Source organism: Triplophysa dalaica, chromosome 4 (assembly GCF_015846415.1).
Source record: "Triplophysa dalaica isolate WHDGS20190420 chromosome 4, ASM1584641v1, whole genome shotgun sequence".
Taxonomy (NCBI): domain Eukaryota; kingdom Metazoa; phylum Chordata; class Actinopteri; order Cypriniformes; family Nemacheilidae; genus Triplophysa; species Triplophysa dalaica.
Genome location: NC_079545.1, coordinates 13,361,497 through 13,433,585, shown reverse-complemented (window position 1 = coordinate 13,433,585; position 72,089 = coordinate 13,361,497). Strand labels below are relative to the sequence as shown.

At 37.8% G+C, this 72,089-nt stretch overlaps 2 protein-coding genes and 1 long non-coding RNA gene across 5 annotated transcripts; 1 reads left to right on the top strand and 2 right to left on the bottom strand.

Annotated features, from left to right (window-relative positions):
* Window positions 1–18,867: 18,867 nt before the first annotated feature.
* LOC130420122 (uncharacterized) lies at window positions 18,868–29,182 on the bottom strand. Its single transcript, XR_008906580.1, has 3 exons — window positions 29,133–29,182; window positions 19,267–19,360; window positions 18,868–19,076 (listed from the first exon to the last, which is right to left on the bottom strand). It is a non-coding gene; the product is annotated as an uncharacterized LOC130420122 (long non-coding RNA).
* Window positions 29,183–30,287: 1,105 nt separating this feature from the next.
* On the top strand, window positions 30,288–39,325 carry tbx1 (T-box transcription factor 1). Of its 2 annotated transcripts, none has more exons than XM_056747217.1 (8): window positions 30,288–31,086; window positions 32,365–32,704; window positions 34,916–35,017; window positions 35,221–35,392; window positions 36,099–36,254; window positions 37,198–37,265; window positions 37,524–37,624; window positions 38,343–39,325. In XM_056747217.1, the coding sequence occupies exons 1-8, from the start codon at window positions 30,900–30,902 to the stop codon at window positions 38,723–38,725; spliced, it is 1,509 nt and encodes a 502-aa protein (XP_056603195.1). In that variant the 5' UTR covers window positions 30,288–30,899; the 3' UTR covers window positions 38,726–39,325. The 2 variants fall into 2 exon arrangements, with proteins under 2 accessions (XP_056603195.1, XP_056603194.1); XM_056747216.1 differs by having other exon boundaries at window positions 32,314–32,704.
* A 2,112-nt stretch (window positions 39,326–41,437) lies between these two features.
* On the bottom strand, window positions 41,438–69,034 carry gnb1l (guanine nucleotide binding protein (G protein), beta polypeptide 1-like). 2 transcript variants are annotated; one of them, XM_056746455.1, is made up of 7 exons: window positions 68,978–69,034; window positions 62,834–62,986; window positions 62,413–62,538; window positions 62,024–62,186; window positions 55,861–55,953; window positions 49,984–50,193; window positions 41,438–43,945 (listed from the first exon to the last, which is right to left on the bottom strand). In XM_056746455.1, exons 2-7 carry the CDS (start codon window positions 62,941–62,943, stop codon window positions 43,679–43,681), a joined length of 969 nt encoding a protein of 322 aa, XP_056602433.1. In that variant the 5' UTR covers window positions 62,944–62,986; window positions 68,978–69,034; the 3' UTR covers window positions 41,438–43,678. The 2 variants fall into 2 exon arrangements, with proteins under 2 accessions (XP_056602433.1, XP_056602434.1); XM_056746456.1 differs by lacking the exon at window positions 68,978–69,034 and adding an exon at window positions 64,094–64,177.
* Window positions 69,035–72,089: the final 3,055 nt, after the last annotated feature.

Here is a 72,089-nt window from a genome sequence, read left to right as displayed (position 1 = left end):
TAACTAATTCCTGTAGGAGCAGGCTGGTTTCTCCCGAAATTCCTTAGGAGCAATAAAAACAAACATTTGCACGTTTGTGCCTGTATTTAAACGATCCAGCATTTGCTTTGTGTAATAGCTAGCTTTATAGAATAAACTCTCCATTTACAAATGTGTTGTGAGTCTGGAGTGGATAGCTTCATTTATAAGAATGCGAAATGTTTTGAGAGAGATTGGAGAGACAGGCACATATAATCTTGTGTTGTGTGTACAAGTGTGCTCAGCTGGAGCACCTTTGAAAGTAAATTCCTGCCGGATTTCCAGCGTCCGCTTCGCCAAAGGTGACAAATCTTGGTACAGTGTAGTCAAAGTAATCTTTAGATCTAAACACATCAATCTTTTTCACACATGACACATTCGCAAATACGAGCGCATTCCAGTCTAAGCAGGATCTTATCTTAGTACAAATTATTCAGACGTCTTATAAGCTTGATCAAACACATGGCACAGTTGTGTTTGTATCTATTGTGCCGGCACAACATTGAAGTCGTCTCACTACAAAGGAGAACACACACCATTACATTATCAAAAGATAACGAACAGTGTAACTTTCACTATGGTAACTGTTTGATCCATCACAAACTCAAGAGAATTCGTAACTATTAGGTGGCTCTTTCGTATGAATTTGTACGATCGTATTCATACATTTTAGTATGATTTGCTTTCGTGACAGGTTTGGGGGTGGGGTTAGGGGACGGGCTTTAGAATTGCTTTTTCTAATAATTACACATTTTTGTATTATTCTATTCTGTATTATATTATTTAAAATGAGGCATCTCGTAAAATACATACAAATTCCCACAAGTTTAGATCATTTTATCAAGCACAACTAAGCATTCACACTGTGAAGCATTCAGACTCTCTGTTTGTAAAAGTGAACTCAGACCTATTTATGGTATAAGTTTGCTTTAAATGTGTTATGAACTGTGCTTGTTTATTGTTTTATACTGTAATATGAGGTCTACTTGTGACGTTAGCGTGGTTTTTACATTAAAAAATAACTAAGCAATAGGCTATTTTCTACACAGGTTTTGAGGCCTAGGTTTATATGGGCGTACCTCATTGATGACTTTATAAGTAAACGCCCACTGCTTTGATTGGATAGCAGTTTGCGAAGTTGGAGCCCTTTGTGAATAGGATTAGAGACGTAATGTTAGGTTACAGATTTCATGTGACGCAATCGCACTGGATGATTTTACTCCAATTTACTGACTTATTTCCCGGATGTGATGGCAAGGCTTTGCATATTGTTTGTATAGCCAATCCCTGTATTGTGTTTAATGACATATGACCGTACCTGTCAGCGTTTGAGACCAGTGTTCGCGAAACAGAAAAAGGATCACCGTGATCGCGCGTCTCAAATGTTCCAAGAGTTTGCATGATAAATAATCAAACGGGAGACTCCCGGTAACTTATGGATATCACCCAGCACCCGAAATAATACCAAAACACCAAAAACAGCCTCCAGTATTTGCAAATGGTGGATAAAACCTTGGAAAAATGATATATGAGCCCACCAGATCACAGAGATGCCGATTCGCACGGGCTTAGATCACAGACAACCTCTGGAAGTATTACAAATGACAAGAGGTCTCCAGGTAATACTCATCTCCTGCTGTAGTGCTCAGGGCACATCAAGGGATCTCTAACAAAGCAATAGTGACGCATAGTACAAATATGATTTAGTCAAATAAGATTGCTGCACCATTCCTATCGGATCCAATATTCACGACATGGCACTGCTTCTAAATTTTAGTCATTCCACAAATCCAGTGTCGATCTCTGCCTTGTTCACGAAGGAATCCGCGGAGAAATGAAACAAACAAACGCTTCATGTTTTTCCGACATGCACAGGAACGTCTTTAGTAATGCGGGGTTAAAGTTTATTTTTAATGTTGGACGCCGAAGGAAGGTTACGCAGCAACTGATTTTTTCCAAAAAAGAGGGGTGTCACAATATTTAGCTATCTTTAACAGCATGTTTGTTATCTGGTTCCGCCCAACCTGTGTTACTTTAGAATTGTCATGCGCGAACCAGTGGCTGGGGCTAGAGAAGTAGTCGTTGATATTTTTCTATGGAGGTGGTGTTCAGCCTATCAATGTCGTCATAGGTAGGTGCATTCCAGAACCTGGCGTTCGCAGGGCATGGTGTCAAGAACAGATGTTATCTCAGTAACAAGGGAGTTTTCAGTTATATGATGTACGAGTGAATACGATTCCCTCTATTATAACAAATAATGTGATTTTAATTCATGCCTCCTTTAAGTTAAGGTGATCTTAACCTTTAAACATTTCCACTTAATACTGAATAACAATAACTACATTTAACTAAACTGATAATAATTTTTACAATTACAAAGCTTGATTTATGGAGTTATAATGTGACAATAAATTGACAGGTGTGAGCTGGCACACATTACGTTCATAATAGTCGCTGGACTCAAACCATACCACAGACTTCAACCGTACTACACTCACACCTGTCCTTTGTCCAAAAAAGTTTTCAGTTTAGTTTAGTTTACTTTAAACTTTTGCAGATCAATGAGATCACTTGTCTCGGTGCAAGCTAACACCCATTTTGTTGTGAGATTAACCGATCACAACTCCCACACAGCCACTATTCCACCCACACTGTCAAATCTGGCATTTACGTTGAAGCTAAAAATTACAATGAGCTGCCATGCGTGAAGGCCACATAGTGAGGAATCCAAGCAGAAAACTACTCAAATGAGCAAATGTGAGACGGGCGGCTATGAAGGAAAAAACAGGACAATACAGTTTACACAGAGCAGACAGGATGTGTTTTCAGAAGTAACAGATTATGACATTTGCTTGTGTTATTAACAATAGTACAGTGGTTTGTGATTGGCAGGGCCCTCTGCGTGTCATGAGGAACGCAGCTGTAGACAGTCAAAGAGGGGCCGGAGTGTCAGCTTCAGGGGGCAGCGGGGGCAGACGGCGCTGAGTCGAGGTCCAGCGATTCGTTTTGCTGGGCCTCTGTGGACCTTAATAAACACATCTACTGCCTGCAGAGAAGTGTAACAACAGAGGGTGAGAAAAAAAAGAATGACAACTACTGACTTGAGATATGATACCAAGGGTTTAAAGGAACAGTCCAAATAGAAATTATTTTATCGTTAACTCACTTTTGTTCAACTTCTAATCTACTTGGAATATCTATTTTTATATATAATTGGAATATTTTATTCTGATCTTTTTCTTAATCATGGAAGGTTTTACCCTTCTGTGGTGTTCACATTTTTGTTCCTCAGCCAGTGTTGGTGGGTCTAGTGGACCCGCCGCAGTTTTGAGTTTTTAATTCAACACAATCAAACGTTTTATGTTAAATTACCAAAAAAAGTTTACTTCATCCCAATAACAAGCAATCTAAACAGCATATGTGGTTGATATTTACGCCGGGCCTTGTTAGATCACATTGATGAATTCAATTGCTCCACGTGTTTTGCGGGTACGGCAGGTGCAGAAACAGAAAACTCACACTTACACACACTCTCAAAATACTCTCTCTCACACACACGCACACAGAAACACACACAAACATACTAAAAGGAAGCCCAGACATGAAAAGGACACAATGAAGGTACACAGAACGTACAGTTTTCACAATTTGATAAGCCCTGGGTCCAGGTGACCCAAACATCCTGAATGTAATATAAAAGTGTAGAGGGGTTTACAAGGAAAATGTGTCATGATGTATGTTCTTCACATATAATAAGCCAAGACAAAGAATTTGAATACAATTTTTTTTTAATGAAAAATTAATTTTGATAAAAAATAAAAACGGGTCCCACAGTCCCGAACACCATACAAGGGTTAAATTAGTTACAAATGAGCTAATAAAATATAATATTGATATTTTGTGTCCAATAATTAAATTAATGTAATAAATTATAGCAATGTAAACCCTTGTCCTGATCACCCTGTCGGTGTTTATTTTGCAATACAACCAGCTAGATGTTCATTATCCTTTATGTCATTTACTATAAACTTTGTATTTTTGTTTTCATTTGTGTGCTACAAAAGAAATAAAGAGTTAAATAAGTTTGGAACAACTTGGAACGCCATGTTGATTCTAGCCCTCAACGGACAATCTAATCTACAGAGAACATTTCTTAAATACGCAATCTCCTTCAGCAAAGAAGCGAAAACATGAACGGCCATCCAAACGGCTGCCGCACGTACATCACCAATCCAGAACAACAAAGTTCAAAATTCAATTTGTAACCTTTTAATTACAGGCATTTTCTCTTCTCTTAATCCACCCACTGATCCCCTTCCTAAGCACTATATCCTTTCTCATCTATCACTGCATCCATCAGCCCATCCTGACACGCACACCGCAAGGGCCATGGGTTAACACTATCATCAGATGAGCAGAAAACTCAATAAAGCAGGCTTAGATGAGCAGCACTGACCGATATAAGATCTGACTCAGACGCTACTAGACACATGTGCTCCCGCCACCCTCCAACACCCATAATCCTCCTCGCTTCTCAGGTGCTGTGTGTTTATACAGCTTTGAGAGCACAAAGACGTGTAAAACCCCCACAAAGTAAAAAGATTCAGCCAAGCATCACATCTGAAATGAGCAATCTTGATCGTGAAAACCACTTAAGAGAGAGAGAGGGAAAAAAAGAGGGAGAGAGAAAAGAAATTTGGGATTCTATAGAAGTGCCCACCTGTACACGTCCGTGCCAGGGCGTGTGGTTTTGCGGTAAAGTTTGTGTGCAGTGAGATTTAGCAGCACAGTTTCTTCAGGGCGAATGGGGCAAACAGCCAACAGATTTTAGGAGGATAAACTGTTTCTTTTGTCCACGGACGACCTTTAACATGTCCTAACATTGTGGGAAGGAGTTTAAAGCCGGGATTTTTTTATCACAAAAGATGTATAACTATGTTTTTGTTTCATTCCTCTAGCTCCAGGAGACGAGTTAGTGTGTAGACCTGAAAAGGTCTGAATCATTCAATTTTGGATTACAGAAATCTGAGATAATGTATTTTAAAGATGAGACTCTGTCTCATTACATTACTCTCTCTCTCTATTTCTCTCTCTCTGATTGAATGATTCATATTTTGATTGTTTTTCTTTATCAGCTTTAATGATGTGCTGTATTGCAATAACAAATAATAACCATTTATATCTTAATTTATACACTCTTAAAAATAAATACTTAAAAGGTTCATCACAACGATGCAATAGAAAAAACATTTTTGGTCAAAGGTTCTTTAAAGAACCATCTCTTTCATACTTTTTATAATCTAAAGAACCTTTTTTGCCTCAAAGAAACTTTAGTGAAACAGAAATGTTCTTCAGATGTCAAAGGTTATTTTATGGCATCGAAAACTGTTTGAAGAATTTTGTAGATAAACAGTAAAACAAACAATGTACATAACTTTAGATAAAAAAACTGAACAAAACATATAGAGTTATAACCCCATAACATTTGTTTATGTTGTTGCCGCTGAAATGGTCTTTAAGCACACCTCAACAATCCTCACAATTTAAAGTATCATTCATATATCTAAAGCACAAACGGTGCAGGATGTCTAGCACGCCAACGTTTAATACTTTTCAAAAAGAGGTTTTGAAAAAACCCTAATCCTAATAGCATGAGCATTAGTAATAGTGAAATTCGGCGCTCATGGAAGTGGGTGAGGCAGATCACTCTCCCATACTACGATAATCTCTGTCTCTCTCTTTCAGTCTGTGAGAAATCTTGGCTTTGTAAACCAGCATAGGTTGTAATGGGCTTTGGAAGAATGTTCTAGTAACGTGATACGGCAATTAGGGATTATTGTCTTTGCATAAATTTCAGAATGGAAGGAGGGACGGCTCCCTCAGGATAAGTGAGAAAAAAGCCGTCTTTGAGAGACAGCCAGACTAAGAGGCAGTACCATCCCTGAGGAAAACTTCGGAGAAACACACTGTAACCCACACGCACACATTCGCCTGCTTCAGAATCTAACAGCCCGGAACTGATATACAGACAGAAACACACATATGCGCACATTTGCTGGTCTGCAAAAATGAGACCACCTACCAGAGAGGAGCTGCCAATATAGTGTCACTTTACAAGAAACACACATTTATATATAACACACACAAACTTACTCGTACCATAAACACCTGAGGTACTGTATGCTGCATATCTGTGGGATTTTAATTGTCTTACACTTTTATTGGCTCTTGCAAGTCAGAACATGATCAATCTTACCTCATTCAAAAGAAAGCGACGATGTCTTGCTTGTTTTTCTTTTATTGTCTAATAAGGGGAAAGACTACTCTGTATGTGTTTCAATACAAACTTCTTGTGTAATAGTGAAGAAACTTATTGAAATCTGCAAAGCACATTTCAAACACTATTTGAGATACTCTGTGATTTCTGAAAGGTTCTGGATATAGTTAGCACCCTATGCTTGGCGGTTGACTTCAATATAATTGACACAATAATTGACAGTACAGAAATAAAACTAAACAAACATTATGAAAAACAAGTGAATGTGAGCGAAACAGTGTTTAGCAAAGACTCAACAAAGACTTTAAAACAGAAGCGCACCTTTTAGCAGTTTTGCTAATATTGCTGACTGATGGCCTGTAAACAAGGCAACCATTAAATAGATAGTTCACCCAAAAATTAACATTCGGTCATGAATTACTCACTCTCTAGTTGTTCCAAATCTGTTTAAATGCCTTTGTTTTTGGTTGAACACAAAGAAATATATCTTGAAGAATGCTTGTAACCAAACAGTTCTTGGACTCCATTGACTACCATAGCAGGTAAAATGACAATGGTAGTGAAAAGTTCCCCAGTACTGTTTGCTGTCCTACATTCTTCAAAATATGTTGTTTTGTGTTTAACAGATCAAAAGATAATTGTAAGGTAATTTTTCCTTCTATGGTAGTCAAAAGGGATCATTAACTTTTTGGTTACAAGCATTCTTCCAAATATCTTTCTCTGAATTTATCAAAACAAAGAAATTGAAACAGACTTGGAACAACTCAAAGGTTAATAAATAATGACTTTTTTTTTTCGGGCTAAACTTTTCCTTTAATGCAACATATTGCAAGTTCAAATTAAAGAAAAGTTATTCCGATAATAATGATAAGGTTGTTCAATAAGTGAAGACACTAGAAGAAACTTCTGTTAAATGGGGATGCTTTCAAAAATAATGTCATAAATCAATTTAATGTCAATTAACTTATATTAAATAAAACAAATACATTTTTGGTGTGACTACCTTTGCATTTCAGGTATCTTCTATCCTAGATACATATTTTCCAGGTTGCTTTGCAGGTAAGTTTACCTCCGTTTCTCTTCTTTCTTCATGTAATAATAAAGAGACTTGATGATGTTGAGACCAGATCTCTGACCAGAAACTAATACGTATTAACAAAACATGAAAACTAGCTTAAAACTTGAAAATACTAACGTGACAGATATACCTGCACAGTACTGTCAACAAAAATTAACAGTAATACATAAACGATTACAAGAAATCTGTATGCAACTGAATTACCGTAGTTTTTAATCGATTAACTTTTTAATCAATTATTTGTTGATGGTGTAAGGTGAAATTTATTCCGTAAGCCTTTAACCTGGAAACTATATACTGTAGACATCAAATAAAAATGATATGCAAAAAATTCTCTCAACTCCTCTGGTATTTTTGAATCTATATTTCACTCTTTGTAATTGATGGAACCAATATTTACATCTTAATGTATGCATGTTTGTGTATGTATTTATGTATGTATTCTAATGTTTGTTATGATTGTGTATGAGCACACTTAGCTAATTCCAAACAACTCGATGTTTGGCAATAAATGAATATATAAATAAAATGAAATAAACTGAAAAGAAAGTAGGAACAGTCTCTTCACTTCATGAGACTGATTGGATTTTTTACTTTGAAAGGGAAGTGAAGCTGTGCAGTCAATCACTTTACTGCACAAACACAGAAGATTCATAGGGTATTAGCAAACCATTTGCTTAACGTTACAATTAAGTCCTACAGTCGTATCATAAATCAGTTGATCCATTTTCTCTCCACACACGCAAACAGATATACATCTTAACAAAGTCAAATGTATACAAACGCTCTCCAATGCACCCACACACACGGTCTTGCTTTGTTGTTTTAAATTATCAATAATTTATGATGTTGTGTAGTGTGAGCTGACAGGGGCAAGCCGAACACTAAACACAGCAGTGGTGAAGAGTCCAGACTCATAAATCACAGTTGGGCTGGACCTCGCTGCATTACACACACAACATTTAAACGTTACTTTGCTAGTAATGTAACTTTACACATCTGTTCTTGTACATAAGGAAGAGAATAGTCTAAAACTAAACAAAATTACCTCAGAAAAACACAGTGCATATGAAATTAAACGCTTTTAAAAATCGATCAGTGAAATGTAGTGTCAAGGTTGCGAATCGCACCACTCACCCTCATCCCCCAGAACCCCCCCCTTTGAATGGCCGACAGAACATGGCAAATTATATGCAAGGGGACCCGAAGTGTATGGAGATAGAAATAGCTCATTCTAAGGTAATAGAAACATAATACTTCATTGTGTAAGCTCTTTATACACCTCTGAAGACATAAATATGTGTATAATATTGCATTTCTGTCAACAGATCCCCCAAAATATTACACACTGGACCTTTAAGGGGCAGTTTCCCAGACAAGGATTAGCTTAAAACAGGACTATAGGCCTAAGTTAAATTAGGATATTTAAGTAGTTTAAATAACAAAAACAACATTACTGATGTGCATCTTAAGACAAAACAATCACACTGATTTATTTTTAAATATGTAAGACCGTGTCTACACAGACCCGACTGACACGACAAAATACAGTACATTAGAAACGCATTAGAACCCATTATAATTTTGCCTTTTGTCCACACGGTCACGTCCTTTGTGGACACGGTATAAGTTGTTTTCAATCAAGACACTTCTTGGCATAACAGTGTGTGTGTAGTGTTTCTGCATTTTAAATAAACAGAAATAAGCCAAACATTTTGTAATTAATACCTATAGGAGCCCATGCCAAGTGTTACAAGTGTTTACAGAACACTTACAGAACAATACAATGTCCTGATTATGTCATCGGAGCAGGGGATTTTGGGATAGAACTGGCACACCAAAGACGGGTTAGATGCCAAACTCTCCAGTAGTGATTAGTGAAACAGCTGCAGTCGACCTAATGATCTCTCGGGAAAGTAAATAAATGGATCCACAACTCTCACACTGTGGTGGTGCTCAGTGGAAAAAAGATTCATCAATCCACTAGCTTCATCCGTACTCGAAGAAAAATGTCCTCAGCTTACAGGCCATTTCATAATATTAATTACAGTTCATTATTTAAAGGGATAGTTCATCCACACATGAAACATTTGTTATCATTTACTCACTCACATGTTATTCCTAATCCAATGAAAGTGAATGGTGACCACAACTCTACTCAGTCCCCTTATCCACTTTCATTATCTGAAAAAAAGTAAAGTCAACTATAAATAAAAATAAATTTTAATATACATATTAATCTTAAATAAAAAAATAATTATAATTTACTCACCCTTGTGTTGTTCCTAATCCATTGAAAGTGAAAGTTGAGACAGCAGTACTCTCCACTTTCATGTGTATCCGTATAAATATATAACTACCTATAATAAATACATATGTGGTTGAAACCATAAATTTAAGTCCACAATTACGGGTGAAGTATGACTTTAAGATTTGTAATGGTTGTAATGGGTGAAACCAAAAAAAGGCAAACCTTTGATTTAATGTGTTTGTACTTTCATGTGTGCATGTGAGAAATGTGATGAGAGAGCAAAAGTGATCTTTAATGATGCTTCGCATGTGAAGGCCAAACAACATGTTTATCAATGTATGGAATCGACTGTAGGTGGCTGAGCACAGACACGCAGAAACTGCTCTCATAAAAGCCCCATAATCCCGCTGCTATTGGCGGCTGAGAAGCAGCTGCTGACGATAAGTAAACGTGTAAAAATGCATCTGTGAATGAGCAAGCACATGCGCATGTGTGGACAGCTGGCTGGAGAGATACTGCACACCTGCAGTTTTTCTCAGTTTTCTCATTTCCAGTATGTTCCTCAACCTGAATTACAGAATCCTTCATTATACCTGCACGCATCTGCGTGTTTTGTTAGCTTGTCTCAGACATTTTGATGCACTTCGGACAGCTGGATGAACGAGTCAGCGCCGCTGAACACTCACCCAACCTGGATCTGCAATGTTTGTAGTGTGTGAGTAATCGGTCCACACCCAGTAACCCAATAAGACCCTCTTCAGCTGTCTATTGCTTTTTAAGAGTCTCTTGAAGTATGTTTTAGGCTACGTGTACAAAGAAAAGTCTAACACAAAATGTACTGTGTAATGGATGCTTGTCTCAGGTTATGCAAGCACCTGAATGAGGAATTGCTACCCAGTCGAGACAAAACACACACTGCACAAATACATTCACACAAACACTTCAAGGTACGTAAACTACATTGATCAATATTGAAATTGACTGAGGGTCTAGTACTTGCATGTCTTATGATGAAAAATCACATGACAACTAGTTACGAGAACCTATGAGATTTAAAATTGACAATGCGCCACCATATTTGAACGTATTGCTTGGTTTTGCTTGTTTTAGTTTTAATATCACTAAATAAGGTCAAAATATTAATTTTCTTCTCTCACAATCTAATCAGATTTAGTCTAATTTATGTATTAAGGTCCAGTGTGTAATTTTTCTGGATGATCTGTTGAGGTGTATAGGTGTATATAGAGATGTACAAAGACCTTACAAAATGAAGCGTTATGCTTTTATTACCTTAGAATGAGCTATTTCTATCTAAATACACATACATTCACCATGTTGTTTGTAGCCCGGACAAACTCTATCGGGCATTACGTAAAAGCAGAAACGCAATGACATCTTTGTCCTGATTTGAGAGATGCTGTAGTGCTTCGAAAGGAAGGGGTGGAGTGAGCCGTTGGTTGTAATTCCCAACCTCACCATTAGATGCTACAAAAAATCTCCACATTGCTCCTTTAATGAGAAATAAATGCTAAAAATGACACTGTCTATCTCACTTTTATATATTCAGCGTACTTGTACTCAGTCTTTTGTTTAAGATGTCCTTCAAAATTAACAGCTAAAGGTATACAACAAGAATTAAAATAGATCAAGAATACTTATACTATATACTATAGCAGTACATTTAAAGTATTATTTTATAAATATTATATTCAACTAAACTATGATGTTAAAGAAAAAGTTCAAGTATAATGGCAGTATAAAAACTAGTATAGTACTTTACTGAGAGTAGGCTACACTTCCAAGTGTACTTTCATAAATATTTGTTTGAGTTCAGTTCACCTGAAGAAAGTAATTCATATTTATCTGGAACAGTACGAAGATCACTAAATTACTAATGTAGAGACAAAAGACTACTATCTGTCTGTCCGTTGTTCTCTCTCAGCTGAGATCTGACCAACTTAATTCTCATATTTAGCTACCTGAAAAACACATGCAGTTTAAAGGCACAGATATGTGAATGTAACTATCGCCCCTAAAGCGTTGAGTTCTCTACCACAGCAGTAATGCACAAATGTTCAGTATGTTCAACAGGGCTGCATGCTTACAAGGTGCTTGCCAAGTATTCATCTGTGGATTTGCGTACTCTCATAGAGTGTGCTTCTGGCCTTAAATGTTATTTTGGTTTTAAAATGGTTTCAGCAAGCGTCACAGAAGAATTCGCCTGTAAATTATAGAAACGAAGGTGTTAGCTAATTGCAATGACTTAAGGGGCGATAGTGTTACATTCTCATGTCTGTGCCATTAAACTGCTTGAGTCATTTATTTGTAACTCTTTCGTTTCTTTCACCCCCCCCCCTTTCATTTCTAAAGGTTCTGTACATTTCCTTGAAAACATACACACTGCTTATTAGTGACACATAAATCATCTCTGTCTGTACTGACGCTACATGCCAAACTTGATAACCTTAACCACACAAGGAGCGGATATTGCCAACGGTGTTTTACCACAAAATTACTACAATCTCAGACTACACCTCCCTCTGAGTAACAGAAACATCAGGATCCACTTTACCGCCACGAGATTTAAAGGGGTCATTTGACTCAGCTAAAACGAATATTATTGTTTGCTTTAGATGTAATACAATGTGTATACACGATTTAGGGTTAAAAAACAATGTATTTTCCAAATACCGTGCATGTTTGTATCTCCTCTTTGCTCCGCCTCTCTGAAACGCGCTGATATTTTACAAAGCTCATCGCTCTGAAAAGCGAGGTGTGCTATGATTGGCCAGGTCACTAGTGCGTATTGATTGGTCACCATATTCGGAACATCAGGCTGTTACAATGAGATTTACAAGACCGCCCACATTACTTGCGTATATATTTAGACGGTCTTAGTCAAATCATACCACAAAGTGACGTACATGCGTGGGGGTGTGGTTACACGAGGCGTTTCAGGCAGGTCTTCGCATTCGCTTTTAGATTTAATGCATCTTTTGTTCCGACGCATAATTTTTTGCAATTTTACGTCTCTAATACATGCATGGGCAATTTATAACACACTAAAGACACAGAAAAAAAAACGTATTTCCGCCATATGACCCATTTAAGCATAAATCGCTACTAGTCACATTCAGCCCGGTTCAGACAGCTCTTTAGCATACGTGGCTGTGCTAATGTTTGTCTGACGGGACCAACATGGAGAAAGAACAAGACTGTAATCTGCCTTCCGTTCATCTGAGGCCAGAGAGCAATTCTGAATGACCTTCGTTGTCGCTGAGATTTGAAGATCATTTGCATGTAATGATAAATGTTGTTTACTCTGGGCATACACACTCGTCTGAGGTGCCAGGTAAGAGGAATGAACACTGTATGTGGGTCTGATCCACAGACTGCCAAAAAATGACTGATTTGCTGGAGCCCAAACCCTGATTTTAGGAGATCTTCCGACACAATCATATGGCAAAAACTATTTTACGATCAGGCATATTTGGGCTTAGTCGTATTCGTACGAATTCACATTTTTTTATTCAGTATTGGTTTTGCATGATTCCCAACGTAAGAATTCATACGATTAAGTTATCTCGTAAAATAGTAACACATTGTTTTTGTAGTTTCCAGTCCAGAAAAGCCAGCTGTGCACCAACTTGACCACGCAGACCAACCTAAATCAATTTAGACTCACAAACAAACTTAGGCTGTTTTTTAGCAGTGTAAACAAACATCCAGGGACAACACAATCTCACGGAAAAAACGTAACTATTTTACTATTTGGCTAATTTGTATGATTTCGTTTGATCTCATTCGTACATTTTAGTAGACTACCATTTGCTTTAGCGCCAGTGACGGTACGGTTGGGGCTTCAGTATTACTTTTTTACAAGGAATCTTACATTTTTGTTATATCCACAACAAACAAAATATAGTTAGGAAGTCCTATGAGATCAGGTTGACATGGAACAGTAACTACGGTGAGGGAATTCATATATAAATAATGCATTCAAATCACATCACTTTACTATTAAGCATATCGTGTTTTACATTCGTCGCTGTCCTTTAAAAACCTTGTATGTCCAAATTCACCGTTTATCAGTAAATGGAAAAACACAGTAGTCGTCAAAGTTAGATATTTGCAAAACCCAGTGATAAACATAAAGGGTTCCTAATAATGATGACGTATAAAAATCATGAAATATGGAGATAAAAGGTTACAGAAGGACAGCAGCGATTTACCAGCTGGTGCAGTTGGCCTATAAGGGCCTCATTGTCTTTCAATAGCACAGTTCCAAAGTATCAAAAGTGCAACAATATAAAGTGTTATCTTATACCTTATATCAGGTTATCTTTAAACACACTCGTGTGTCATTGTGTCTGTACACATTGACACATATCCAGTTATTATAGTTATACAGTAAACTATTCAATTAACTATTAAATCATTATATTAATTTAAATATCATAAAATACAGGTATTGATATTATTAAAAAACCTGAAACTAGTTGAAAATGAGAAAGGTTGCCCTAGCAATGAACCTAGATTAGTGAAACTGAGACACTTAAATTATTAAATGGATTAAATGGAGTTAGGAATACACTGAAATAAAAATAAATTAAATATATATAGCCATATTAAAAATAAATTAACACAGTTTCCAAAAATTTAACTAAAATGAAAGTGTAAATCTAAAAATAAAAGCCAATTCAAACTAATCATAAATCTATTCGTAAAAAATTAAAAACTTTCCTGCAGGACTACAACATGAAATCACACTACATGTTAACTTTTCCCGTGCAAAATGACACCAGAAGCTCACTTTTTAATTCACCAGCCTATTTAAAGTAACTATTTTTCTTGTTAAGGAGACCTGGAGAGGCAGTTATAGGATTTGGGTCATTAAGATCACACAGTGCCTCAGTCAGCACACTCACCAGGAACCAGCCCTCCTCCACTCTGAGAAGGAACAGAATTTTTGCATATTGCTAACTACCTGCTACACAATATATACTGCGTTTAAACACCAGTATGCAATATATAAATAATATAGCAACGTTAAGAAATTAAACACGCATAGTGGTTCTCAACTGGCCCTCGAGATCCATTTTCCTGCCGAGTTTAGCCCGAACTCTGATATAAAACACAAGAACAAGCTAATCAGCGTCTTTAGGAATAGACGCGTTCAATTTATTGCGACGCTCCGAAAATCTATCAGCGTATGACATTTAAGTACCGCGAGAGCGATTCAAGTGCAGATTGCTCGGTACGCATTTGAATCACTCTCGCGGTACTTTAATGCGATATGCCAAACAATCTGCGCAGCGCAACATTAAATTGAACGCGTCTGTTCCTGAAGTCGCCAATTAGCCTCTTCAGGTGTTGGGGATTAACTCTGAAGAAAAATGGATCTCGTGGGCCAGAGTTGAGAACCACTGCAGCAGAGCATGCATTACACATTTCAAGAAGCCCTTCTGGCCATGGGGCCTTACAATGTTTGTAAATTGACAGTGGGTACAAAAGACCACATAAAAATGGGATTGACTTAAATTTAGATGTGAAATACAATTCAGAATTAAGGAAAAATGAAGAAGCAAAAATATTTTCTCTTGCCATTGCTTGATTACAAATCAAATGTAAGCACATTGTTGCGAGATTACATACACCAATTTGAAGACATGCTGTCATTAAAGCATCAAATAAAATTGTATGATTTCTTAATATTTTTATTTCCATTGTTATGACATGTTTACATATCATTTAAATAATGCATGCAAAAACATTGTTTGCAGCGCATATACTGCATCCCACTTCCTTTTAGGATGCGAGGGTTACTGATGGGCAGAATTAAATCTTAGTGAATTCTGTCCATCTCTCTGTATCTGATTTTGGTGCATTTATGAGCTGTGAACAGGGAAAATATTGAGTTTTCCTGTTTCCCACAGTGGAGTCCCCACAGGAACACGTCTAAGTGCCAGCCAGGGAGCGACAGATGTCTTGGAAAATCTCTCTTCACGCAGAAACACACATACACATGAACAAGTCCTCCATCATTTTGTGAGTCAATTTTAAATGTGTAATTAAGAGTTGATTAAAATACATGAACAGGTTTTACTAGGTGGAAAGTCATAATTATGGTAATTCTGCCATGATGTAAACAGCATCATTTTTTTTACAGAGGAAATTATTTTTTAGCAGTGTTTACAACAGATCATGAGCTAAGAGATGTTAAGGTGTGTGTTCCTCAACAGCCATGCACACACTGCAAAGTTTTTTTCATGTTATTGGAGGCTAATAATGATAGTTATCACCTTTATCACTTTTAAATTAAATTGCTTTTAATGGAATGCAGTGCTACTGTAAATCTACTTGTTGTATTTTCTGATTTCTGATTTTTACGTCTTCTGCAGTACTTTATTACGTGGAATTGACCGCCGTGCTCTGTTGGGTCCGCCTGAGTCATGAAGACACTGATGTGATGAGAAAAAAATTATGTGAAAACACGTGAAATAGAAGATGACGGAATGAAAGGTGGACAGATATGATGTTCATGGGCAAAAAGAGCATAGCAGACAAGCGTCTGGGATTCTCACATCAGTGGCGAAGTTTAGTGGCCTCCAGTGAATACGGACCCTGGGTGGGCTGTCTTAGACTCTCCCTGGGGTTCTATTCTCCAGGAACAGGCTCAGCGAAAGAGAGAGATGGTAAATTTTCTAAGCAGAATGCAGTGACCAGACGCTGGCTCTCAGCTGTCCTGCTTATTATTGGAGAAAATTTATGGGGTCGTCTATTTAACTGGATTTAAATGACATCGGTTCTGGTTGAGGAAGCTTCATGCAAACTCCGGGATCATGTGGGCTAGAGAAAACAGTCCACCTTATAAATCAACAAGAGAGAGGGCAAGAGGGAGAGAGAGAAAAACGAGAGAAAGATGAAAATCGACGAAATCCAGCTTTTTCATAACCATTCTCAGCATTTGTTGTTTGTTCATGTGCACTGTGCAGAGTATAAAATCAATACTCACCAAGCAAATGTCAGTACAAAATGGAAATAAACAAAACGCACAGGCTGAAAGCAGATTAATTAAGTGTGAATTCATTGTCAAAAATGATTTATAAAAATAAAATGTATATACAATGAAAATAGCAAACATAATGAAAAATAAGGCTGTGATTATAAAATTATTTTCTCAGTCCTTAAAATGTTTAAATTGTGTGCATGCATGCCTGTGTCTACATGTCAATAGACTGATGAAGAACAAAATAGTATGTGATGTACACCTCAACCTATTACAGACAAAACCTTACAAGAGAAATAACTCACAACACAGAGCAGACATGCTGCAGGGCGGGGGTGGATGAGGGTTACAAACCACCTGACTTTAGGAATTTAAAAAGTCTCGAAAAGCACAGGTGTCCGTACATGATAATCACAGAGTTTCATCATTACAGTTCCTGTGTGTGTGTGTGTGTGTTAGGTTTGACTGGTACTTTAATGGTTGTGTAAGCATCTGAGAGGCCTGCGTCTGCTGAATGCTTGTTACATTAAAAACACTCAAGACAGAGAGAGAGAGAGTGAGAGAGAGAGAGAGAGAGAGAGAGACCACCCACCGACTCACTGACTGCAAGAGGAGTGATGAGACCCTGAGGAGATCTTAGAACTCCATCTAGAAACAGCCACCTGGAGGGAGAACTCCTGTATATCCCACTCTCACTCTCTCGATTAAGTTTACGTTTACCATTTTACTTTGATGCCATGACTACAAATGAAGCACTTGCAACAGCAATGTGTGGTAAGTACAGTTAAAGGGAAAGTTCACCCAACATGAAAATTCTTATATCATTTACTCACCTTCATGTCATATCAAACGTGCATGACCATCTTTCTTCTGCGGAACACAAAATAAGGTATTTTGTTGGTAACCAAACAACACTGGCCCCTATTGACGTCCACCGCATAGACATTAAACCACCTAGACATTTCTTAAAATATCTTATTTTGTGAAAGAACAACATGACCATATACGATGACAAAAAAATTATTCTTATCTATGAAAACAGAGTAAACACCAATACTTAGCTTAAAAATATAAATAAAAATAAACAAGTCATTGAGAAATGCCAGATGGATTCCATGCATTTTAAACTAGTGATGCACATATTTGTTTGTTTTAACCTTCAGTACAGTTGGCTCCAAACTGCTCCTGGCAAAACACAACACAAACTTTGGAGTGAGAGAGAGGTTATTAGTCTTTAATTACATTTCCTTGTAAATGCAATAAAAACTTTACATCTTTCCAGATCAGAACAGAGGAAGCATGGAGGTAGACAACCCCACCTCCAAATCTCTGCCAGTCTCTATGCAGAGGAAACTTTTCGTAGCTCAACCGATGTACTCAGTTCTCAGACACGTTTTATGTTTCTACAAAAAAATGATACAAAGGATTGTTTAGAAAGTAAAAACATTTTGCTATAAAACTAATCTAGATATTTTAGCCATGATATTTTGGTCACAGAAGCGAAATGTTGGAATTCATATTGAAATTAGTGCTGTCAAACGATTAATCACGAATAATCACATCCAGAATTAAAGTTTGTGTTTCCATGTCAGTGTACTGTGCATATTTATTTTGATATTATAAACACAAAACATACACATATTGAATATCAGGAAGTATTTAGACGTATTTATATTAACAAATAATTGAAGTTATATATAAAAAATTAGTATTTTCGATATTTTTCTTAAATATATGCGTGTATGTGTTTATAAATACAAAAATATAGATAGTTATTATTTAAACACAATCTGGATGCGAGTAATCGTGATTAATCGTTTGACAGCCCTTATAGAAATTCCTGATGTTACAACATTAGGAGTGTGAGACAAAGTTCTGGAAAATGTTTGATGTGTTATTTCTCTAAACCAAATAATCTTTGTAGAAATTTCTGTTTGCTCTTTAATCGCGTTAACATCAGGGACTTTCTATTCCTATATCGCATCATCTGTCCGTTGGTTCATACAACCCAAACAGTTAGTGACAGACTCTTTTAGCGTCTTAATTACAAGCTTGTACCTCTGAAACTCTTTCCTGCAGAAACATCCTAACCTCTGGGCAGGGGGCCACCTCCCCGGGTCTGACCCCTGCCGCTCGGGGTCGACATTCTCAGCGTGCACTCAGCCTCTGTGGTCCGGCTTCCTCTCTCTGCCGAGAAAGCAGCACAGGCGGCAGCCGCGGCCACCGAAAGCAAACACCCGCTGCTGCTTTAAGCCGTAGGAGCTCATCTGCATCAGCAATAATGAACTAGCTGTTCAGAGCCAGGATAAACACTCCAAACCACCGCTGAAAGTCCAGCCCTGATTCAGCACGGCTTCTAAAGCCATCACAGAGCAATTCATCACCGGGGGTTTATTTATAGGGCCTTAAATTGGGGGTTTTATTAGCCATAAACGTTCTTTACCTACAGGAGAATGACATAGATGCACTGTGTGTTTAGTCAAAGAATATGGTTTTAAAATGCTGCTAAATTTGTGCATTTATATGTCTTGATATTTAAGCTTCTTGCAAGAATCATTTGTTAATATTTTGTGAAACTTGAAATGTCTGGGATATCTTTAAATGCACTATTATAGAAAACTTTTCAACCTCACCAATGATCCGTGCAGCAGTGTGTACGTTTTGGATAATATGATGCTAAAGAGGCTCAACCCAATAAGAGGTCCTGCAGATCACTACAATTCAGGCCTGTGAGGTCAGATGAGGACATACAGATCATTAGCTCGATCAACAAGACCCAAACACTGACAAGCAAAAAAAGACTAAAGAATCACTGAACCACAAACAAATCTTAGATCTATAAATAAATTAAACTACATTTTAAGTAACTTAAAATAGATACTTTCATAATGAAATAAAGATGAATAAAATGAAAAGTTCATATAATAAAGATATTTCATTTAAAAACGTGACTGTATTTATGTTGCCTACATAACATTTTTTATAGTCTCTAGAACCTTTTTTTTCTATTACAAAGAACCATTTGTGAAAAAGCAACAAAAAATAAATCTGTGGATGTTAAAGGTTCTTAATGCAAGTACACAGCTCCACCAAGAAGAATTTCACTTTATTTTGAAATGTCTATTAGACATATTTAGACACATTGAAAAATCAATTTAATCTCATAAGAGATATAGTAGACTTTGACATGTAGTTGCAAAATTACTAATAGTCAGCAAAACATCGTTTGGCGTTCATGTTTGCAGATATTAAGCAAACAGTCTACAAATACTTTAATTACATTTACATTTACATTTAGTCATTTGGCAGATGCTTTTATCCAAAGCGACTTACAGTGCACTTATTACAGGGACAATCCCCCTGGAGCAACATGGAGTAAAGTGTCTTGCTCAAGGACACACTGGTGGTGGCTGCTGGGAACGAACTGGGAACGAACTACTTTAATGACTGGTAGTTGACAAGAAGTTGCAAGGTTAGTTTTAGTTGGTAAAATGTCTTAAGAAAACACATTATACACATAAAATGTTAGTCAATGAACCTCTTTATGAACATTTTATTTTAAAGAGTGTATTGTAAAATGTTTTAAATGGTAAAAACAAAAAGTAGCAAACTTGTGTTTGTTAAAAAATAACATCATTTTTTTTGGACATCGTTTAGATGTTTTGCAGTAGTCCGTATGACAGATTACAGCAAAATAAAAATAAATGAAATGTAATGTCCATGCAATCTCTCAATTAAAGAAGAAGATAACTGCATAACAAATCGTTCTAACATGAAATACAGCATATCGCATCGCATGATATTGTTGCTTTATATTTTAATGTCCTGTCAACAACTCAGATGAACAACTCACGTGAAAAACTCTTGCTATGAATAAGTAAAATAAAGATCAGTTTAATGGTTGTCTGTATGTTCAGCCGGGCAGAGAGGAGGTGGCAGAGGCCGCTGCCCCTCACAGGTTTCCATTAACACTCACTGAATCCCTGCAGGCTCATTTGCATCAGTAAACATTCATGTAGCTACTTCAAAGCAATGCTGCGATGAGCAACCATGCTGGAATGCACACGTTCATTTATTGTTTCATGCACTGATGTAAACAACCTTTTTACAATACTGACTCAATATGTTTTTTGCACAAGAATGTATATTTTTCCAAGTTTTCCAAACTGTATATATGAGATCAAAAGTGAAAGAGAAAAAGTGTGTGTGCTTGTACATGAGTGTGAGTTTGAGGATAATTGTGCACTTTAAGGGTGTGTTTGCACACATGATCCTTCATTGATGTCCTGCCACCCAGGTAGCACCGTTAGGTGTGTGAAAGGTGAAGTGGTCCATCACGAGAAAGAGAGGGCCATCTCAGGCCTGTGTCCCATAAACGTGTGCATACGTGTGTCCAAACACGCCTAACGCAGAGTCACCTGATACAACATTAGAGACGCAGCCGTCCTCTGATGCTCACCGCACCACAACGCACCATAAACACAAACTTAACCCAAAGTGCCACGGCCAAACAACTGAAAGTGTGTGTGCCAAGCATGTGTGTGTGTGCTTTCAATCGCAATGAGGAGAGCAAATCAGGCAGAAAATGTGTTTTATCTAGAATCTCATGAAATATAAACGGGCATGTGCAAATGTAGAAATGCATAAACAAGGAACATCAAGAAGTTATTAAATAAGGTCTGATTATGTTACAAATACCATCTGTCATGAAAGATTAACTAAAAAATTAAGTAAAATGACAAAACTAGAGATTATGATCTGTATAGAGAACCATACTTGTTTGTGGTTTAAGGGAATGCTGATTCGCTGTTGGCTGACCTAGATCAGAGTTCCTTCATTCCTTCTGGATTTGACTACGTCCATCCCACCACACTGCAGATCACTGCTGGACCACAAAGGGGAGCTGCAGCTTTTTGGAAAATGGCAAAGACACACACGACAAACTACACAAACTACCCACAGACTCAGAAACCCCTGACAAACTAACAAAGCCAAAACAGCAAAAGGTTTAACAATGCAAATAGGAAATAAAGACGAGACAAATGATGCAGAGAAATCACAGATCACCACTAAACAAGACCTCATAAGCGAAGCTCTAAAGTCATAATGACACATCAAGAGCATAAACACTTTGGTTATTATCGTCACACGAGAGCGGTGCCAAATATCCCATCGTTCCACATCCCACACAGAACCAGTGTTGGAAGATGAATGGAAAGAGAAACTGGACCCAAACACGGTCTCTCTTTTTTTACACCCGCCTCATTACTGTGTTTTTACTCCTCTCGTCTTATCCACATGGGAGGTTATTACAACACGCCGCAGCAAGAGGCTTCAGCCGGTTGTCTGTTTTTCTTTTCTCCGCTCGCCCAAGATTTGCTCCATATTTCAATCTGGCTGAGTGTGTAAAAAGAGTTTTGTGTGACCGAGTATAGAGACAGAGACACAAAAACAAATAATATGCTCGTACAAATCACGATTCTTTTGACTAGTGAAAATAGAGGAAAATCCTGAGAAAATCCCTGCGTTTCGTTTGGTTTCCACCAACGTATATGTCAGGAGTGTTTGTAGGGATGCATTGAAGTGAAAGGATTGAGGTGGCATGTCATAGCATTTTCTCAGGTGATGAGAGAGCGATGATTGAAATAAGCAATGCTCAATTCTACTGAATGAAACGGGCCATTTATGCTGTCTTACAAAACAAACATACAAAAAAAGTTTTACCATTTGATTTTCGCATTTAAATTTTAGGTTTAGTAAGTGCATTTTATTTATATAGCACATTTAATCACGGAAGAGAGTAAAGAAGAGTTAAACAAAATAAAAACAAACAGACCAGGCAAAAAAAGTAAAGCTAGACTAACAAGCCAGGGAGTGTCTGAAAATGTTGAGTTTAGAATGTTTTTGAAGGACTTGCAAAATGTTTAATAAAAAGGTTATAAAAGTTTGACCATCAAAATACAAATTAAATATTATTTTGATTCAGTTTAGAATAATGAAATATAATAATAAATCTAAACTTTGTCTGAACAGTGAAACTGTTCTCATTAAAAAAAGCATTTGTGATATAATAAAAGCTAGAATATGAATTGTTATTTTTATTTAAGTTTATAATTACTATGCAAAGATCCATACAAAAACACAAAGCATTAAAATCCTGTGCAGACAAAATAGGACCTTTTTATTTTGTATATTCCAATTGTCTGAAATATAAACAATTCATTAATATAAACAATTATTTAAGTTATTTAAAAAAGCAGAAAAACTTCTATAATACTCAATTTACAGCATACCAAAAGTTTTTTTCCAAATAATTCAACATATGTATTTAAAAATTTTAAACTGGGTTTTTAATTCAGCCCGTCCCTAAAATAAAAAAAGATCTTAATAAAGAACTATACAATTTTTTTATAATGAATTGATTATTATTTAATACAAAAAATATAATTCTGTAATGTTTAGCTGCATACTGCAATATTTAAACACAAAGATGAATTATTATTAACTGCTTTATGCTTCTTTCCTTCTTATTTTCGAGACACGTCTTAGTTGTCATATACAAATAGTCAGTATGATGCATCAGAGTTTGATGAAGATCTTTGGAATTCAAAATGGAAATGCCACAACAGACTATACATATAAACAAGTAACATGACCTACTGTCATTTTCTCACTCTTAAATAGTCATTTCATCTTCTAAACTCGCCTTAATGGATGCGAAAGAAGCATGTGAGACTAACATAATATATGGCTTCTACGTACTTTGCGAGGCGCAGCGGTCAACCTACACCTCTCCCATAACGCTATCCGTACGGCCAACCGTAAACAGTCTTAACACCCCTTCGCCAGAGTGCAAGAGATTCCCATAACTGTCCATAAATGATGAGGGGGTGTCTGTCTGAATTATCCAATGAAACTACAGCAAACAATATAAGTCAGAGTACCATGGTCTACAGGGTCAACGAGTCTGTAATGCCAACTGCACACACACGAGAATCAAGAAATCCAGGTCTGCACGCACTTGTGTGCACACACCAGCTCTGCACTGCACCTGAGTATGCATAGTCAGGCATAAACTTACATTCCGTGTACATTTAGGGCATGCTGGACGTGAGACACGCATATACACCATGACAAAGACCTTAACTGGACCACACGGCGTCTTATCCTTCACTGTCAGAACACACTTCACAAAAATATCCCAACAAATGAGTGAAGTCAGTACAAAGATGAGGAATCATCAGTCCCTGTGAGTAGAACTGCAATCTGATTGGCTGAGAGGCGGTTTTCAACACTTGGACATTTGGATAAACCATGAAACACTTTAAATGGGTCACATTAAAATGATTATTGCGTGTCTAATGTAAATGTGTTGTAAAATGTAGTAAAATAGCATATATAATTTGTTTTCCTGCAAATACAGCATTCTTCTCATACCTCATATTGTACACACACACACATGCAACTTCCTGTACATCATCTGGAGAGCAGAGATGTGGTACACAAAAAACTTTAATGGAGATTTCTCATATTTTCTGCTGTCTGTTGACAAGGCTTTATCATAGCCGATACCATAATCCACCACATTAACTGGACTTTGTGCCTGGTGGGTAAAAGATTGACATTGTAGGCCATTCTTCTGGACACAAGGGTGCCTTCTAAATAGTTTTCTCTTAAATAAAGATCAAAAACATTAAATCTGCAAACAGCTATGGACTGCAATGTAATCTATAAAAGACTGCAGATGAAAACATAGAAACAATTTTATGCCCAAGCAGCTTAACAACAGCTTTGGTTCCTAGAAATGAAGTAAAGTAACAGAATGGACATCAGTGGTCCACAGTAGCAGCAGGAGTGAGTAAAAGAGAAAGAACAAGGCAGAGAGATGAGCTTACGATCTCCCCGACTAACAACATGAGACCTTTGCATATTAAAATAAACACTAGCTTGTGCCGGTGAAGAGGTCAACTGGAGCAAAACAGGGTGGAAATAGAAACGATAAAGACGGTTCTCCCAAGCTTTAGTCACGTAATCAGCGCATGCGATGGTCACAAACAGAGACTCTTCTTTAATTCTGAGCATTACGTGAGTTAAAGACACAAAAGCACCAGATCCTTTTCAGACAGAAAAGGGGTCTTAATTAATTTGGAAAACGACTGCCACCCCGATTCCATATCATCGGTTCTTTGTACTAGGAATGTCAGCTATTTACGGGCCGACCAATAGGAGAGCTGGAGAGGGGTTAGGTGATGATGGGCTTGCCGCCTCTGCTCAGATAGGAAAAGGATACTTTTCAAAAGCTAAAAGCTTTTCCCATTTTAAAACAAAGGCGGGGGAGAGAGAAGAGAAGTGATTTTTTGGAAAAATCTCAGTGGATGGGACATTCCATGGTCTCTCTGTGAAAAATGTACTTTGCAAAATATGCTTTCATGACCCTTTCAAGCCTATATACTATATGGTCACATTTATCATTTGCTACAATGTGGAAGAAAAACACAAGCCAACGTTAAATTAAAAATAATCATCATCACTTTCTGCACCTTATTTTACACCTGTAAAATCATTATTTAGCAGTCAAACAGTAAAATATATTAAACACAGTAACAGGTCAATGCTTAAAAGTGTTCTTTATGGTAACCTCTCTGAGATGCACCGATAGCACCAACTATCATCCAAGACATAGTAAAAGACAGCAAGAAGGATGTTTGGTATGGATGATGAGGAGGACTTGGCTTATATGGAGCTCTTCCTCATGAACAGGGTGTCACACCACATTATGAATTTAAAAGAAAGACAAAACCAGACTAAAAATATGTGAATTTTAAGTAGAGAAAAATCATTGCTGGATGCAACAAATCGAGACAATCATATTTGGGGCAAAAATAACAAAAAATAGGCTAAAGAAATCTTGGGTATTATCAAATATAAATAAGCATTATTATCATTGTTCTTTATAGACCTTAAAAAAGGCAAGTATTACATCATTGAAAACTATTTGACTGTTTTGGAGTTTTAAGCTTGATTACTTTATTTACAAATTCTAATTCTAACAGGAGTAATCATTCCATACCGTAAATATGCCCTATGAGCAAAAATTGCGTGACAACGGTTGCACTTTCCGTTCAAGGTTAGTGGTCCGCTGGACACATGGGGATAACGCTTTCATTGTGTCCATGCCCATTGTGTTTTTACGTTCACATTTACACAAATAAAAAACGAACAGTTTCACAGGAAACCTAAATTTTCGAGCCAAAAAGGAAGCGTGTTTACTGTAAATGTTATTACAGTTCGCGTCCCCAGTTATTGTCACATTTCCCGTTTCTGAAAGACAGATCCCATGACAGTGATTCTGAGCAAAACACATCACGTCGCATCACAGCTTTGGTGGATAATTTCGTTTTCAAACATATTGATAATCCTATACCAGAGAAAATTATTTTATACTAATTAAATAAACATTTAATTTCAATAATTTAGTTTTAATACTAATACTTATAATGGTAATGATAATAATGATAATAATACAATTATTTTTCATTTAAAATAGTACCGAGCAATATTTGAATTGAAAATAGGCTACTGAAAAAATAGAAAAATACAACTAAAATGTTGACAGTGTAGCCTAATAATAACGATAATGATAGTACCTCATTATAATATGAATATATATATATATATATATATATATATATATATATATATATGCAGAAAATGACTCATTACGCTACATATTGTTATTACATTGCCCTTCAGAACACCATTGATATCCATATATTAAATGGATGTTAAATCGGAAATGTGTGTATTTGGAAAAACAATATTTACATATTCATAGGGCTAGAATCCAGTAGGCATCCTCGTGTGTATTTGCACACAGCTGCTATGAAACTAGCTTGGGAATCAGGGGACATCTACTCAGCAACCCAACTGCCAGCGGTCAACTACTCAGTTCCTGCGGGTCTTATTCGGGAAATTGGCCTAATGTTTAGATAGTATAGGATTTTACACCGTCTCCATGTATGAATGTTGAAAATCAGCGCCGCTCGCTGCTCTGACACGACATGATTTATTATCTGCTAATTGATGTTGGTTCTAATTAACATATGACCATTTTCTCCCCATTTTGTAAAATCATATAGATACCTAAAAACGCCCGGAGGCGGTATTCTGATCTGCAGGATCCGCTTCATATATCTTGGATGCTGATAGAAACGCAAAACGTGAAAGCCTCGAGACAGGGCCTGAAATTAGGATTGTATTTTTGTTTGGGTGTCTGCAATGTTTTTCACCGCAGATCAATCATGCTCGTACCTTTAAGAAAAGGTGCAGAACATGTCTTAACATATTAAAGTTTCTTGAGGTTTCTAATGATGCATGGGTGCGAGCTCATGTCTCGTGTTTCTACAGGAGGACCCGAACTTCGCGCGCAAGACCACACAGTTCACTTATCACTCTCTTTAATGCGTGGACGCGCATTACATAAATAACTTCTAGAACTATGGACCTCTCATAAACATTCGTGTGAACCAAAATTACCAGAATAACTCGTTCCCTTTAATGTGGATTGGGCATTCACCACTAAAAGTAGTTTATAATACATTTATATTACATAACGTTCTTTCTGTTTTATATAAATATAATAATTCCTAAACAATACGATGCTAGGAAACATAATTCATTATATTGAATATTGTTTTATGTTTAAATGACGGCAAAATGGGATATCATTTTGTCATTTAATATATGCCCATTCTGTTAAATTAAGAATGAAATGAAACACTTCATCTCATGTTTTACATACATAATGTGATTCAAATAAACAAACAGCTGTAGGATGTAACTGCAATAGATAATAAACCATAACGCGTGACGAAATAATATCTTGTTTAATTTAATTAAACCTCTCCTTCAGCGACAAGGGACGATTTTGATTCATTTATTTAGTCTATTAATAATAGGAAATGCAATGCTTCGGATGTTTTTCAATGATAGATTTCGATCATGTTGGTTGCGTAAAATGATACCATTCATGGTAGAACCCCTCTGCTCAGAAAATAGCAGATTGTCAAGAAAAGAGCTGTAAAATAAAATGCTCAGAAATATGATTATTGATTAGATGTTTTTTTGTTTCGTTAAAGCATTGTAAACAAAAAACAAAATTATCTCAATACATTTATTTCACTCATTTTTGGGGGGTTTAATTTTTGTGATAGAAAATATGACTCAAAATATAAAATATTTATTTAGGGCTCTATTTAGACGAAGAATTAAGTCTACCGCAAACAACATTTGTTCTCAATTAACATACAGTGATTAAGATAACGGTATTAAATGAAAAGATCTCCTTTTGGATCAAACTAAATGACTAAAACAGTTCTCATCGGTAACTGTATCATGCAAGATTTACACTAAACGTCCCATTAATGTTTTTCTCAAAACGTTTTGACGGATATAACAAAAGCACTAAACATTATTGCAAAAATATGTACGCCTTATACCCATCATCAGTGACTCATATATCACAAACTGAACTGTATACTTCTTACACTGATTTTACTTTCTTTTAAACTTAAATTTGTCTTCAAAAATTAAAACAAACAAATCAAACCTACTAAACTGGAATTCTTGTGAAATGCATTTAAAGAGTTTCGAGTTGTATTTAGTTTTTTTTTTAAATGCTTGCAATACGGCAAACCAGAATTCATAAATAAGGAAAGTAAGAATACAAACAAACACCTGGTGAATTCTGGATTCAGGAAATGTTGCTCCCTTACAACTGCATTCAAACTAATGTCGTGCAATTGTCTATAACAGCAACATTTATCTATATTTTAATCACTGGTATAAAATGGTTACGGCGCAACACCTTTAATACCTCATGTCTGCTAAATGTTACAAAAATAAATTAGATAAATTCCAAATAAAATGTATAGCTTTAATGCACTGGTTGCTTAAAGGGTCTGCAAAATGAATAAATGTAAATAAAGTATCCTAGATAATTAACTTTTTTTACAACAACAATAACAATCTAATCTAATCTAATCTAGTCTTTTTTTCTAATATTTTTTGGTATAATATAATATTCTCTGAAGGCATCTTGGTTAGAGACAAATATATAAATGCAATCTCCCCGTCAATCTTTTGTTGATGGATCCGTTTGAACTTGTACTTGCAAAGAATGCAATGTGCCTCTAGAGGAAATATCGACAGGTTACAAGAAAAAAATAATGACACATAACGTATGTCTGCATTATTCATATTTATTATTTATGTGGCTCATCATACATTTTCAGCACGCAAAATCTAAGCCTGTTTTTCCACTTTAACCATATACGCGTAATTGCAGAGCGCAAATTTTACGGTCTGTCCCGTTTTATCAAGCCCTGAATTTTGTCTGTTATCACCTGTGTATTTACAAAGGACGTTTCCGGCTTGTCGGTGATGAAGTGATCTGGAATCACAAGAAGTAGGCTATCTGATAAAAAAAGGAAATACTTACGTTCGTGTCCCGCTTGATGTTGCTTAAAATCATTGCACATTTCCCATTCCTAAACATAGAAAGCAAAAATTATGAAATCTAAAAAGACAATCAAATAATGATACAAATGTCCGCACTATAACAATTTGTGCTAAATGCATGAATCTATTAACTAGCAACTTTTATATTGCCATAAATACAACAATTTATTTCCTTATTTTTCTTGTTATCTATTAATATGCTTTAAAATATTACAATCAAGGGAAATAATAAAAGGGATACATTATTACGTACCATGTAACACTTGCTTAGATTTGCGATGTGTATTAAGATTTGGAAATTGATTTTCAAGGACTTGGTAATTCTTTGCTTTTGAATCAAGAGCCCACACACCTCAACTCTTCCCTTAGGGGAAGAAGAAAATCATCACGGTTGTTTATTTATGACCGACAGCATGATAGGAGTAAGATAAACATCCAAAAACAAATAGTGTTAAGCTGCAGTGAAAACAGTGGTGTCGCTAACTAGGTTATCTCATTAGTACCCCACTGCGTTTGTCTGTTATTCAATCGTCGGAGTGTAAATTAGATTCAATCCGGTTGCTATCGCCGCAGGTCAACAAAACATAACTTTTGTTACTCTTCATTAATTATGAACCTTGATAAGTCGATAACCAGTAAGATATTGTATTCCAGAGAGAAGGGTCAAGTGCACACCACGCGCGGCGCTCCTTACGTTTCACGTGCACTTGGGTTATTTTCTGGCTAAGTTGACTTGTTTGCCAACAGCCCTATTATACATTTACTTCCTATTGAGAACAGCAATTCTGCCTCACAGGCTATTAAAAAATACATATTTGATCATTTTCAAGCATTGGACACAATATGTTGGTTTATATTAGATGGGGACAGCAAAGAAATCGACCAGTAACTCTAAAACACGTTTAATAAAGTAAACGACACAATTACAAGTGTAAATACACAGAATGTGGCATCAATGTCCATGGCTAAACGTTCAGAAAAGGATTTGAGACCCTGTAAAGCGAACTGATGCCATAGTCATAATTCCCCCTGTTAATGTACTGATAGGTTAAACGTTTTAAGCTGGATTCATTTACCAAGCAGTTCAGAGTGCATGCTTGCAATTCATTGGTGAACAGTTCAGGGTGGCTCCATGCAAGTCATTGGTGTACAGTTCAGATTGTCTGTGCATGCAATGTTATGCACAAGCAGGGAAAAGGCACAACATATAATTTGTTGTAAGCTACAAGTCTACAGTACTTTGAAGCCGGACATCCGCGTTTTCTTTTGCTTTGCTTTTTTCTTGGTAGTGAATTCAAATTTGGTAGTCTGATTGACAAGGTACTATTTAAATTAAACGTCCCGTGAAGAGCGTGCACACTTTTTTAACCGTGCACGGGAGGCGTGGAGCTCGAGCTTTTGACATTCACGCCCGCAGTCGCGCTCCTCCATCGAGACCTTATGACATTTCGCGTCTAAAAGCGAGAAAGTTTTTTAGTGGCAGAGCCATGTTTTAATACAGCTGGACGTGTTCGAACACATCTTTTTAATTGGAGCATATAAAGCAGACCATGTCTTGCCAAATTCAGCGGGAATAGTTTGTTTTGAACACAGTGGAGTGCACATTGCCAAAAGGTTCATTACCAACGAATGCAACTTCAGTAACGTTTATTTCGACTTATTGTTTATACTACCTGCGTTCTCGACATGGAGTAGCTCGGAAGGGGAGGCACGGGGAAACGGTGTTCTTTGACTAGGTTTCTCGCTTATGGACGACTGTAGTCCCCTTTCTCCAAAGGCAAATGCTTTCAGTATTGCCTCTCTGATTTCAGCGAGGGAGCAAGCAGGAAACGTAACGTTTGACAAACACTGCATTGGCCTGGACGAGCAAGTGGCGCAAAACTGCTCCAGATCCGTAAAAATGCATTACAGCACTGTCACGCGGGAGATGGAAGGTACGGGCATGATCTTAATAACAACCTTGTGATTTGTTGGGCTCGCGCAAATTGTTTAACTTGACATACGCCAACACGTTTGTTTTAATATTGAATAAATATGTTCAAAACAACATGCTATGTCGTCCAAAACACTGAATAAATGAAATCGTGTTCGCTTTCTCCGCACGCCTATTAGGGTAAAAGTCCTGACGCAAACGATTTGCTGCAAGTCATATATAAAGTTGCATATCACAACTTACGCGGTCGTATAAATCGGCCAGCATAACCTGGACGAGTAAACAGCCACTCTGTTAAAAGCGCATGTAATGCAAATAAAAGTTTGCAAAGTGTCACAGAAAACTATGAATAAGAAAATTCGCTTCCAAATGCAGCCCGATGTACTGACGGACGAGTGTGTCAGAAAGGCATTATCGGATAAAACCGACCGCCCTCGTGAATAAATGAAAATAAAACTTTAGAAATGCACCAGGAGGTTGATTCTTGCCTTATCCGATGAAATCGCGCAACATTCGTTGTTTTTTTGTCCTCGTTGCGCTGCGTTTGTTTGCTTTGGAAAAAAGTTTACTCTCCGTCGTGCCAGCCTACCAGTCTATTGTTAGAGGAGGGCGATGTGGGCGATACACTTATCGAATAGAATCTGGGTGCCGGAAAGCCCATTATAAGGGGCGCACTTCTCTGTCAATCAGTCTCGTCCCATGGCGAGGAAAGGCACATTACCTGCAGTTCCTTATCTAAATAGAAATAAGAACCGGTTTTATCGCGAAGGGGAGGCCCTATGCGAGAGATAAGAGACAAGTCTGGATTTTAGTTTAGCATACAGCAGTGGTGCGGGAGAGAGGCCGCCTGTAAGAGTTCGGCACGCAACGCTTTGAAAACAACAGAGTGAATTTACGCATACGTGACCAAAACTAACTTACTTGAAGTAAATTAAGACGTTTTTTTTTTACTTATTCCTGAAGGTATTTTAGCAAGCGCTCTACGCTTTCGACAATTTCGTCAAGGCAATATGCGTTAACCTGGGAGACCACCGCTCCTTAGGTTCTTGGATGCATTCATAACCTTCGAATACGCAGCTCGAGGACGGCGTTCTATCTCATGGGGACATCGTGAAACCACTTTCTATTAGAATACCATAGGCGGAACCCTGCATTCGTCTGCATATTGTTGCATATTTGAACTCGAGTCCAGCGCAAATTGTAAATCCAATTTTTGGAATGATTTCAGCAATATCAAGCCCGTGGCTGACGCAGCTGTCCCATTTTTGCGATGTTGCAGCCTTCACGACCAGCAGCCTGAGCAGTCTCAATACGCCCGGGAGTTACCATCTCTCTCCTTCTCCTGGGGATCCGTACAGCCATCATGAAAGCCAGTTTGAGCCGTGCCCGGCAGCACAACACGGCTACAACTATTCCGGGTCCAACCCAGCACAGGCCCCGGCGCAAGGAGACACCGGGACATCCAACTGCTCGTCTTCGTCGTCAAGCTCTACGCCAAATAAAACGGTCGTGAAAAAGAACCCAAAAGTAGCCAATATTAATGTACAGTTGGAAATGAAGGCGCTGTGGGATGAATTTAATCAACTTGGAACTGAAATGATTGTCACAAAAGCTGGAAGGTGAGTTGACAGGTTTTTGTACTTGACTGAAAGTGGTGCTTCCATGACATTACAAGAATATGAGTACCAGCATATTTTAACTTAGATTAATTGCATTAACAAACAATTTTCCTTTTATAATGCTTGCCACATACCTTTAAATGGAAACCATGGAAAGAGGGTTTCATTGAGGGAACAAATATATTTATCTATCCATGTTAGTAAATTAGCTCTTTTGAACAGTATATAGGCTAAAATCTGTTTATTAATATACGTCATTATCAAACGTAAGAAGCTTAATTTTTAAGTCTAATTGTACGATTGAATCTTTAAATCTTGTTCTTTGTCAAATAAAATAGGACTGAATAAATAATCTGAACAGTGCGTTAGTTTAGCACAATCATGGGCATTTAAAAAGAATTGTAAACAGACCATTGTGTGTATTTACACAGTGATAAGACAGGAAAAGCAGATAGCAGTTAAAACATATTTAACTCACCTGTGTGCTAAAGGACTCCTGTAGAAAATCCGCTTCACTGGCAGATGTATTGTCTCAATAGAATGTCTCTATAGAGCGTCTTTAAAAGAACTTCTTAGAATTCAGATGAACATCGAACGCTTTTGTTTGCAGCTTAATAATGTTAAACAATGCACGAATAATTAAAGAATAATCAATTAATATAGAATATACGGATCAGAGAAATGGCTTCAAAATATAAAAAACGGGTTCAAAACACACCAAGAAATGCACACCTATATGGGAACGTACTGTATATTTGGGAACGAGTAGGCCGCAGTTAGGAAGCATTCTGCAATGTTGTTTATTTAAAAATTAAATTAGGGGAAAATTGGATAAAGGAAAGAGAAAAATTGCCGTATAAACCTGACACTTGTATGTTAAATGCGGACTGTAAGGGCTACATGGAGCGTTCATTTAGTTCGGTGTTAAATTATCAGGATTTGTCTATACAACTCAAAGCATTTTACTGGGAAAAAAAACATACATGGATCTTAAGCCGTTAGGGTTGCTTCAACGAATTTAGTTTTTTCAAACTTATCAGAAACAGTCCCCTGTTTTTTAATATCAGTTTCCAGACAGCTGTAAAATCTATATTTGTAATCATTTCTCCCGTTTATTTTGTCTTTGTCACAATTAATATTACTGCCCCATCCAATCACTCTCAATTTATTGTTTTTCTTTCACACATTTCAAAGGCACTGTAGTTGAATTTTGCAGAGTGTCAATTAAACTTTAAATGTTTCGAAATGAAAATTCACAAATTAAGAGAGGTAAAGTTTATCAAAAAATATTCTTTTACAGTTCTTTTGGCTGTTTTTTGTTATTTTCAAAGAGTTTTAAAGAAAATTGCGGACTTAAGCCTAATTAATGTAGGCTAAATTCATACAAATAGGCTAATTAATTAATGTTTTTAAAATGCAAACAATAAGCCAATGTAGCCTCAATGATACAAGTTAACATTAAGATGGCATATTTTGATGCAATTGATTTTAGTAAGTGTATGACCCTTACAGAATCACGGCCTACTTGACATGACGGATGCTAAATGTCGCCATTTGTTACATAAAGAATATATATATATGAAGGGAAACAAATAGAACAGACATTTTAACAGGTAAAGAGAAATTATATTTTCCTTGTTTGTCCACTTGCCAGGTTACATGTGCTTGTGCACAAGGTCATTTGTCATTCCAGAGGAGCGCACTAGGCCTACATTATATCTAGGAAGGCACTTTCAAAGCTACTTTAACTTCACCTATCCACAGCTAGCGCCCTGAAAAGACCCTCAGGTTCACTGAACAAGGATTCCATTATCACTTTCACTGGCATACCACATGTGGTGGTGTTCCTGAGCTTTAGAAGGTATATTTGTATTTAAAGCAGCTTACTACGGGTTCAAAGGAATTTGACGATCCACTTTTAAACAACTTGTGTCCTGCGAATGTATTCCTGAATTAATATGTACTAAGAGAATTGTGGAGATAATTCCAGTGCGTAACATAAGCCCTTAACAGAAGAAAACCAAGGCTCCTCGTTAAACACCCGTCTATTAATATCTATTAATAATAAATATGACAGATTATATATGCAAAATTATCAGCACTATGTACTTTGGAATGATCTAATATAAAAGGTCGAATTGATTTCTATGGAAGATTTATAAGAAATATTTATGAAGGCAAATGTAGACTATTTTGTATTCTTTTCTCCAGACGAATGTTTCCTACGTTTCAAGTCAAAATATTTGGAATGGACCCAATGGCAGATTACATGCTACTGATGGATTTCCAGCCAGTGGATGATAAACGATATAGGTATGGCATTCTCTGTAACAAGATATACTTTACACAACCCCAATTGTAAACTATATTTTAACTAAAATTATAAAAACGAACTGCACTAGTCAAGAATAAGCGTTGTGCATTTGATAAGAGGTAACATTTTAATAGGCATAGGATAATATTATTTATTATCAGTGTAAGTGAATGTTGTTTCATTCTCTTTATGTTCTATCCAGGTATGCATTCCACAGTTCATCGTGGCTGGTGGCCGGCAAAGCCGATCCAGCGACTCCAGGCAGAGTGCATTATCACCCCGACTCACCTGCCAAAGGAGCGCAGTGGATGAAACAGATCGTTTCCTTCGACAAACTTAAACTTACCAACAATCTACTGGACGACAATGGACATGTACGTATCACTTTTATAGCTCGTCCTATCTGGAAATTAAGTTCTAGGAGGCCCAACACTTTAAACAAAAAAGTAATTTGCAATTATTAACTTAAACATCCATCTCTTTGATCCACTCCTTACAAACTTTGAGGGTGTATCCGATGTCTAAAGAACGATTCAATTGTAATTAATTAGATGTTTGACCTTAAACAAGTAAATGTCAATGTTACCAATTGGAGCATTTTAACATTGAGGTAGACTTTTTTTTCTTTTCTTTTTTTTGAGAACAACACAGACCAGTGGAAGTTTGACCTGTAAATAATTTAAAGGCAGTACTTTATCGCAAAATATATGTATGATAACTTTGCAATGTAAAAAAATATTTTAAAATAATCCGCTCTTTTATATAGCTACCGACGCAAATATTCGTGGAAAACACGTGATGTTTCCACATTAATTGTTGGAACGTGCGTATATTTGGGATGTTTCTTATTTTTTCACATTTTTACTGAACGCAATCTTTTAAAAATGTTTTTTTTACTAAAATCAGGTTTAATATGTAGGTCATTTTGTAATTAAACTAAGCAGAAATGAAGTGACCCAAAGACCTGAAACGCAGCGATATCAGTGTCTCAAATAACATTTATGCTAAATAAAAAGTGTCTTAAATAGCCTAACTTTTTATATTTTATCCCTTTAAAATGTATTCATTGCTCTCTTGCAGATCATCCTGAATTCAATGCACAGATACCAACCCAGATTCCATGTGGTCTACGTGGATCCTCGGAAAGACAGCGAAAAATACGCCGAGGAAAATTACAAGACATTTGTTTTTGAAGAGACCAGATTTACCGCCGTTACAGCGTATCAAAATCACAGAGTAAGTCTTCATCTCTGACACTAATTACTACTTTTATTTTTTCTGTGAAGTCATCTTCCACACTTAGAATATTATAGCAAGAATATATTTGGGTGAAGGCATGTTAATGAAGCACTGTAACCTATATATTTTTGGTTTATCATGCGAGTTATCAAAGTCTTGCTCATGAAATGAAAAACTAAAGAGCAAAATAATGACAGAAAAAATATGCAAGGATGTAGAATTTCGACTTTATTCAATTTAAAAGGCCTATAATTTCTAGAACTTTGAAATGAACGTTTAATCGATAGTTAGTTCTATTTATTTATTTGTTCTTATCGACACGTGGTTGCGATTCCTTTGGAAATTTTACAATACATTTTAAGACGATACACTTGACTTAGATTAGAGCTGAGTGTTGAATGCTTTGGTGTCACTGATGCTCCAGCACAGCTGTCCTATGTTTTCTTCTTTTTTTCATTTGTCTTTCCTGCTCTGTCTTCTATCAGTTTGACCTCTTGATCTCTAACTCTCACCGCGGGCTTTACATTTGTTTTTCAACTCAATCCGGAAAATCACGCACACATATCTTCATCCAGCTCTTTTCCAAAGCCGAGGGGTAACACTGCAGGTCTTGATATTTAACAAATAGCCTAAATCTGTCGAGCAAAAAATGTTTAGCCAAAGTAATGCAAATATACAAAATCTAGCCTACGCGATTTCGCGAATACCTCACATTCATTCACGTGGTTGTATACGTTATTAATTGGAGCGTAACCTCGTAGAAAAAACTCGTTTACGATTTAAAATGGTCTTATAATAACATATGGACTTTGAGAAATGATTACTATAAACAATGTCGTAATTTGAATAAGAATAAATTAACAATTATGGGTGGTCAAAACTTTAATTTGTGGATTTGGCAACTACTTTAACATTACATTTTCACCGTTTCATCTGTCAGATAACACAACTGAAAATCGCCAGCAACCCGTTTGCCAAAGGTTTCAGGGATTGCGATCCAGAGGACTGGTGAGTTTTTCTTTCCTTCCGTTTTGATTTTATAAAAATGGATTTTTAGTAAAACGTAATGTGAAAAAAACTAAGCATGTGAATGTTAATATTGGAAGATTAAATGTTTTACTAAATAAATAAAACTTGTAGCATCCAGTAACATCAAATGTGAAAGAATGTACTGCACTGAATAACTATAATATTATATACATATACACTGAATACATATACATAAACAATGTATTTAAATAACTGATTTTATACCTACTCTTTCAGGCCTAGGAATCACAGGCCCGGTTCCTTGCAAATCATGAGTGCATTTGCTAGAACCAGGAACCCTATGTCCTCCCCTCCACAGCAGAATGGCTCCGAAAAAGGTCTGTATGCAAAATACAAAAGTCAAAATAAACACTTAAAGCACCAATTTTTTTAAATTTCCATTGTTAGATAGACAGTATTATGTGCTTAATGTATTTATTCAGATTTATTACTAATCATATAGTGATAGTCTAATCAGGAATGCACACCCACATGCATTAACACAGTATCCACCTGTGAATATGGCATAAAGGTCAATTCACTACGCTGAAATAAAAGCAAGTTGTGGCTCCCGTCTGTTTGCCTGCTCAGCTTCTACATTCTGCTGGGTAAAACAGTTACATTTGTCTAGTTGAGCACTGCAAATTTTAATACACAAAGGCTTGAACAGCTGCATGCCTGCAGGACATGCTCAGACTGAAGTCTCCTCTGCATAGAGTTTTTTTCTGTCCTGCGCTTTGTGTAAAATGATTTCCTGTGAGAATTCGCCTCTTTGGCAGAAGGACACTTGTGCCTTATCCTGCCAATCAACCAAAGCACATCTCATTTCGCAGGCAAACAAAATCACACAGCCTTTCCATTGGAGGCCTCCACATTGTTTGGGCCTCTTATGTAGTTTGCATTGAATAGTTGCATTGAACTGTTAACGTGTGTCTGTACACAAACACATCTCTAATCAACAGTTAATTTGTTCAGAATAAAAACAAAGTAACACACAATTTATCGTATAAGCATACTGATACAACAGCTCACACTGTTTTTTCATCCCAAACGCAGAGGACAACCGGAGAGAATATGATCGTGACCCCAGCATAACTCCCCTCCACTCTGACCCTGCTCACCAGCTGATGTCCAGAGTTCTCAGCCCAGCCCTTCCCGTTCTTGGCGGCCTACACGCCGTACCCCTCACAGCCGGACACCGCAGCCCACCTCATGAACTGCGCCTTGATGGACACCCCCAACCACCGGATACCCTGCACCACCATCCCTACAAGTATCCAACCACCTATGAACATTATCTGGGAGCTAAAACCAGACCCTCTCCGTACCCCTCACCGAGTATTAGAGGCCACAGTTACCACCCCCATATGAACCCAACCACAGCAAACATGTATTCTGCGACAAGCGTGCCTTCTAATTATGACTACGGACCTAGATAATGACCCAAACTTGGTCCTTGGTGGAGCCACATGGGACATAACATACAGGAAAAAATACACACGTACCTTCGTGTCTCAGACTATGTGGAGGTTGGGTTGGACACGTCTTCAGAAGTGGCTACCGCAGACAGAAAGAGAAATTGCCATATTTATTGAAGGGACAAAACTTCTTTGTGGAACATAAAGCTGAGCCCAGTGGACCCAATGTTAGGTCTGGCGTGCCTGAGATTTCAGTCAGAAGCCATGGCACAAGTATCACTATTGTTCAGAGAAACAAGGAGGACTTCTACAAACAATTTATGCATTGTCATGGACTGGATCTGAACAGTTTTTTTTGTGTGTTGGATGCACTTTTAGTTTTTGCTTTTAAAAAGCCATAACTTATATATTACCCTTGAGCCATTGAGCTTGTAGATAGATGGAGTATTTGCATGTCACGCTTTTTTGAAGGTGCTGAAACACCCTGAAATGTTTTTTTGTTTCTTTGGTTGAGAATCAATCGTTTTTGAAAATGATAGACCACCTTTAACCGGTCCGTGAAGCTTGTAACGTGGCACTGACTTACAGCAATTCAAATAAATGAACAGAATGACTGTGCTGAACTTGTAAAATAAACATTGAATATTTTACCTTGAAACATGTCCGTTATCACATCAGTTCTTCTCCAAGGTTTAGCCGAATGCAATACTGGCATGAAACAATGTTTTACTCTCCCCTAGCATATTTGAGTATGGGGCAGAAATTACTAAACAAATAAATAATTGTGATAAGGTCTGTTTAGGCCAATTTCAACCTTTAAACAACATTCATACACATCGCCAATAATACATACATTTCAACTGATGACCAACAATGAAAAGAGATTATTTTTGAGGATTCTGCAAAAATGGCTGGATGTTAATTTTTTACTCCTTTCATTTTTTGCTTTTAAAGTTTATTTTATGTAAAGCATAAATATAATATTACATGCTTATGAAAAAAACATAAGCATGACTGAGAAATCTTTGATCATAGGGAACTGAATTAACAGAGAGAGCTAAATGGGGGGAAACTATTAGTCAATTAGGCCAAAAGCCTTAGCTCCTCATTCAATGTCATTAACCTAAAGAAAAAAAACAGTCGTCATACTTTTCCTGTATTCCTCCTATTACATTCAAATAAAATACATATTACTCATAAAGACATTACATTTTCAAACCAAATATGCATGTTATTTTTCATAGCAACTGATGCACGGTAACATGAACACTTCAATAAAAACAGCAGCAGAAGTGTCTACTACAATTTTCCTCTAGTATGATTTGGCTAGAGGAAAGAAACGCTTGCACACCGCTTGACCTCTGACAGCTAACGACTCTCTTAAGTATCAAAGGTTACACAGTGTTTCCAGTCATTAATGCGTCGATTAAATGATCGTATGATTTTTAAAACGAATGTTGCCTTATGGAAGAAGTCATATTGGTCCGTGATGAAAACTGAAAAGATTCAAACGAAATCAAGACAAAAGGAAAATTTCAATTTTACAGCATTGCAAAGGTCTTCATGTAAATATCAAAACTTAAAAGGAATTGCATTAATTTCTGCATTCATGAATTCAATACACAAAAAACAACGACTGTGTTAGTCCCTTTTTGAACCAGCTCTGGGTTGAATGAAACAGTATTTTAGCGTAAAACAAAATATTTGTACCAAATTAAGTAGGATATATTTTTATTAAAATAATTAAATGTGTATTATATTTTAATGTTATTTTATGTCCATAGCAATGTTCATCCTGGCTTTATGATGAAATGCAATTCAATCTTTTAACAGTCCGCCCAATGTCAAGTAAAACGCAAATGTTATTTTCCTGTACTTTGAGGCAGGAAAAGCCCGTTTGGAGAATTGGGCCTCCCCTCGCGTGAGCCTGTTCCCGGCTGGAGGTAATGAGTTTGGCCCATCAGGAAGACGAGGACACTCGGACCCATGACTCTTCCGTCAGGGAGCTACCCATCTGTGTTTTCTCTCGTGGCGCTTCGCCTTGATGTTGGGGCCGACGCATGGGGCCCACGGTCGCGCAACCTGTGTACCTGCATCCATATACATGATGAGTGATGGCTGTTTCCAGAACTGACTGTGTCTAAAACAAAGCTCATTTTTTATGACCGTATTTGCATCCGTCTTTGAAGTTCAAAATGGTTTGTGAGAAGTTTTGCGTGACCATGGATGCTGTCTGATTCCAAAGGAAATACCTGCGCTTTGAAAATAGGACAAATACAGTGACAGATTTGAGTAATTATGTGCAAGATACATTTTCGGCATTTTGAGTCCGCAAAACAACGTCAACAGGATGTTGAGACAGAAAAAATGATTATTGCTTTTATTTAAATGATATATTATTAAAAGGTCGTTAATTATTTTGTTTTTTTAAAGTGTGCTACAAACTTTGCAAAAAGACCCCTTTACGTATTAACAAATTTAAGAATAAAACGGCTTTACACAAATGACTAAATGTACATTATTTTGTACAATTTAAAAACTTAAATGGCCAGTTTTGCCATTTAGTTAAATACAATTTAGTTAAAAACTTAGTTAAAACTTTTAATTTCTGAATGACAATATTTCAATACGATTTCACCATTTAAATTAATGAAATAATAGTGATTTTACGATTTAGAACGTTGGAAGAACATTTTCAAGAATAATAATATTCAAATAGAAACAAATAAAAAGTATTATTCTACCAGTTTATTGTAGGCTACTAATGCTTAAATTTCCCTGAAAATGTATTAAGGGAAAATATGAAAACAAATATTAAATTGGCAATTATTTTCTACAACACATTAAAAAAGGTGAAGTAAAAATATGGAGTTGAGAAGAGAGGACAGGCATGCTTGAATCTGAACATCTGTTAGGACGAGTATCATTTGTGTACATTGCTTTCGCTAGCACATGCAACAGCAACTCCAACAAACCTGAGGTTGCAATATATTTACCAACTGCCTATGTGCTTCACATTTGTGCTCCATTTGTCACTGCAAAATATGAAAACAAATCACAACCCTGTTGAAAAAGAGCAGTACAAATTCTAATAGTTTCCATTACAACCTCCATTATAAACCATCAGCTGTTTACCATTAAAACAAAATTTCTTGTTTATTCCTGCGACTCTGTTCTGCCATTTTCACCAAATAGACCTCATTACCAGAGACAACCCAAAGACACCAAAAAACTAATTCCCTTTACAGCCTTTTGATTCTTAGCAATGGTTTCTATTTTTTTCAGCAAGCTTATCTCACATAGCATTGTTTTATTTCAAATGAGCTTGCCTACATTTTAATACTCTTACACATCCAGCTTTCACTTTCTCCCCCTCCAAGATCCATTTCCTCACTCTGTGATTACCTAGGATTATTTTTTTCCCAAAAACTAACATCTATTCACCCTGTCTAAGCACCGGGACCCAAGGGTGTCTTTGGATCTAGCAACACGCACCATATAGACACCATTGCGGGTGACTGCAAGTTTGTTTAAGCTAGCGTAGAATGGTCAGATGACCTCTGACCCCTCATGCGGTACACAGGCGTATGTCTGTTGTTCTCAGAGCTGGAGGTTTTTGTCAGTGGCCCATGTCGAGGTTCTGCTTATATTGACTTCTTAAGTGATATATTATTGACTTGGGAGGTATGAGGCCGAATCTCTAGCAGTGCTTATATGCTCATGCACGGAACGGATGGAAGGGACCCCACTTTGGGTTCTGTTGTACCCACCCCCACTCCCATCTAAACTACAGAAGTAGGAAGCGATTACCAATCGGACAAGCTTTACAGAGGTCATGGACAAAAGGTACGTGAAGGTCCTCAGATGACAGGGGGCGAGCTAATGACCACGCAGACTGTAAAATGAACTGTTTTGTCTTCCTCTCCGGCCGGCGACTCGCCCGCTGTTGTTTTTCCTTTTAAAGGATGGCCTCTATGTTCCCCGAGCTTCCTGTACTGTCTGATGAGATATTCCAGTCTGGGTATGTCCCTAGAGACACGTGCTTTATGCGGCAGAACGGCTGTTAGCTGTTTGATCTTCAACCGACTTGCTAGGAGATGCGTGAAATCCAACTTAACCGTGTACCAGAATTGGCTATTACATATACAACATACACACTGATGAAAAATTTTGAACCTTCGGGGTGTTGGACATCTGATAACATGACTATCAAGTCAACCATTTTATGTTAACATGCTTTTGAAGTCTTAAAAAACGAAAATTAACAAGTATAACATGGTTTGTGCACAATTTAGACTCTTCACAAAAAAGCAACATACACAAAAATGACCAGTTTGTCTTTCAGCTACATACCGACACAGAGGTCATCCTCGTCCCTGCTCCTTCATCAGCTCATGTGCTTAAAGGAAAGAATAAAACTAGCCCAATATATCTTTCTAACAAACAGGCCTGTCTGTGGTGCCTGAGCCCTCGTGATTAACCCAGCGTGATGTATACAGGTCAGTCCAGAGGGCAATCTTTAACTCCGAGACAGATTTAGAAAAACAGCCGCGGATTACTTTGCCGCTCAGGTGCGACTTCGAGAACAAATACACATCTCCTGAAGCGCATTACCCTGCGGCAAACCAAACAAATCTGAGCGGATGGCTAAGCTCTGCCTTTGACAATAAAACACCTTTAAATATCGGCCATTGTTGCAACCAAACATGATGATGGAGTGTGTTCAGATTAGCTCCTCTTGTTCTATTCTCAATGCGAGATGCGAGCTTGTTTCTACAGGCTGAACCTTGTAAATAACACTAATGGTCCTTGTTGTGGGTCCGCCTCAGAAACGCTTATTGTCATTCGGAGCGCTTTCCTTCAAAGAAAAATATATTAGCACCACGCTTCAGGTGTGTAAATAAAGTCAGAGTAATTTGCAACAATCAGCTTGACGGAAAATGTAAAGAGGGCCTCCGTCTTTCCAACCCGGCCTCAGCTTTCGCTATATATAGACCACACAGTGATCCGTTGGTCTTTGGACCCCGCGGCCAAAAGTCTCTGTGGGGGGTCCTGATGGTCTGAGAAGGCCACACTATTCACCATGTCGGTGTGATGTTGCAGAACAGCCAGTGCCTTTAGCTTCTTCCATCCAAAAACTCTGATGTTGTTGTCCCACCCGGCCGTCGCCAAGATCTTGCCATCGGCGCGGACACGTGCACTGGAGACCCCGGGATTGGTGAGCTGGACGGAGCTGTGCATCTGTGAAACAACACAAATCAGAATCCCCGTTAGTTGGGTTAGACGGGACAGAAATGTAAATTACCCATGACAGACATCACTTATGTCATTTCATCATGAAGGTACAGACGTAAATTGAATATCACACGAACCGTGCTCCACCTCATTGTCACTGTACAGGGTTATTCGGCTCAGACGAATACACAAACTATTTACCAGAAACAAATGATCTTGTTGTTTAATGACCTGCGCAAGAGTAAATTTAAATCTATTAAAAAAGCGAGGTCAACTGCTTTCTCTCTCTTTCCCAGTCACCTCGAGCCAATCTGACGATTGAGCCGCAAATGAACGGCTAAATGGCTGTTGAACCTGGCAGAAGAAATCCACGCGCGACTCCGGCGCCTCAATCATCGGCCGTAAAACATTCAAGCGCGAGGGGTACGAGCGGAGTGCTATTTGGTTTGGAAATAAAGCATTAGGGGCGGGTTTACTATTGTCGTTTGCAAGGGAACACAGTTTTCCTTGTTGTTTTAAAAGTCTCCTGTGAATTTACATTTGCATTGAAAGGTTTGGTGTCAACACTGCAAGGAACAAAATTGTGTAGCGCACGCTGGCTAAAGATCACCCTTCCCTTGCTTGCCGTGATCTACCGTGGTCGAGAGACCAGATAAATCTCAGTAATGGGCAACAATGTGACGTATAATGAAGTATTACTGAGAGCTCATTATCTGCGGCCCCTCTCCTTCGTTCTTGAGGTATTTCCTGGTGAAACGCACAGATCGTACACGTGTGCCAAGTGTGTGCGTGAGCACACATCCTCTCTCCGCAGGAGGCATCTGGTCCCAAAGCTGGAATCGAAGCGGACAGCGTAAAATTGACTTCATAAGCGTTGTCCGGGGAGACTAATGGCTCTCGAGCGGGAGAAGACAGTGAAGAATTTGTCGACGTGCTCCTGTTTCTGCTCGGAAAATCAGAGACATTCACCGCTGCATGTGGAAGATATAAGCCAGTCAGGTATTCTCGACCCAGGCGGATAGAAGAATGCACCAGGAAAACCCTAATGTAATTTTTTTCAGAGGGAACAGAGAAAAAAGTTTGAAAACAAATCACAGGTATGACTCTGACATTAGTCTTATTGCTCAGATCTCGAGACCAAATCGGACGGTAATGATGTCACCTGCGAGATGCAAAAAGAGGCAAAAACTTTCCCACAAAGAAAAAGAGATGGCGTGTTGTGGCCAAGAGGGACAGGGGGAAAGATGAATCGCTCCGAGCTGTGCTTGGTATGCCTGAACTAAACGCCCATCTGGTCCGTATTACAGAGCTGATAATGATGGGTTAATGTGTCTATCTGTGTTTGTTATGATTCCCATAGTTTGTGTCAGGAAAATACATTAATTTAATTAAGAGGTCACAGCAAAGCGATAAAAAAGGTAAATGGATGTTTATAAAGCGAGTCGCCTGTATGGTGAATTAAGCGTTAGGGGACGGGGACTTGCACTTGTGCTCAAAATCACGTGGCAGAATAATTCATTCTGGATGCCTTCGCTATTCCTAGATGTGCGAGACTGTTGTACACATATATGATTTCTTGTGAATTGCAAATTCTAGCCAAGTCGACACTTCACACAAATATACTACTTTCAAATGTTTTTAAAATTAACGCCGGTATGTATTTGAATGGTATGTATCGTTAGCTGAAATCTGTTCTCTGCGGCTCCACATCCTCCAAAATTTCATTGCACACATCAAAGAGGTCTTTAAGAACTATCCTTCATTTTTCTGTTTCAATATTGTTTTCCAGATGGGGATACATACCAAATGGTCATATACACACATATATGTCTATAGGATTAACCAAACACAAACCTCAATAAACATACCTTGAAGGTTGACTGAAGGCTATTTTTGCCCCAACGTGAAAATTCTGTCATCATGTACTCACCTGTCATGTTGTTCAAAACTTGTATATGACTCTTTCCTCCGTTGAACACAAAATAATATATTTTGAGGAATGTCTGGAAGTCAATGGGGTTCAATGTTGTTTGGTTACCAACATTCTTAAAAAATAATAGAAAGTCATACATGGTACTAGTAAGCAATGAAATAATTTAAATTTGGGGGTGAACTATCCCTTTAAGACAAAAAAGTTATCCATGATCACTTTTTTGTCAAAGGCGCAACTGCATCAAAGGATGATTTGCAGAACACTTGTACATCAAGACAACACTCTGGTTTAACTATACAAAGGCCAATTAAAAAGGTAACTGGATTCGTTTTTTTGGCAGTAACACAACAGGACGTTTAAAGTGTGTGATGACATGCGGAGACCGTGGCTCGCTCCGGCCCCGACTTGGCAAGGTGAACTGCCTTTCCATCTGATCCAGTGAAAATGGTTATCATCACCTGTCCACTTAAGACTGACGATCTAGTGCAGGTGAGGGTGTATCTGCGCTATCCTACCAACGTGTTTTACGACTTCACTTTTTGAAGAAAACGTCTATGCATGTGCACGCATGCACCAACACAAGCAAAACATCTCACCGTGACATTATGGAAACGAAGATATCATAATGTAATACTGTGTACGAGAACCTCTTTTGGAATTTACAAGCAATTCCATTTCCCCATTCCAGATCAACCCTCGGTATGACAGCTTGATCCAACCGGAGGGGTGCTGACAGATGCTGGATACCTGAAGCATGGAGACCGATGCGGTGCAGGAAGGGTAAGGGGAGGGATGTTTAATTGAGGAGGGCAGTAGGAATGTAGGGACTGCATGCGAGGAGATGGGGAGATCCATCTGTGAGAGCTGTCAGCACTTCTCAAACAGCATGCATAGACAGCCATGCCTGATTTACACTAATCTTTACACACACACACACACACACACACACACACACAAAACATCTTAGACTCGGGGATCTTGTCTGTCCAAGATCCTAGAGTGCGACAAACCACCCATATATTGCAAAAGCCAAAGGAATCCCATCACACAAACACAGCCGCAGTCACACAAGCACAGAACTGGCGTCCACACTGCCTGATATGAGCAAATTATATTATGGACAAATTTGTCTATTCTAGAGGTCATTAAATACAGAGGTAATAATAATAAAGGGACCCAAATTCTGTCATCATTTACTTACCCTCATGTCGTTCAAAACCTGTATATGACTCTTCTGTTGATCACAAAAGCAGATATTTTGAGAAATGTTCTGGTGGTTTTGTATCCATACAGTGGAAGTCAATGGGGGCCCATGTTGTTTGGTTACATTCTTCAAAATATCTTCTTTTGTGTTCTGCAGAATTCAGAAAGTCACACAGGGTTGCAACAATGTATGATAAGTAAATGATGAAATAAATGTTATTTTCTGGGTGAACTATCAATGCAAGTGCCTGAAGCATAACATTCACTTTGTATGATGAACAAAATAAGCCATAATCTAAGGTGTTATGCGTTCTCGTATCAAAACAAAAATGGCCACACTTGCATTACAACATTTGATTCAGACTCTGTTTACCAAGTTTAAATATTTTAACTGATTTGGTTTGTACATCATGGTAATTAAATCAATTACGTTATCTACTTATCTTTTCTACAGTTTCAAAATTTGGATCCTGTTTTTGTCTTGAAAACATCTTCATAATAGCTATGAAATAGCCACATAAGACATGCTGTGGCTTAGATTTACACTTATCTCACTATTCCAGAAAATGCACAATGAAAAATAATCAAAGATCAGATAATCGGGGATATAACAACACCCAATACAAACACTTGCCGCATGACGTCACTATTCATGGGCAGGACCCATCACATGGTTTGCGTGGGGCCCCTAGTATGCAACAGATGCAAAGTGATACACAAATGTAATCACTCTTAGTCATCTCTGTGACAGATGCTGAATTCCAGCACTAAAGCTATCACATACAAGAGTCCGTGTGGAATGGATTGCGAGCCACCCTGCGTGAATCCGCTTTTTATCTGTACTTGATAAGAATGTTTCCCCGTCCTTCACCTCTGCTTCAGTCCTGCCACATGACACAAATTCACAAGCTTCCGTCAGACTACTGTCAGCTCCTCCAGTGAAGGGTTAGCCAATTCTGCTCCCGGAGAGCAACATTCTCAAACACACCTGCCTGTCTTTATATGAGTGGACATGTTATCATTAGAAAAATTTGTGTTAATATATAATAATGCAACATGATATAAATATAATACACCTTGTATAATAAATAATATAATATTATATAATATATGATGAAAAATATAGTAAAAATTTCGTTTTTCTAAGACAGAACTATTTCATTTTTATTAACTTAATTAATGTTATTTTAATATATTTGTTAATTTGCTTTTAATAATTTTTCAGTTTATTTAAAATTAACAAGTTATTTAACAAATTTAATTCTAACAAAAATGTATTTCAATTATTTAAAATGTATTTATCGTTAACTATATGTTTTTAATATTCACAATAATTTATTACAATTCTGTTCAATATCAAGATTGTATTGTATTGTATTGTATGTACTGTATTTAATCTTGAGCTAAATGTATCACACCCCACATATAAAACCAAAAAAGATAAAAAATCAAATATAACAACATAACCCAATATAAAACAATGCTATAATATATGATATAAAATGAGGTTTAAAGTATATTACAATATACTATATATTGCATTACATTACATTATTATACTGTCCTAAATATCTTGATGAGCTGGTTTATGTGTATTTCTTCAGGGTATGAGCTGCTAATCTAAGGAAAGTTTTCCTCCTGGAGCAGAGTGGTACCATGGGATAGTTTAACTTCACAACTTTCAGCAACAGGTAAAATAGGACAGTAAAGTCCTCAGCCTTGTGTTGCTCTCTCTCTCTCTTTCTCTTCTCTGCCCTTTGTAGAGCCTCCCACTGTGAACTACTGTTCCTTTTATTACAGATGTGTTTTTTGTTTAGTTAGCAGCCTGCGAGGTTTTGATGTTTTTATTACCTCTCGCGGGTCGTTCATCAAGCGAGCGAGCGAGAGAATCAGCCACCCGGCAGATACCCCCAGTTCCACCGCCACACAAAAATACTTCTGTGGGAAGATCTCGCAGCAGCTGTCTGGACGTCACACTGCGCTGCACTTCGGGGTAATTTAAAAGTCCCGGCTGACTCCTTTTCCGAGCCCCCTTCTTTGCCCTCCCCTCCAAGAATTACACTCTAAATCAATTTTTTTTCAACATGCAAAATAAACTTAACTGTCCTATTTTGAGAAAGTATGAATAAATGCTTTTGCAGTATTATTGCAAACACATTTTGCATGCTAGACAAAATAGGAAGGGAGGGTTTGGGAATATTTCTCATTCGTCCATTCATGTGTAAAAAGGCTGTGGAAAGAATAACAATCCATGCACAGGGCTGCAGTGTTGGATATCAGACTCTTTTCACGCAGATTCTCAGAACGAATGTGAAATATTGAATCATGAAAACGCCAGAGAGAATCCCTGAGAATCAAGCATCAGATGAGTAAAGTGTTATGGAAACATGGCTCAGGTGTGAGCTTGTATCATGGACAAATACAAAAGCATTTGCATGCTCATAGTTTTGTGGGAGAAGCAGATTTTTGTCTAAAAAGCACAATTTGGCCGTGAACTACTGCATGACATCACAGTGTTTCCGAGAGTCGCCAATCTAAACTAACAGAGATCGATTTACTATCCCTAAAAACTTTACAAAAACGAGCCAAATTCCTTCCAAGTGTATCAGGAGTCTATATGGCCACACACACACAAGATAATCCCATGCTAACTAAATTCAACCCCAAAACAGAACTAAAGCTGGTAACCCCAGTGAAAGTTATAAGCATTCAGCTGTGTCTCTGTCAACAACACTATTTCTAACAATTGACAGATGACAGATGAATATGTCTTGCCTTAAACAGGTTAAACGCTTGGCATCCATGTTGGTTGTTTATTGTAGTAGTTTTACTCCTGTGTTCTGTAAACAGACCAAATCAAAATAGGGGATGTGTGTCAATATATACACGTGGTTATGTGATGGGAGACCTGAAGGTTTCGCTGGTCATTGATTGTCCAGGAGTGGAGGATGTTGTCTGAAGACCCTGAAACGCCCTTCTGCCTGCAGACGTCAACATCCAGACACATAACCGGCTCAGTATGTGCCTTCAGACAGCTGAATGGACGGCGGTGGGAAACATCCCATAATATCACAGAGCCATCTTCGTAACCAGCACACAGGACTGGACCAGACTCCGCCTACAGAGAGAGAGAGTGACTGTGTAATCTGCCGTGATCTGATGTCTTCAACACATGTAGATAAAATGACTTGTTTTAATATTTACTCTATATTACCTAAATTTCGTCTTATGTTCCTTATGTATATTTAGCTTTTTGTAAACTTGTGTTCACTCTAAATTGTTTTTACATTTGTGTATACATGATCTATATTTTACTTGATTTAACTTTGTACTACGTGCTTTTACTTTTTTCTCTCTTTGTATGTCTGCACTGCTTGTACACAGTCCAGCTGCAATTTCTTACAAATATCATCGCCTTCTTCACAGTTTTCAGGAAATTGAAAAAACTTTGTTTTTTCAAGCACTTTTTAATACTTTTTATTGGGCTGGCATTCGCAAAACCCAGTGACAAACGATAATGATTTTTGGAAGAAAAAAAAATCCCGAAAAATAGAGATAAGATGGTTTAGACAAGGTTTCAGTTGCGATAAACAAGTTTTTTCATACCTATAAATTAAATTCTTAAATTAAAAATCAATATTTATAAAAGTTGACAGAGAACGCGAGGGAGAGCGAGAGGGCGATAAAAACAATTCACAGCTTTAACATATATTAAGGCTCAATGATATTTCTAAATAATGTGATATGCGATTCATGATGCAATTAATGCACAATCAATTTATATTAAAATATTAAAAAAAGCTAAATAGCCATTCGTTTCAAGACAGTATCGCTCTCTCTCTCAGCAGTCTCTATCATATCTGTATCAACCTACATAACTTTTCAAAGTTGACAAATTATTTGGTTATTGCAACCTTTGTGAAATGCTTATTGTGATATGCACATTTTCAATATTAGGGAGAGAGAGAGAGATCAGAGTGAATACAGAGAATGCAGAAATAATTAAAGGGGAGGAAGAGAGAGAGAGAGAGAGAGAGAGAGAGAGAGAAATGAACAGAAGCTTATGGCAGGAGTGTTTATCAGAGGTTATCTGACTGTGAGTGCTCTGATGAACCACAACATTAATCACCTGACACAAATTCAGCCAATCACAGCACACTTTACTGAATACTTTAGTGTAAATAGACAGACAGCATACCTCAGTTAACACTAATTATTTTGTTTAAAAAAAAAACATGGTCAGACTCGAACTTGTTTCTCCCACGTGAGCACCAAGACATACAGTAAGGTTAGGCCACAGCTCCAATAGAAACAACAGAAATTAAACTGATAAAAGATGACTCTGAAAGGCACGATCGCGGTGATCTTTGACATTTTTGTTTACACTCCCCGACCTCTTTTCACTTAACCTCCAAAAAAAGCGACAGCTCAGGTGCGCGTACTTGTTTGTTTACTCAGATTTACAGCACCTCGGAGGATCCCGCTCATTATCTGTGAGAAGGAGCGTCTGCGTTACACGGCTACACGCAGCAGGCTGTCTCATAAATCAGTTTAGCGGATAAAGGCAGAATGAACAGGCTGATAAAAGCCTACGGTCTCATAACTCAGAACAGAGCTGCAGGCGTGCTGTCTACGCAACAAGATTTAAAGCGGAGGTGCTCTGCCCTCTTCTTTCCAAATACACAACACACACACCTTTCTCCCAGCAGATCATTCATCTAATTGTGCAAGTGACAGCACAACCAGCATGTGTATGCAAATTCATACCACAAAAATTATATTTAGACTCCCAGCTAGCGCCACATTACAGTCATTGTACTTGGAGGAAAGGCCGATGAAGTGCACTTTGTTCATTTGGTGCACGCTTTGGGTTTTACCTGGAAGAACGGATGAGGAATCTTTATTAACCTTCTGTCCTAGGGCGAAAGTAGTGTGCCCTGTACAGGCAAAGCTGGTGAAGAAAAATTCCTTCCATATGTGTTGGCCAAAACGTAAGGGGAAAAAAATTCCCTTGTATTTGCATTCGCTTCCTCCTACCCGCGAAGGACGTCCTCTCAGAGCACTGCACATTTATTTTCCAGACTCAATCAAATTGTAGCCCGAATCACATGTAAACATTTTGCCAGTGGAGCGTATTAAGATGAAATAAAAAATAAAACAACTGGAAATCAATCCCCCAAGCCTCATCGACAGTTGTTAAGCATTACCGTCTGTTGCCCTCTGGCCCTTGCACTTCAGTTAAGTGTAGGTGCTCCCTGATTGATGATGTCACAGGTCAAGGGTCACGGAACCCTGGGTAGACACCTAATTCATTATATCCTTCATGGCTGGTCTACAAGAGGACGCTTTAGCCGGATTAGGACTCGGGCTTCAGGGAAAGATTCATCATCCCAACAGCTGCTTCGGATGGATGTTCTCGAGCGAAGCCACAACAGAGCAGGAGGGAGGAGAGCGGCGGCGTTCCGATGGATGGCAACAAGTCGCCATGCACCGGCGAAGCCCCCGCTGAGCGGGAAACCGCAGAGTTGATCCCAGCCTTGCATCTCGGGGGCCTTCAAAAGGAAGATCAGGAGAGAGGAGCTCCTTCAGGTCAAGTCGTGTGAAGGACTGTGGGTGGCGCATATGTAAACCAAACCTAGAACAAGGACGAACACATGTGAGACAGGGTTACTAGAAAAGGCGACGCGCTGATGAAAGGAACGGCGGTGTTACGGGGAATTTAATGAGGGACGACGTTGGTTCGCACAAACTGAACTGGTGGAGGTTGATGTCATCCGATGACATTTTCTTTCTCGTAGGTTCATGCAACAGGGATCTTGCGTCGTAGATCACCACCTCCCCAAAACTAGTGATATTCGACCAATCATAAGCCACGAGGGCCACCAATCAGTGCAGAAGAGAAGATGCAGACCATGCAAAACAGCATATAATTCCATCCAATAGTCCAGCACAAAGAGCTAAAGGAAGGACATAAATCTGTTGTCGGGTCTTTTGGCAATGTGATGGAAGAGATGTGTTCAAAGACGAATCAGATGGAAGAAAGCGAGACAGTGATCGCCCGTGTGTAAGGTTGAGAGAAACAGCAGGTCTTCGACAGCAGGGATCGTGTGGATAACTAGACAACTGCTTCTAGACTGATGCGAACTGACAATATGTTTCACACATTCACGCTGGGCCTGTCACACTCCTCATCTGGACGGACCACCTTCACACCTTCATTCGGGTAGTCGGGCAACTCAGAACCTGACAGTAACTGATTCTTCCCCGTTGGAGCAAAGAAGGAGTGAATTCGCCCCCACCCAGAATCCTGCAGTTAGATGTCAGCACCTATTCGTAGTGCGTCACATTAAGACTTCTAAATGATCAATTCTAAATCAGGAACTTGGAGCTAAGAACACCATTGTTTGTATAGGACCTGGATAAAGAATGAGGAAATGCAGGCAAAAAGCAAACAGAATAACAACACCGTTTTTGATACAAACACCTCCTCCCATAAACTGCAAGGAAACCCGCCTTGTTGTAAACCTCAGATTCATCTGTAGTTTAAGGAGATGGAAAACTTGTAAATACTCCAAAGAGAAAAAAATGAAAATGATATGAATGTGAAAATAATTCTCTTTAAAGGGGTCATATGGCACGAATACTGGTTTTTCTGTCGTTGGTGTGTTATAAGTTGCCCATGCATGTATTAGATACGTAAAATTGCTCAAATTAAAGTGTCGGAACAAAAGATGCATTCTATCTAAAAGCGAATGTGAACCAGGCCTGCCTGAAATGCCACGTATAACCACACCCCCACAAATCGGGGTCAGTTCGTGGTAGCATTTGACTAAGACTGCCCAAATGTAGACGCGAGTAAGGTGGTCGTACTTGTAAATCTAATTGTATAGTCACCGCCGCAGCCATGTCGCGGAGACGCTGTGTGTTTCATTGCGAAAGGAAAGACTCTTTGTTTGCCCTGCCAACACATTACATTTTATTTACAACACCGCTCCAGAAAAGTACAACTCGAATGTTCAAGTTTGTGCAGCGCATTTCAGCGAAGATTGCTTCACGAACGTGGGAGAGAGATTAAGACCTGCTATGCACGAAAGCTTTGGTTAAAAAGTGGGGCCATTCCAACCATTACAACTTCACTGGCGCTTCAGATTCGCAGCATAAATGTGTGTTTTTTTTGTAAATGACTTTGGGTTGAGTTTGTCACATGTTCGTGATCTGCAAATGCAGACATGTGCGGAACGTGAAAAAAAGACAAACAAAAGTCCTAATAATCAGTAATAATGATCCAACTACAGGCAACAAATATCGTGTTTATAATGGGGTTTATTGTCTTTGTTGAGTCGCGATGAGACGTGGAGTAATACTGGTTGATTAAGAAGGGTAAAAGCGCTTTTGTTATTTTTATTTTACCCTCAGTGTTTACAAAACAGACACATAGACTTGGGCAGTTAATATTGGGAGCTAAACCAAAAGTTGTTACAGCACTGAATATGGTGTGGTGGAACCTGGACAGGTTGCTCTATAAATCAGTTATGTGTCATTTTGTACACTTGGAACACTCGTTCTGTGTTCCTGTCAGAATTTTGATAAAAGAAAAAAGAAAACAGCTTATTATCTCATGTTCCAATGAAATATTGTGCTGCTTATTGTAAATAGCTTAGCAATGTGGGTCATTCTCTTTTTTTCCAACTCAAAAGAAGTTAAGTTACACTGCTTGAGCGAAGCATCTGTTAACTCCTCCCCTTCAACTGTCAGTCTACTACCAGTTCCATTTCAAAATGCAACGGCCGTTTTACACATCCAATCATATCGCAGTGAAAAAATAAGGCACAGTTACAATTGTATTATGATTTGAAATTCTTTTTCACTCAGAATACGGAAGTAAAAAATGATCACAACTTCTGGTTCATGGGGACTTTAACCACATAACCAGTGAAACCTGTGGACAAAATAAACTGAATAAAATGATCTTAAAGACCTTTTAATACAAGGAATAATTTTATAATTAAATATAAACTATAAATATACATTTCTACACATGTACTTTTATTTATTTAAATAAATAAAAAGGTTAACATATGATCCTCATTTTGTATTGCCATCACACTACAGTCATCTGGTATAATTGCTTTGATTAATTTTCTATTTTGAAAAATAGAAAAAAGTAGTATGCATGTCCAAATGTTTGACTGGTAGTAAATACATAATGTTAAAATACTCAAAAGTTTGATAAATACAGTGTTGCATAAAACTAACTGGGCAACTCTATGTAATTGTCATTAAGATGAATGATTTTTACTGAAAGGTCAGAGGTTTGGTTGTTTAAATAACAATGTGAAGACTCTCTTTAAGTTTTTAAAGCATTTCACATTCCTCATAAACGGGCACATGAAAAATAAAATAACTATTTTGTGGTCTTTGAATAGTCATCCCTTCTCCATTTGTTGGGTATTATTAGTTCTGATTTGTACATTTACTTCTCACCAAAATTCTACAAAGTATGTTGTCTAGTAAAAACATGCAATCCTTTTTTTCACATCTATAACACATACATTTTCTCTATTATAAAAAATAGAAAACACGTACTTGGACTAATATTTTTCTAATTTCTGTAAACTATAATCAGGGATTAAGTAAGATAATACAGATGGTTCAACTTGTTGGTAATAAACACATACATTTTATTTCAAGTTAGGCTGAAAATATCACATCCGTAATGCTGGAATATTTCTATTTTTCTGAATATTTGTAGGTATTATTTTTAATTGGAAATGTGTCTTGTTACCTGCCACATCTTCATACACATGAGCATCCCCAGTTTTAAATGCGGTTTCAGAGTGCACACCTGAGTCCAGCTCTTCATTTCCACCACACTCACCTGAAAAACAGCAGGCGCAGATTAAACATTGTCATATCTGTTTGCATTCGTCATGTTTATCATCTGTGTCAATTCACCCAATTTAACAAGATTTGTATAACAATTTTATATATATATGTGAAATACATTTTACTGATGTTTCATTTAAATTCTTAAAACAGAAAAGTCAAACAGAAGTAAAGTGAACCACCAAACAGAAATGACTGATACCACCAAATAATCATGAAAGCATTAGGAGAAACACAAAAAACAGTTTGATGTAGATGACTGTCCTGTTTGTTAGTGGTTTTGTTCGCAGGTGGTAGGTAAGAGCAGCCAACGTTGGGCTGATCGCCAGCAACGTCCCATTTTACTGCTCTCTACCTCCTCAAGTCATGACTCGCCTGACATCAAACAGAGGCAAGTGACTCAAAACACAACCATTTCCAACATAGAGGAGCCATGACCATCATCAAAACCAACATGCAAATCCAACACTGCAAAAATTCTACAATCAAAAGCATGATTGCCATTGTACAAGAATCAAGATACGATTTTATACTTTGAGGTTATTAAGTGAAATTAAAACCAAAACAAACCCATTAACGAAACATGGCGACACATTGACCAATGTCATTGGTTCTTTTTTCGTAAATGAATTAACAACAATGAGACACGCCAAACCAAGGAGATTTGTAGTTCTTGACATGCACATGGACATACTTTATTAGGTTTCCGGCTTGGTAAAAAAATGAAAATATAGATTTTTGTAACGCATTTATTATAAAAAGTCTTAAAAAGACATTTAAATTATGCAGGATTAGCACTGTATTAGGAACAACCCTGGGGTAATAGCTTTTAAGTTGCATGCATATACAGCAATGATTAAAAAACGTCCTCATTACGCTCTATTTACTCTTCCTGATTTCAGACCTATTCATATTTTAACACTACAACACAGCTGCACGTTATACATGTGTTTACATCTGTAACTATAAACACAGCAGAAACGGGCAGCTCTCATCCCCCCAGGTTAAAGAGAGCGAGATCTTGATTTAAACAGTCAATAAATAACACACAGTCTATTAATTAAAGCCCTACACTGTCAGACTCACACTGGAATGCTAAACACTTAAAAAAACGGAAGACACAGATGGAGTTGTTGCTCCAGTTCCGGACTCCCAGCATGCCTTGCAGCATTGTTATTTGTTTTCGGAGACGTATGGTGGTGAGATTCGCCTGCAGTTATCTGGTGACGGTTATTACCTTGATGGGACTCTGACAAGGCCGTCATTACAAAGGGCAAGGTGGGAGGGAACGCAAGATGTAAAGTAAAAAGCCAAAGCGAAATTGACAAATGCTTCAGCATTAAGTAATGCAATAAGTACACAAGGTAGTGCGCACTATATTGCATCATTGAATGTCGCCATTTGCATTAGCAGCACAAAGGTCATGAGATGAAACCCAGGCAAAAAACAAAAAATCTACCTGAAAGGTATGGATGAAGTGAATTGAAAAAATTGTGTTGTGGAAACTACAGTTAAAATTAAGTAAAGCTAACATACATTTCCAGTGCGATGAACTTACGCTGCGTTCCAAATTATTATGCAAATGATTAGCAAGTATAATTTTCAAGTAATCAACAGTTAAGGTACAATTGGAATTTTATTGAACAAACCTCCCAATGATAAGAGTATTTATTTAAAAAATTAAAACTCAAAATGCACTGTTCCAAATTATTATGCACAACAGAGTTTGAATTAAGAACTGTATAAAGAAAAACTGAAAATGGTAATTTGTTAAATTATTTACTGAAATCAAAAGCCATTTCAGTCAGAAACATCGTAACAGGGCAAGTTACATGTTAACATAGGACCCCTTCTTTGATATCACCTTCACAATTCTTGCAGTCATTGAACTTGTGAGTTTTTGTCTAGTTTCTGCTTGAATTTCTTTGCAGGATGTCAGAATGGCCTCCCAGAGCTGCTGTTTCGATGGTAACTGCCTCCCACCATCATAGATCTTTCGCTTGAGGATGCTTCAAAGGTTCTCAATAGGGTTGAGGTCAGGGTAGGATGGTGGCCACACCATGAGTTTCTCTCCTTTTACGCCCAAAGCAGCCAATGACACAGAGGTTTTCTTTGCAGCATGAGGTGGTGCATTGTCATGCATGAAGATGATTTTGCTATGGAAGGCATGGTTCTTCTTTTTGTACCATGGAAGAAAGTGCTCAGTCAGAAACTTTACATACCTTTTATAGTTAGTTTTCACACCTTCAGGGACCCTAAAGGGGCCTACCAGCGGTCTCCCCATGATTCCCGCCCAAAACATGACCCTGCCTCTTCCTTGCTGACGTCCCAGCCTTGTTGGGACATGCTGGCCATCCACCAACCATCCACTACTCCATTCATCTGGACCATCCAGGGTTGTACGGCACTCATCAGTAAACATAACTGTTTGAAAATTAATCTTCATATATGTGTCGGCCCACTGTAACCGTTTCTGCTTGTAAGCATTTGTTAGGGTTGACCAAATTGTAGGTGTATGCACAACTGTAAGCATCTGGAGGATCATACACCTCAAGGTTTTTGGGACTTCATAGACACCAGCAGCTTCAAATACCTGTTTGCTGCTTTGTAATGCCATTTTTGCACCTGCTCTCTTCATCTGATGAATTTGTCTGGCAGAAACCTTCCTCATTCTGCCTTTAGGTGCCAAACCTGTCAACAAATCTCTGTCAACAAATCTCTTCACAATACGATGATCACGCTTACATGTTTGTGAAATATCTAATGTTTTCATACCTTGTCCAAGGCATTGCACTATTTGACGCTTTTCGGCAGCAGACAGATCCCTTTTCTTTCCCATATTGCTTGAAACCTATGGCCTGCTTAATAATGTGGAAAGTCCTTCTTAAGTAGTTTTCCTTTAACTGGGCTCACCTGGCAAACTTACTTATCACAGGTGTCTGAGATTGATTTCAGTGATCCAAAGAGCACTGAGACACAAAACCCATCCATGCGTTTAATTGAAAAAATAGAAAATTAAATGTTTACAACACTTAAATCCAATTTGCATAATAATTTGGAACGCAGTGTAATATTATCAGTAAAAATGCCCTGAGGAAAACCCATAAAACCCTGAAAAGTTTGATTATTCATGCTTTTTTTTATGATAAGCCCCTTTGAGGCATTTACGCAGATGTTAATAAGATGTATAACAAAATTTAAGATGCATAGTATCTCACAGAAGGGAGTACAACCTTCACATTTTTGTAAATATTTGATTATATCTTTTCATGTGACAACACTGAAGAAATGAAATTTTGCTACAATGTAAAGTAGTGAGTGTTCAGTTGGTATAATAGTGTCAATTTGCTGTCCCCTCAAAATAACTCTCATACAGACATTAAAGGACTGATCGGATAAGCACTTTCAACAAGTTGGTATGATTTATTAGGGTCTTCATAAGATGTCTGGAACATATTTTGCTTAAAAACACTCAATGGCTGTGTAAACAAAACCTTTTTTGCCTTGATAAAAACAGCCTTGATAAAAACGGGTTGACTATGCGTTAGCGATTTAACGATCAATATGAACATCCCCAGCAAACTCTATTGCATACGCGTTAGCAACACAAAGGTCATGTGTTTGAAACCCAGGCCAAACCAAAATTTAAAAGCTAACCCAAAAATGGCAAATGCTTGGGTAATATGTGACACAGGACACTACTAGGTAGTGCACATTCTATTGCATACTTGAACGTGCCCTACCATTACAAAGGTCATGGGTTTGAATCCCAGTAAATAAACATACTCATAGAAAAGATTTATGCACTTCATTTTGGATAAAAGTATCTTCAAATGCATACAAATGTAAAAACTGAAGTACTAAAAGATGACAGGAAATGCATTTGAAGTGTCACAGGTAAAAGGACAAGGATAATGGCAATACACTGAGACTTTGTGTTTGATCTGGCTGGCGTGCTGCTGCTAGCTGAAGCATGCTAATGTAGATCGAGTGACAGCTGGAACTCACTCTAGTGTACAACAGGCAGAACGGAGACTGAAACATGAATCAGGATGCAATATAAGACAAGACAGAGCAGAGCTCACACTCTCAGCTCTCTGTAGCTCGCTCGACTGTGCAAAAAACAGACTGCAGCTATCTTACAGAGAGGGACCGCAGCCAAGCAGAACATAAATGATTCAAACTGTCATTAGTGTCAGACAAACAGCCATTACACTCACTGCAATAGCAGAAGAACCAGATCAAAATACAATTCAACCGATATATTTGCTATTATTTGATTAATTCAATTCAATCTCTATAGCTTTTTTCACACTTTTGCATTGTTGCAAAGCAGCTTTACATACCTACAGAAACAGAGACATGAGCAGAGAGATGTAAAATATAAAAAAATATTGGCCTAAAAAGCATAGAATACGTGGCAAAGCAACTTTTTAAAAAAAAAAATTGTGAGTTTCGAACACTTGTATTCTATTCATAGAGCAAGTAAGCGCTGTGCAGGTGCGATTTTCATGGGATGTATATAAGTGGTACAACTGTAAAAATGATTGTCTCTGAGATTACAATAACCTTCTATGTAGAAAGATGACAGAATTGATAACAAATAGATCAAATTTAAACTTTAGACAAGCATCAGAAATATTGTACTTCAGTACTTTATGAAAAGAAAAGTTGGGTTTATAATCATAGACTATGACACATCTAGTCAATAAGCATAATACAGTTTTTATTCTTTGTTCTTTTAAATCTGCATTTGCCATACAATTTTACCCAAAGTCACTGACAATGGATTTAAAGTCAGAAAACTGGAAGTTAAAACGTTTTTACTTCCGTATTCTGACGCATTTCCGTGTGTTAAGAAATTTCGTATGAGAAAAATTGTGGGCGTCGCTTGTTTTCACTGTGATTTGATTGGATGTATAAAAACAGCAGTTGCATTTTGAAATGGAACTGGGAGCAGACTGACACCTGAAGGGGAGGAGTTAACGGATGATCCGGCCAAGCATGTCATTTGAGATGGATAGTCCCTAGAGGGTGGAAGTTCATTTTCCGATTTTAATTGAGGATTATGAGGACTGGATTATGAGGACATGGTAAGCTATTTACAATAAACGTTGCAATATTTCATGAAAAATTATTTAGAATTGTCAGTTTTAATTTCAATGGGACGTTAAGACATACATTTTTATCTGTGTGTTTGTTCCCTAGCATTTAGGCGTTGTGCTGCTAAGGCTACAGGAACATACATTTAATTTATCATTGCATTAAGTCAATTTAATTTCCTTACTGCCACATTCCCCGTGGTCACTTTTTTCAACCTTTAGTTAGTGCGTAATGTTGCTGGTAGAGCATAAACAATATCTGCAGAATAATGAATTCAGAACAGAATTCGCTTTTCAAGGACTACAGAGAACGGCTGGAATCGGACTACAGCCCTCTACTTCCCAGGTACATGATGTCACTATTCCGAGTGCTTTAAATAAGATAAGCAACAGTCAAGTAACTGCTTCCATGACTTTAACTCGGCTGTGAAAGCTGTTCTGTGTAATACACTGATATTGTGTGTGTGTGTTTGTGTGTGCGCATAGCCTACCTCTAAAACACTTCTATCAAATGTCCTTTGAAGTCCTGCTTGCAACTGTCTCCTGGTCAATCTGCTTGTTTTATTATCCAACTTAGGTCCAACATAAAAAGGCAAAACTAACGCTTCTGTTATTTGTGTTAATTAATATAACCGGTCTGACGTCAACGGTTTGTGAGAAGAGAGACAGCGGTGAAAAATAGCCTTGAAATATAAAGCGTTTTTTTAAATATGATCATCCATTGATAAACACCCCAAAAAACATAATCAAAGCCTCTAAAACAGCAAAAGACTGGCTCCCTCAATATTAGTATCCGTCTAGAAAGCACATCTGGGCATCCAAAGCTTCATCTGTTAAATATGTTTTTAAGATAGAAAGCTCTTCTTGCTACGGTGTGAATACATAGTTTTTATGCCATTCAGAGGGAACTACAGTGTTAGCAAGATGTTTGATATAGCCATTATCCCTTCTGCGTCTCACCTCCTCCATGTTTTCAGTTGGGTGAGCCAGTAAAGTGGATCCCGATCGGGTCTCCAGCAGAGAACACTGACAGAAGCCCACGCTGCCCGTGAGGAGAGAGTCTGTCACTGCCCCGCGTCCTTCAGACAGATCCCACACGCACATGCGCATATCCCGACCCTGACTGACAAGACATACAAGAGCTTATTTAAACACCACATAAAACGTATCCTGCAAAAAGTAACTTTAATATATAATAAAAACATTGGTTTAACTATACATATCTGTTGAAGATCAGATTTGATCCTGTAGCTTCTACCTAACCTCCACAGCTTCCCTCTTCACTACCAGGTGTTAAAACAAATTAAATGAAATAATGGGACAAGCGCATGACAAAAAATAAGATGTACCTGATAAGAGTGCTGCTTTCTTTGAGGGCCTGGAGCCAGATAACAGAGTTGCCAGAATGGCTTTCCAAAACACACTCTGGTCTTCTGGTGGTCAGATTCCACACATGGATTGCTCCTTTACCGGACCTGAAATACACACATTTATATCTTAGAAGAGATTAAAAGGTCATAAATCTTACATGAGATTACAAGGCCATGAATACTAAATTACCCTATTCGTTTTGGGTTTTTAACGGTGTCACATTTAAAAGAACAGTTCACCCAAAAATGTGTCTTTTTGTTAAAAATCTCCATACATTTCTTTGTTCTGATGAACACAGCGAAAGAAAAATTTAGAAATCGATACAGATTTTTAACAAATCGAGGTTGAGTAAATGCCGACGGAATTTGTATTTTTGGGTGAGCTGTCCCTTTAACTTACCCAGAGTACAACAGCGAAGGTCCCTGTCCATCACAGCAGAAGTGCAGGGTGTTCACCACGTCCCCTGAACCCCTCAGAATGTACAGAGGGTTTGGAGGAGGACGGGCCATCACCAATGTTACACTTCAGTGAGGTACATCAACGGTCCGTTTCCTAAAAACAAAAACATGACATCACATACAGATGAGATTCTATATCAAGATTAAAATCAGGCATTTAAACATTTTTAAACAGTAAAGATGGATAACAATACTGTGCTTTCACTAAAAAAGCAATCACAGTTTCAAAATGAAAAAAAAAAACATATCCAGATAGTGAACATGTAAAATATCCAATTTAATTATAGATCAGCGACTAAACCGCAGTATTACACCATCTAAAACATTAGTTAAACTAGAGTAAATGGCAATATATAACCTTAAACAAAAAAAACGAGCTGTGAAAAGAATCTTCTTTATCACCACATTATTCCCATTACTTTCCTACCTTCCTAATTACTTTCATGTAATTATTCGCATTTGCTCAAATTCAATAAACAACGATATCTCCTGGTTAAAACATGAAAACCAAATGCCGTTGGGCATGTGATTATATTTTGTTCTCACCCTTTCTTCTACTTTGTAAAAGTTCTGATGCAACACATCATAAATCAAAGCGTCTGAGACAGATTAATTACTGTAAACAGAGAGATACTGTCTTTTTTCCCCCCATTTTTATCAACAGTTTGCAAAGGTGTTCAAAGGTTTTTAGTCTGCTGTCCGGAAAGCCACAGTAAAGATGCAACAGACCACAAAATGGAAATGACATAATTAGACCTTTTAAACGTCAGAATCTGTAAACGACTTAAAATAAAGAAAAAACAACCAATGATGTAAATTATTACGATATATCAATTTTACTCTTTAAAATATGTTTTTGAAGGCACAATTGGCGTGACAGGATTACATGTTTCCCCAAACCAATTGAATATGGTCAATCATTCTGGAAACTCCAAGAGTCGCAATTCTTTTTAATTACACTATTAAACAAAAATACATACACAAATAGAGTCTGTTTCTCTCTCGAGTGGCGACTGATATTGGCGATTTTTAAATTGGAGCTGTCCGGTTAATGAAGAGCCCTTTGCTCAGCGTCATTTCTGGTCACCTCTGCCCTCTTGCGAAACTGGAGCCGCAGGTATTTTAGGGTAGCTCATTTCGGAAGGTTAGTGGTTAAATTGTGCATGTTAATCTGTCAAGCGGAGATTCTTCACTGCCCTACCTTCCTAATTAAGAGTCGAGCCCCCTGCTGCCCCGTACCAACTCCACACAAAGGAATCAGTCACTAAACGCCCCTCCAGCATCTAACGGAGAGCAAAGAGAGATGCGGTGGGATTAGAACCCGTGACTATCAGTCGCCATCAGGACCGTGTAGGAGCCAGACCCTGTCTACTGCATAAGAGATGAAATTAAACCTGTTGTATGAATGAGTGTGATTCTGACATAAAAGCTTTACCTTGACCTTTATAAGGGCACTTTGAGCTAAATAAAGTGTTGTACTTTTCAAGAGCACTTTGATATATAAATTGGTGAAAGCTGCTGTTTTCTGTTCTTGGCCACCATTGACTACCATAGCAGGAACAATTGCTTCATACATTTCTTAGTTCTGCTGAACATAACATATTTTAATGTATTATGTAGGATTATGTAGGAAAGCAAACAGTTCTGGTGCGCTTTTGACTACCATTGTAATTTTTCCTACCATGGTAGTCAATGGTTGACAAGATCTGTTTGGTTACAACCGTTGTTTCAAATATTCTTCTCTGTGTTCATCGAAACATAGAAATGTATACAGATTTGGAACCACTCGAGGGTGAGTAAATGATGACAGAATTTTTATTTTTGGGCGAACTGTCCCTTTCAAAATGACAGAATTTGTCTTATTTTAGACTCTGTTCCTTTAAGAAGTCATTTAAAAGTTGTTTAAAGGTGGCGGAGAGCTCCGTCGGACGAGTGTATGAGACAGCAGGGTTTTTTGTTGGCTTAAAGAGGATTAACGAACCCTTATTGAGCAGCTCACTGCACCGGGCATGTTTGACACACGGGTCTGGAAATGCATGTTCTCTTTGTGCAAACACAACGCATCAAAACATTCCTATACCAATACAGAGCTGTCAGTCACAGATGGAAAAATAAAGATACGGATAAAGTGGAAAAACTGGCTGAGGCTAGTCGGAAAAGACAAGATCATGGTTGTGCTGGCAGGGTGACTCATATTGATTTTTACCCATAGTTTATCACAGAACGAAAGGTGACATTAGGCAGAATATTTAGTCTCAGTCACCATTTACTTTCATTTCATCTTTCTATACAATGAAATAGAATGAGGACTATGGCTGTCTGTTCCCCAAATTGTTTTTTTTCTTTTCTACAATCTCTCTGTGTTCAACTGAAACAACATAAGGGTGGGAAACCGATGACAGAATGTCAATTTTTGAGTGAAGTATTCTTATAAGCTCGTGAAAGAATCAAATCACCATTTAAAGTGTCACGAAACCTCCCCTTTCAGCTACATTCTACCTCACTGCCGTTTTTGAAAAATAAAAATGGGCGTGAATGCTATGAGAAAAGAAATCCTTTAAAAACAGGCGAAGGTTTCGGCATGGGAGACGGGCACTCCAATCACAAGTAATTTCATGAATAATTAGGAGAAATGTCCTCTCATTGGTCAAGAAAATACAGTCTCATGAATAATAATGAGACACCGACGCATCATCGATGTACTATAGTACATCGCCCCAACACATCCATTGCCGTTGGCCAGATGATGATGATTTTAAACCCGGGAAGCAAAAATAGCACAAAAAAAGCTAGAAATGAACTAGTTTTCTCTACTGTAATAACTTACAGTTGCTAACATTGTTTTCTATGATGTGCAACACAGCCAACTTTGTTTACATCTAAATAAATGTTGTTTAGAGGCTTTTTATAGGGACAGTTCACCCAAAAATTAAAATTCTGTCACCATTTACATCGCTTTCCAAATCTGTATAAATGTCTTTGTTCCGTTATACACAGAGAAGATATTTTGAGGAGTGGCTAAAACTACTGTCTCATAAAATTTCACGTTGCATCACGTTCATTATTATATTAAACATTCGCCAGACTAAATATTTACACCCCTTTGTGCCCCATTAGGCATAACAACTGATGCTAATTGATGTGGTTGAGAATGACTCATTGGAAGCGCCACGATTACGTCGGACCACAATGTTCTTAAACGAAGGTCAACATTGTGTTGAATTACGACAGGTAATTAAATTCACAGCCACGGGCAGGAATGAAATAAGAATCCCCGTTTCTTTTGAAGGAACGATGCAGAAAGAGAGCGAGTTTTCTGGGTAACAGATAAGACAGCTCCAGTAATCTGACTCTAAGACTTGGGATAAAGGCAGTTTGTCTCTTCTTGGGTTGTCTGTCAACACCTGCTCGGTAATTAGGCCTAATTATGAGAGAGAGTTCGCTTCCCCTTCATGTTATTAAATAAGAAGAAGCCACGTCAGCCAGGTATCTCTCAACACAGGCAGAGGGCCGGCGACCTTCAGATCAAACACAGCCTCTTTCTGTGCCCCCCGCGCTGCGACTTATATCAGAGGAGGGGGAGCCGCAGTCATTTTAACGCAGCTTCAAAGATCGGTTATAGACTGTCCGCATTCCTCCCCCACACACATCCCAAACCCCCCCCCGCGCAGATCCGGTGATGGGCAGCCATACACCTCTGCCCAAGCCACTGTCATATGCTGCCATTCATAAATGAGACCAACTTAGACCCTGGAGATTGTTGGAATATAGAATGTAATAATTCTTGCCGAGCTTCTAGAAAAGATTAAGTAAAAGTAATCTGTACAATATTGCATGATGGGAGATGAAAACATAGCTGAAAAATGAAGTGAGATGTGCAAAAATGTATTAGACTTATGGTTTTCCACTCTGAAGCATAGAGAAATAGTTCAACCAAAAACTTTAATTCTGTCATCATTTATTTTCAGTATTTATCTTTATGTTGTTCAAAACCTGTATGACCCTCTCTTCTTTGGAACACAAAGTGATTTTGTGTCCCATAAAATAAACGTTAATGGAGTTCAATGTTGTTTGGTTACCGACATTCTTCAAACTATCTTCGTGTTCTGAAGAAAAAAATAAAAGTCACACAGATTTGTACTGACATAAGGGTGAGAAAATGATGTAGGAATTTTCATTTAGGGGTGAACTGTACCTTTAAGTGACATGTTCCGTCAACAAAAGCACTATTCGAGTTTGAACACATTTTTTTATATTTGAATGTTATCAAATATTTTTTCGCTATTACATCAATGAATCATAATTAAAAGACCAAAGGGCCTCAGATAAGGAGTATACTCATGTTGAAGGCCATGGGGTGGTGCTGCAGCCGGTACTCCCGCTTCTAATGATATCATACTTTGGCTTCAAGTCGTTCTTTATTCTTATCTCGCTTTAGCCCTCCCCATCTCTTTGACTTCACTGACATTTCCACCAGTGCAGCATTCACATATGTATTAGTCAGCGTTTCTGTCCCCAGTTTAAACACGACCCCCACGTGCCAAAAGAAGCCAAATTGTCCCGGTGGAGGAAACAAATGTGGCAAACAGACCTTCGAGTCCATTCTAAAGCTGACTTAAACAAACATCGGAGGAAGTACGGGGTACACACGCCCTTTATTGTGTTGCCGTGCGTTGGTAAGGGAACAGGAGGGAAGGGGGCTATCTGGACTGGAAAAACAGCTCTGTGGAAGATAGAGAGCTAAAGTCAGACACAAGTGCTTCCACACCCACTGTCACCCTGTCGCTCTGACTGACGGACCTGACCGACAGCTGCATTGTTTCTGTCCATGGCGTGAATGCCACGCTAGGGCTGACACAGATAAGGATTGAATGCATTTCTTCTCCTGTGTGTGTGTGTGTGAGGGTAGGGATGGTGGCCACTTTGTCAGGGCTTCCTGACTTAAGGGGGTTTAGTGCTGATTACTAAAGAGACCTACAGGTAACACTCATTTATCTGCGAGCATTATCACCTGTTAACCTGCAACGGTGATACAGGATTACCACACAGATAAAGGCGGTTTCATCCATCCACTCCTTCGCTCGCACCTATAGTGGCCTCAAAAAGAATTTCAAGGTACACTTGCTCACAATACACAAATCGGATTGCTTTAGATAACAAAAGGTCAAGGCAAATGAAAATGAAAAGAGCCTTTTTACATTTACTTTTCCCCTATTCCAAGTTCAAACTGGTGTCCAGGTTAAAGAATATTACAGATATAGTTTACTAAAAATTCTGTCATGATTTATTCAGCCCGAGGTCATTTAAAACCTGTATAAGACTTTCCAAGCAAAGAGAAATGTCTTATAATGGATAATGGAAGTCAATTGGGGCTGATGTTGGTTACAAACATTTTTCAAAATAATTTATTTTGTGTTTTGCAGGTTTGGGATGACATAAGAGTGAGAAAATGATGAAGGGATTTACATTTTTGGGTGAACTATACCTTTAACTGTGCATGTTTTACTTTATTGAGAACCACATGGTCTCCAAATACTTCGTCGTTTATGAAATGAGTGTTTCATTATCTAATACAATCACATTCATAATTCTTGGGCCACTTGCACAAATTACTGCACGAACAAAATAAAAGAAACACAATGCCAAAGATGATTAACCCGTTTGTTATATGCTCCTTACAGTATAAATGCAAGATAATAGTAACGTGATAGACATAGTAACGATACTAACAGTCATGCATATTGTGTATATCAACATTTGGGATTATGGCTCATAACCGTTTTAATAATTCAAAGCAGGCAAATGAGATCGTTAGCCGGTCGATCTTTAAACATGATTTATGAGCGTAGTAGACCAGCGTTCAGTGTTGACATGTCAGATAAGGCCCCAACAGCTTCATTACAGTGGCGATAAACTCTTGGCATAAAGTCTGTGCACACACTGACATGAATATTGACAACAAAGAATAAAGCAAAAACAGCCCGCATAACAACATACAAGTATATGCAAACATTAGGTATGAAAGAGTTAATACATTTTCGACATAACCATAACGCAATCTGTTTTATGAATGGGAATGTAGTACCTGCACACACAGCTACACGCCGTAGAGGGGATGAAATCAAAACACGCGACAGTGAACTTGTAAGGCCCCCGTGCAGGCGGAGAGGCGTCCTCAGCGGTGCCTGATTTTTAAACTTCGTTTGAAATCATGTATTGGCATATGTTGATCCAAATGTGGAAAAAAACTTTGTTATTTATCGTTAATTGTTTACAGTGGTAATTTAGTCTGTTTCTTTTTTGCACCCTGCAAATAAATAACAGTCGAAATAAATAACCATGGTGATAATGTGGGTTGAAAGTAGTTATTATTTTACCTGAAATCAATTGCTTAACATGGTAAAAAAACGAATATAACCTGTTTTTCAACATTAAGATTTTAAAAAGTTGAAATATATATATATATATATATATATATATATATATTAATGGTTTATTTGAAGTGCTGTCAATGGTCACTATTTAATGGTCTCCATTGTATCAACTGTTTTACTAGCCTGCTAGTGTAACTAATTATTTAAAGAATTGAATAATTAAAGAAACCACACAAATGTGTTTTATGTAGCCTATACTAGTCTTTCAATTAATATGAAGTCATAAAACTGCATTCATATTTATAAATAAATGAATGTAATGGAAATATATCTTGCAATTGCACTTAGTCTTTTTAAATCAGAAATGAAATTATTGCAGAATTTACAGAAAAAAACGAAATCAAGTTCAACCTGCTTGGATATAGTAGCTACTCTGTAAACACTCAAAAAGTCCTTTTTGTTTCCCTCCTCTATTTCATCCTTTCTCTAATTGAGAAAAGGGAGGGGAAAGTCCACTCTAATCCACAGAGCACATAGCGGCCTTTCATACCTGCACCGGTTGAGAGAGGGACCTTTATTTGTACGTTTCGATCATGGAGAAGAGGTTGAGCTGAGTCTGAGCAAAAAGATTAGATGTAACCAGAGCACTATAAACCTCTTTAGAGGCCCTGGATTAACTCAACTGAGGGTAACTCCATGCATCTCCCTTAAATGAGACTATATCCACAAGGACACAGGTGCTGCGATGAATGTAGAAGGAATGTGATGGGAACCTATAGTTTAGAAATGTAAAAGCATGCATGTTTTCAAGGTATTTTGTGAAAGCTGCTGTGACGAAAGTCGGTCATTGTGGGAACAACCCACGATGCACAGAAACTCTTGCATTGGTTGACATGTTTGGAAATGCATAACAACATTAACATTATTATTTCTGCAGTATACTTTTTTACAGTAGGCTATACAACATTTTTGTATTAGGAATACCTAAGGACCTATTTCATTGGCTAATATGTGCATTATACAAGCGTTTCATCTAAGCAAAAAGAATGAGAATAGTAAATTCAATTTTAGAAATAGCCTTGGTCATCTGATGAGATTAAACTGGGCAATTAACGTTAATGGAAAGTGGCAGGCAGATGACCCCACACAGGGGGCCGCAAGAACGCATCTTTTGCTCAAGGCTGGTCATATGCCATACCCCACGTTACCATGAATTATTGGTGGCATCTCACATTACCTGCAATGCACCACAATGCCAGTGCAGTCTCCGTGGGCCCAAGGATGGGGGCCGAACATTGTCCATCTTGATGGTAGAGGAGGAAAGGAAATCCAATGGATCTCTCTTGCCACAAGGGCGTGTAGGTCAGCTTACAGCTCATTGCTAAATTAGATGAGCTTTTAGTGAAACAACTCTCTCTTTCAGTCCTGTCAGTCTTTACCTTGAAATTGCTGGTCATTCAAAAACTTAAAATGAAACATTTGTCGACCAATAGAGGAAAAAGTAGGGAAATTAAGCAAGTCGTTATTTCTTCTCATTACCAGAAATGACATATCTTGAATTATTATGATCGTAAATGTTTCAGTTATTTGAACTTCAATCAGAAAGTAGTTAAGTCATAGCCGAGCTAAAATAAATGGAATGAGGTATGTTTGTTTATACATGTTTGAAAATGCACACGTTTTTGGAAAACAACTACATTTCAGATATATTGAAGTTCATTCTCATAACCTTTTGTTTGTCTTTGGGGGGGTTGAGGTGCGTGGGTGGATGTCTTTATAGAGATAGGAGACGTGAGTGGGTGAAACATTTCAGAAAGGGTGAGGATGGACTGCTGGTGTCTATGAGGCACCTGATGGTGTTTGTGAAAGGCAGAACCCCCCCCACACACACACACACATGGTGGCATGGCAAAGGTCCAAAGCAGACAGATTGTCAGTTCGTCTCAACACAAGGTTAAGATCCTCCCTAGAGCTGGTGAAGAGAGACTACCATACATTTGAACCTCAAGTCTTTATCTCACCGGTTTGAAACTCCCTACAACTCTTTTTATCGTCCTCGCCCTGAATGGTTTCCATGATGTTTTGCAGCTACATGACACGCAGGTTTGCATTTGTTACAGGGCATAACGGCCGTATGAACTTTTAATGTCTTTTGTACAAGATGACAGAATATCAAAGACAGTATAAACCATCTTAATCATCTTTCAAATGCAATTGTTCACAAAAGAAGTTTGTTAGGTTTATATTTCATGTGATATTTTAAGATTTATAATAGGTGCTACAAGTGTAACCCAATGAAACAGGGCATTTCACAGAACATACACTGAAAAACATTTTACGGACTACTACAGCTTTATTTAACAGAAATGAAATTGGTAAATTACAGAAATAGACTTTACAATTAAATGTAATTTTACATATTTTCTTTCCTTTTTACACTGTAGATCGAAACTGATAAAAAGTTTGTGCTGCTTGGTTTCATATTTAGTTGTCATGATTTTTTTGGGTCACTAAGAAATTTCCACATTTCCGTTAGAATTGTGTAGTAATAAAGAATGATAAGGTAACTGGCGCAATAGAACCTGTGTGATCAACACTTGATAGAGACAGATGGGTAGAGTGAATGAGTGAGTGAGAGAGAGAGAGAGAGAGAGAGAGAGAGACAGAGAGAGAGAATGTGCTGTGCTCATTTCAAGTTTGTCTACCCCCAGCCCTACAGTCCATGTTTTGGCTGTAAAGTGGGAAGTATTGTCACAGCCTGTAAAGATAAGGTGATTTATGACACAGAGTGTGAGGATAATAATCACAGTGCTACAGGGAGAG

Excerpts from the sequence above, each read along its gene's own strand:
- tbx1 (XM_056747216.1), top strand. The coding sequence starts at position 30,900 with ATGGACGACTGTAGTCCCCTTTCTCCAAAGGCAAATGCTTTCAGTATT. Across the intron at positions 31,087-32,313 it reads TGTCACGCGGGAGATGGAAG|CAATATCAAGCCCGTGGCTG; the intron begins GTACGGGCATGA and ends GAATGATTTCAG. Across the intron at positions 37,625-38,342 it reads GCAGAATGGCTCCGAAAAAG|AGGACAACCGGAGAGAATAT; the intron begins GTCTGTATGCAA and ends TCCCAAACGCAG.
- gnb1l (XM_056746455.1), bottom strand. The coding sequence starts at position 62,943 with ATGGCCCGTCCTCCTCCAAACCCTCTGTACATTCTGAGGGGTTCAGGG. Across the intron at positions 62,539-62,833 it reads CCTTCGCTGTTGTACTCTGG|GTCCGGTAAAGGAGCAATCC; the intron begins GTAAGTTAAAGG and ends TGTGTATTTCAG. Across the intron at positions 43,946-49,983 it reads ATGACCAGCGAAACCTTCAG|ATGCACAGCTCCGTCCAGCT; the intron begins GTCTCCCATCAC and ends GTTGTTTCACAG.